This window comes from Acipenser ruthenus, chromosome 18, assembly GCF_902713425.1.
Source record: "Acipenser ruthenus chromosome 18, fAciRut3.2 maternal haplotype, whole genome shotgun sequence".
In the NCBI taxonomy this organism is placed as follows: Eukaryota; Metazoa; Chordata; class Actinopteri; order Acipenseriformes; family Acipenseridae; genus Acipenser; species Acipenser ruthenus.
In genome coordinates, this window is record NC_081206.1 from 7,814,921 (window position 1) to 7,875,868 (window position 60,948).

At 37.1% G+C, this 60,948-nt stretch overlaps 4 protein-coding genes across 6 annotated transcripts; 1 reads left to right on the forward strand and 3 right to left on the reverse strand.

Annotated features, from left to right (window-relative positions):
• Window positions 1-726: 726 nt before the first annotated feature.
• Window positions 727-5,942, reverse strand: LOC117417547 (zinc finger CCCH-type with G patch domain-containing protein-like). Its single transcript, XM_058991104.1, has 7 exons — window positions 5,854-5,942; window positions 4,127-4,778; window positions 3,905-4,038; window positions 3,463-3,621; window positions 2,827-2,958; window positions 2,059-2,461; window positions 727-1,353 (listed from the first exon to the last, which is right to left on the reverse strand). The coding sequence occupies exons 2-7, from the start codon at window positions 4,741-4,743 to the stop codon at window positions 1,215-1,217; spliced, it is 1,584 nt and encodes a 527-aa protein (XP_058847087.1). The 5' UTR covers window positions 4,744-4,778; window positions 5,854-5,942; the 3' UTR covers window positions 727-1,214.
• A 137-nt stretch (window positions 5,943-6,079) lies between these two features.
• LOC117418418 (ADP-ribosylation factor-related protein 1) lies at window positions 6,080-15,508 on the forward strand. The gene is made up of 8 exons (XM_034031439.3): window positions 6,080-6,190; window positions 6,853-6,953; window positions 7,153-7,240; window positions 7,354-7,436; window positions 8,448-8,529; window positions 9,437-9,507; window positions 10,920-11,020; window positions 11,972-15,508. Exons 2-8 carry the CDS (start codon window positions 6,861-6,863, stop codon window positions 12,057-12,059), a joined length of 606 nt encoding a protein of 201 aa, XP_033887330.1. The 5' UTR covers window positions 6,080-6,190; window positions 6,853-6,860; the 3' UTR covers window positions 12,060-15,508.
• Window positions 15,509-16,418: 910 nt separating this feature from the next.
• LOC117417088 (tumor necrosis factor receptor superfamily member 6B-like) lies at window positions 16,419-20,476 on the reverse strand. 3 transcript variants are annotated; one of them, XM_034028845.3, is made up of 4 exons: window positions 20,389-20,476; window positions 19,631-20,009; window positions 18,959-19,162; window positions 16,419-17,932 (listed from the first exon to the last, which is right to left on the reverse strand). In XM_034028845.3, exons 1-4 carry the CDS (start codon window positions 20,395-20,397, stop codon window positions 17,649-17,651), a joined length of 876 nt encoding a protein of 291 aa, XP_033884736.2. In that variant the 5' UTR covers window positions 20,398-20,476; the 3' UTR covers window positions 16,419-17,648. The 3 variants fall into 3 exon arrangements, with proteins under 3 accessions (XP_033884736.2, XP_033884745.2, XP_033884727.2); XM_034028854.3 differs by having other exon boundaries at window positions 18,968-19,162; window positions 20,343-20,414; XM_034028836.3 differs by having other exon boundaries at window positions 20,343-20,414.
• A 6,848-nt stretch (window positions 20,477-27,324) lies between these two features.
• On the reverse strand, window positions 27,325-55,145 carry LOC117964428 (regulator of telomere elongation helicase 1-like). Its single transcript, XM_058992164.1, has 27 exons — window positions 55,023-55,145; window positions 53,388-53,463; window positions 50,867-50,951; window positions 50,271-50,336; window positions 48,215-48,393; window positions 47,945-48,060; window positions 46,812-47,077; window positions 44,970-45,087; window positions 44,124-44,239; window positions 42,863-42,937; window positions 42,685-42,766; window positions 41,923-42,055; window positions 41,155-41,268; window positions 40,875-40,915; window positions 39,947-40,032; window positions 39,786-39,863; window positions 39,507-39,584; window positions 38,960-39,106; window positions 37,547-37,662; window positions 37,073-37,196; window positions 36,530-36,704; window positions 36,200-36,363; window positions 33,811-33,906; window positions 33,391-33,601; window positions 32,051-32,188; window positions 28,689-28,922; window positions 27,325-27,808 (listed from the first exon to the last, which is right to left on the reverse strand). Exons 3-27 carry the CDS (start codon window positions 50,894-50,896, stop codon window positions 27,543-27,545), a joined length of 3,249 nt encoding a protein of 1,082 aa, XP_058848147.1. The 5' UTR covers window positions 50,897-50,951; window positions 53,388-53,463; window positions 55,023-55,145; the 3' UTR covers window positions 27,325-27,542.
• Window positions 55,146-60,948: the final 5,803 nt, after the last annotated feature.

Genomic DNA, 60,948 nt, shown 5'->3' on the forward strand with positions numbered 1-60,948 from the left:
TATGCATTTAAAATCTTTCCTTTCAATTAATAAAACTCAAAACCAACTCAACCACTCAAGATGACTGACAAGGTAAAACCTTTAATACATCCATCCATATACTATATTCTCACTTTCCTCTTCTTCTGTCAGTAGTATTGATCAAGGGGAGTGCTTGATCAAGGTGTGAAACAAGTTGAATAAACCTCATCCTCGTCAATGCTCTTGCTTTCAAATTACATAAACCATTAAAAAATATACTTTTTAAGTTGGTGTCATATGGCTCTGGTACTGGATGAGACAGTTGCCTGACAGGCTGGTCTGAAACACAGAGTGAGCATGCAGGGTGATGCTGAAGTTGGTCAGCTCCACTGCTCTGACTAGTCCATTGACTGGATAATGAAGCAAACCACAAAGCAAATAACTGGACAGCTGGATCTATTCTCTTCTAGAAATGACCAGCCTGGCAGCATCACTGCACTGCAGTTATGAAAAACTAATAAGCTGAAAGAAACTTCAGTTTAATTTGTATTTAACACCACAAAGGAATAATAAAGTAATAGTGAAAGACACTTAATGGAATTCTATGAGTAGCATTGTGTTATGTTTCTTTTAGTATTACATATTCTAACACTGAGAATGTTTGTAGAAATGGCTGAACTACCAAGAAACGATATTTTAATGTAGAATTAAGAATAAGTATTCAACACAGGGCCATACAATGTAACAGAAAACACTGTAGAGATCTGAGTTTCGACATGTTTTCATGTTTAATAATATCATAAATACAACTGTACAGATTTCAAAAGACCACTTTCTCTAGATTTTATGACCATTTTGATTTAAAAAAGAAAAGAAAAAAAAAAGTTTCTGGATAAACATTGGCAATGCTTGTTAGTTGTGGATGACTTCATTGTCCAAATTCATTCATACATTTCCAATTGCTAAATAAAATGCTGTCCGGTAGCACCACTTTTTCCAACCTAGATGTGTACATGCTCTCATGAGTAACGCACAGCACTATCCACAAGCAAGGAGTGTGGCATTCCAGAAACTGCAACAGTGAAACAACCAATTCTTCCAACATTTATACCTGCAGTACAATCTGTGGCAGACAGATTCCCAGGGATATCCAAAAACAAAAAATGTGGCGTCAGACGGGATATATGAAATACAGAGTATTGTCTGCCAAAGAAAAAAAAGTTCTGGCATTAAAAAAATAAAAAATACAGCAGTCAAAATGTGGTCATCTTCTTGTGTGTGTTCACTTTCCTCTGTTCGTTCTGAATACTGACCTCCTGAGCTTTGAACTGTTCCAGCTGCTTCCTGGCACTACACAGCTTCTCTTCCAAGCGAGTGGTCATTGCCTTATCCCTAAAACACAAGAATTCTCTTAGGTAAATGTGCAAACACTTCAATACATCCCCAGTCACACTAGAGCTACCAAGAACTGCAAAAAACGAAATCAACATAACCTGCAAAGTCCACTGTATAAAAGTAACTTTGACATACACACAAGCAGGCAGGTGGCTCCATATACCCCAGCATGTGATATCATATTTTGTTCTAAAAAATGTCTTTAGCAAGTTTCAATACCACTGGAAAAGCAGTTCACTCTATATATGGTAAAATCTTTATATGTACAACTTTTTATTTCTCAAGCTATTAATGTGAAACCATTCCGATACATGAAAAACAGAAAAAAAACGTCCCATCAATAACAAAAACGGAGGAAAATGAAGCCTCTATAAATTAGAAGACAATAAATGATTATGATTATGTTTTGGATCAAACTGACATTTAATGAGTACAATAATGATAGTGTAAAGCTGAGAAAACTCTCTAGCACCACTATGTGGATAAGCAGAGAATTACATATTCCATAGCAACCTTAGAAAAGCTATTCCAGCAACATGCATTCTGAACTCACTTGCACAAACAGGGATGGTAATAAGACTTCCCGTGCATAACAGTTTCAGCAAGTCCAGATCGTAATCACAGGAAAGGCTGGAATGAACCAACTGCTATTCAAGGGGAGTCTTCTTTCCATCCCTGGACAAAACTCTCAACCTTCCATACCTTCCAACATTCCTGGTAAGAGATTCCATTATGCGACTTATTTCCTTTTGTATCTGCTCAACTCTCTCTGTAGTTTGAAAGAGTCTGACATTGAGAGTCCTGTTTGCGTTCTTCCCCCCCTGATAGCTCTCTTTACTGCTCTTCACAGCTGAAGGGGGCTCCGTCTGAGATCCACCGCGGTGTCCTCCCGCACCAAGCTTGTCATTTAAAAAGTCAAACACGTTCTGTTTAGGTTTCCGCTCTGTGGAAGCGCCGGGCCCATTTCTGCCTTTCCTCCTGCGTTTTCTTGGTTTTCCCTCCTTTTTCTTCTGTAAGAGTTCAGCACACTGGTCCAGGGATTTTCCTTTGGGTAGGACCACCGCCTGGACTGGCTCCACTCTCCCCTCAGCGTTTCTCCCTAAACCTGAAAAAGGTAAAATCCTGTTCAGTTACATATCCAGTGAGGTCCTGCTCCTGTCTTACTATAGAGAGTAGGACTAGAGCAAGAAGAGAAGGTTTTGACAACGTCACACAATAGTCAGTGAATCAAACCTAGTAGGGGGCGCTGTAGCACAGTGAGGGTGACTGAATCCCTTTTCACATTTGCATCTCTTACCAATGTAATGCTCCCTGTGGAATCCTCAGTGAGTATCGGCAACTTCACACAACCCGGATGCAAACCTGCGCCCTCCTGACTGAATGTCTCAGCCTGTACACCTTGCAGCCTTGCCTTTACAGGGTCGGGTACCCCTTGCCGTAGTTATTTTCTGAAATGTCTTTTTCACTTACCTTTCCCAAATTCATAGCCCATCTTCGCCATCAGTTTGGATCCAAAGCCTCTAGTGTGAGCCTCCCAGCCTGCAAATCCTGAGCTACAGGAAGAGGTCAACCCCTCTGTCTCTGTGGATGGAGAATCTACCACTGGCAACAAAACAGAAGGAAAAAACACAATATTAATGCATTTCAGATGAGGGATGCATGAAAAAAACAGCAGATTTGTATTTATTTATGTATTTATTTTTTTAATACAGGCATAGGAATAAGGCTCCAATTGCATAGCAGGAGCTTAATCAGTTCCATCTGAGTTTATGAACTGTTGTACTTTGTCTTGGTTAACTAAGAATTGGTTAACTAAGAAGCACTCAGGGTAAAACCAAGCTGCAAAGCAATAGGTGGGCTACTATCACAAAATGTACAACTTTTAGACTACAAAAGTCCTTCATCAGTTGATAATGTACTTTTTGACCAAAATCTGCATCTGATGGCAAAAGACAAAGGAAGTCAAATGTAAAACACATAAGTTACAGTTATGGAAAGTATACAGATCTATGTTAATGCATGATCACAGTGGATCAGTGGCAGTGGTGAGGATGTTACTTAGGTATTCCAGTATTGACATGTAGAATTCATGTGGCTGTTTGTTACCTTTAGCATAGGCTGAATTCTCGCCCAGCTCCTCATCGTCTGAATCCGATGAAGATTCCTCCTCTCTTCTCATTGGTGGGATTATACCATCCCCCTCCACCACTGCCTCCTTCAGCAGAAGTGAATTAAATTTGACAGTGTAGTAACCGCTGTCAATATCTGAGGGACAAAGAACAGCGAGTCATTTGTCATTTTTATTTCTAAGCAATGACTACATGAATCATTCATAAACATTTGGGAAGCTCTGAAATTGCACAAACAAGTACAAAAACATTATTTATTAATGCATTTAATATACTTTCCTGAAGAGTGTTTTTTTCAGAATGAATAGACAAGAGTTGCTTTAAACATATAAACACAGGATTTAGTGCTTTAGTGGTAAGTATTGTATTCCCAAAGGTTTGGACTATTCAATTCTACTGTACTATTACAAACAAGTGACCTGTAATTGTGGCTGGGTACCAGATGCTATCCTCATGTCTGGCTAAACAGGATGATCCCACTTCCAGAGAACTGAGGTCCGATTCCTGAAACTGACGAAGCTCAGACACCAATACCACCTCTCCATGGGAGAATCTGCACGAACATAAGCAAGAGCACACTTAAACACAACACAGGAGAGCCTTCGAGTCTCAGTAACAGAACTTTAACAGTTTCTAAGTACCTGCAGTTCTCCATAAACCGACACTTATCTTCCAAGAAGAAAGGGCAAGGTTTCATAGATTTATGTGTTGGGTGGATGTACAAAACTCGGACCTGTGGATCGGCACCTTCAGAGTTTTCAACACCCACAACCATGGCATTGTGATATTCTAATGTTCCCCAGGAGGTGTGGTGGGGGGCGTGGACTTTTGTCCCACTCATCACATCTTCTTCATCATCATCATCACCATCTTCCTCCTCCTCCCCATTCTGAAAATGGTCTGGATTAGGAACCTGACTGGATTCAGTTATGTTTTTACTATTGGAATTAGCAGGTGAAGGTTCAGCAATAGCAGCACAAAAAGCAGCATACTCCTGGTCAGTGTCACCGGGCTCTGGTTCCTCTGCTTTGGGCTCCAACTGTGAGGCCGACCCCCCTTCCAAACTAGCTAGCAGCTTGCTCTTCTTCACCGATACGAGGCTCGACTCTGTGAGCTCTATCAGCTGCAGTAAATCGTCTCTCAGTTTTAAGAGGTCCAGCTGTTGGGAGGGGTCCAGCCCAGCCCCCAATGCAGTTTCCACCTGCTGTAATTGGGCATTGTAAGTCTCAATGGCAGCCTCCAGGCTCCCTTCGTCCATTACGAAGGAAATGTTTGAACAGACCACCTCTAGACCTGTCAAAGAAAGAAAAGAGGAATTGCTGAATACTTCACTCCTGATTTCAAAGTTATCACAGATTTGGTAGAAAACAAACAGCCTACTTAGAATGGGATGCTAAGCTGAGGTCCTGACCATAGATTTCATGGCTCTTGTTCTGTATGCATTAAACCTGGTGTCCTGGACAAATCTCAATACAAAACAAACTCAGCATTGGCTAAATGGTCCGCTTGTTTGTATTGCGCTGTTGAAATAGGAAAACCTGCTGACAATTGGGTAAAAAGACCATCACAATTAAACACACCAGCACAAGTTGGTTGTGGTTCCAAATCATATGAGCAGACCTATCTTAAGTGAGATTTTTTTTAATTATTGATCATTAGACACATAAGTTACCTAACTCCTAAAACTACCGGCACGCATCAAGATGTTTATTGCACTTAAATCAGCAATAAATATGAACAACGACAGTGCGCGGGCTCTCACCCAGTAAATAATAGATAACCATTGTGAATTTCATACTGGCCAGTAATAGCGTCAAATCAACTGATATAAGGTAAACATATCGTGTTATTTTGGGATATGAGTTTTTTTACTTAACCCAGATTCAAAAAAAAAGTTGGAGGTCAAGCCAATTTACAAATTGGATGTGAATATGACTGCTTGAAGTGGAAGGAAACCATTACTGTATTAAATAATCTCTCATTTTTTATACAAAATAGACTTCAGTACTGATTTAGAGTGTGTTTGAATACTGCACTACCCCGTCTGTCACAAGGGTTAATTGTGAGTGTAATTCTGAGGTATTGTAAAAGGGTGTTTTTACACAGCTGAGAACAAAAATGCCGTTCACTATCGCACTTTAATGAAACTCGTACAGACAACATTTTAAAATGTTGTTAATCACGGTGTACAATTGTCTTGTTTTTCTTCGAGATACAAAGCTTTTAAACGATCGACTATATCAACACTATGAGCCGACTAAACGGGGGAAAAGGGTTCGATTTAGCAGGCGTTATTTATTTATTTATTTATTTTCAAACATCCACATATACATTAAATTATACAGTAACAAAATAAACACGCGCTTACATTAACCGGCTACTCAGCGTCTGTCGCGATTGATGAATACCAGCGTCGGCTGCGTTAACCTTTCACCTATTCGACAAGAGACCCTGTGAGTCGCATTGAATGCTGGATAATGAGTTTCATTACAGCTATAAACCGAGCGTACAGTATGACAAAATACACCAATTCCCAGTGTGCACTGCACTCTACTTGTTTGCGCAAAGCATTCTGGGAGTTGTAGTCTGTTCTTTTGACTCGTGTTTTAACACGAGAGAGCAAACTTATTTTAAAAAACTCCAAATCCTATATTGCATTGCACCAAAACATTTCCTATTTACAGATGATGTGTTCCTAAGAAAAGGTCGGTAAGACGTAGACTGTAATAAAACAGTTTTCGTATGTTTTTTTTTTTTTTTTGCATCACCATTAAAGCTAAATGTTGAAAGCCTCATGAGTAATGAGATACGGTGGTTGCTATTTGTTTATTTTGTATTATTTATGTTTAAGAAATCGTTTACATAGAGCATAGTTTTGTTATTTTAGTTAAGTAATTTCTGTCTAAAATTACTTAACTAACAAAAAAAAAAACTATGATGAAATGCGGGGATGTAGTTTATATGTGGCGGATTTTGTATGTATTTATTTATTTTCCACACAAAGAGCAATAAACACACGTCTGTACTGTCTGAGTGATTCCGTGTCCCCGTGTTTTCTGTATTTAACTACTTGCAATACATTACAATAATGACAGAATAATTGTGAAAATAAAACGACACGTCACAATGCTGTTCTAGAGAATGCATTTACCACGGTCTTTACCAAACCAATGCAAAATTATATAACTCCAATACAAAATATGTATTATTATCTCGACCCCGTTTGAAATCAGGTTTAGCCAAACAAGACCCCCCAAAATGTGTGGTCAGTGTAATCATGAATTGTAACCAGCTCTAGGAGAAATGTACAGGGGTTTGGACTGGTAATCGACTCTGTGTTAAATGTGTTTTCACATTTCTGTTTCAGTTTAAAGGATGTACACCCTGCTGTCTGGTCTCTACAAGTATATGTTTCAGAAGGATGAGTTCTGTATCCTGATCCTTGGACTGGACAATGCAGGCAAAACTGTAAGTAGTAAACTAAACACACATTATAAGTGTGTTTGTTGAAATATCATCCCTGGCTAATGCCTTTGATCTGTGGTCAAGAAACAGTATGTAGTTTTAAGTGCGTTCTGCTCGTTTTGTCTTTTGCAATGTACTGTGCGTCTATTAGCCTTCAATCCAATAACACTTCTCTTCTGATTTGCTTCATATGACAATAAAGACCTTCCTGGAACAAACCAAAACCAAGTTCAGCAAGCACTACAAAGGAATGAGCTTGTCCAAGATAACGACCACAGTTGGCCTGAACAGTAAGTTTAAAATCTTTGATGTAAAGCAAAGCCAAACTTACTTTATTATTATAATTATTATTATTTTCTGTAACTTATTTGACCTATCCACCGTGTATCTTCCTTCTGCTTAGTTGGCACGATAGATGTGGGGAAGGCACGTCTTATGTTCTGGGATCTGGGAGGACAACAGGAGCTGCAGTCACTGTGGGACAAAGTAAGACAGCATGGATATCATTCTTATTTATAACCGCTCTTGTAGATTTTATTCACAACCTCATACTTCTACAAGCAACGGCATATCTGTTTGCCTCAACAATTGACAAGGGTGGAAAGAATTAGCAGCTCCTTCTTAACTTCCCGGTTCTATGATGATGATGATAATGATGATGACGACGTGAACATTTTCTATAGGGGCAATATATAACACGGCTGACTTATGTGATCTGTGAGGTATAGCAATACAACAGCAAAATCCGCTCCCTCACAATGTGCCACAAGGTATAGCAATCCCCATTACACAGCCATCGGATCAAAAAGACCAGGGTTTACCATGGGTTTTATATATTTGTATTAGTCACTAGTGACTAAGTCATTTCTAGAAGCTTTAGTGACTGGAGAAGGGATGTACTGTATATATTATACACAGCACACAGTTATGAAATAAATTACTCATGCATCATAAATAAGTGTGTTTTGTTTCCTTGTTTATTTTGCAACTCCTGCAATTGTTTTGCAACATATAACATAGCAATAAAGCAGAAAAATTCCAATATCATTTTTATAGCCTATCAGATGCTACCCATATAAAAATAATACATCTCTTTATTTCAGGTTTCCTTTCTCTTCATGAAATGTTTAGTGTTATTGTAGTTTGTTACAAGGCAGTAACTCGTATCATATTTTAAAAATATAAGTGTGTGGTATACAGTAGCATTCCATTCCTTTCTAATATACTGTCATACATGTACTTATTTTCTGACAAAGTACTCGTTTACAAGTCGTTTCAGTAAAAAGATTTTTAAAAAATTGAAATCTCTAGAAATTAGACACTTACCAATGATAGAATTTCATTTTAATCTGTATACACCTTTGATAAATAAACCCTTTAAAAATACAAAACAATGTATTATAATTGTGCATAAAACCCATCTTTAACAATCGCATAACGCGTAACCGTAATACTTACGTTTTATAGAGTTTTATAGAACTTTTTTTTTTATTTCAGTACTACGCAGAATCTCATGGAGTGATCTATGTGATCGATTCTACAGATGAAGAAAGACTGTCTGAATCTAAGGAAGCTTTTGGTGTGTACCTACCGTGTATTAGGCTATGTAGACCTACTGTGGCATTTCATTTGGCAGTGACACCTAGCACAAAGGGGATTAGCTGAGATTACAAAACCAGTATGGCTACTATTTTTTATGCAAATCTGGTCCTTAATCCCTTTACTGAGTATTTATGAAGTCAGCATGCTGTCAGGAAAGTGTGGGCAGCTAACAGAAGTAATTTCAGTAAATCTTGCCTTTTTTAATTCCCATTACTTACTTAATATGCTCGGTGATCGTGACTGTCTTAAAAACATTGGCAAACACCTTCTGTACTCTTCAGTTAGATGACCTGAAACTACAGGAGATGCTTCTGGGAACACTATTGTGTTTTTTATAGTGTTTTTTTATTATCCTTTACAAGAAATGGAGTTTCACTGCTTTGGCTTTTCGTATAACGGATGTGTTTTACAATGTCAGCTGCATTCCTCTTGACAAAGAATGGGGCGCATCAGAAGTGTGGTATATATGCAAAGCCACTTCCCCAGTGTTTGCCTGACGTTATTAAGCATACGTTATTTCAGTTATTCAAGAGATATATCAGGGGTGTACATTTGACCATCTGATGCAACACATTTTTGCATACATCTGGAAATCATCTTATTAAATTGTGATGATATTGAGTATTTTGCCAAAATTTGGAGTATCAGACTGTGGTGATAACTGAAGGTGTATATCCGTCCATCTGGATATCTCACTTACATTTTTACATGCATCTTAGTACACAAGAAGTTATTTCACATACTGTAAATTGCTTACCTAATGACATCAGGTCTTAAATAATACACATACAAATTTCATTCAACTGTTGTTACTATGTCATTTAATCTTGCCTCCCAACTGAAGATGCTTCACCGATAAACGATTGTTCTTCTCCCACTCCTAGAGAAAATGATCAGCAGTGAAGCATTGGAAGGAGTCCCCCTGCTAGTTCTGGCTAATAAGCAAGATGTGGAGGTATGAAAACTGATTATTATTATAATTATTTATTAACATTTTTAAGGAGATCAGTAACTCTGATGTAGTACTAACCCAGTGGGCCATTGCCAATGTATGTACACTGATATACTGGTATAATATATTAAAACAGTAATACAAATATATGCCTTAGTCAATAACAGAGTGAAGTATTACTAATTGGCTAAAATGGGAAACATAGGGCAGATATTCTAAAGAGCAGTAATGGTCATATAGCAACACTAGAGGGAGCTGTGTCCTTGTTCTACCTGTGCCAAGTTCTGAGAAAACCCCACCATGTGTTAGTTACATACTCAAGTGCCGGCAGTCAGGAGCCATGATAGTTCCATGGTTACCTGGATCTTTTTCCTGCATCAATTTAGCAGCCAGTTGAAGACCTACACGATTAATACAGGTTCTATAACTCCTGTAATACCTCTAGTTTACAACTCAAAAGGGAAGTTATATAACCCAGGACCATGATTTTTGCTTTAGGTGGGATTTTCTCAATACAGGTCCCAGCATATTTTGAAATGTATGGAGTATTAGTGGGAGGGAGCTACCTATACACCAACAGTATTGTACTTTTTTTTTTTTTTTTTTTAAACCTGCAGATCAGTTTATTGTGACAACTGCTGCCATATTGTGGTTACAAATGATAATAATAAAAAAAATACCTTTTAAGGTATGTGGAAATGTTGTTTTGTGTTTAGGCAGACATATGTTTGAAGTATTTGCTAAAGATCTTAAAGGTCTACAAAGCCCAACCCCAAGTTTATCAGTGTTAAATCTGAAAACCTTTCTCTATTCTTCTTAAAACCTTTGATTCAGTTGTTAATTCCGGGTCAGTGGTAAAGCTGAGTGGGCGGTAGTTGAACCAATGTCAACTTGCCTTCGCACGCAACTGTATTGTATGTACTGGGTGAGGGAGGCGATGTCACTCACCATAGAAGAAAGATAGGCGATGCTAAAATTGAACACACAGTTGTTGACTATGGTGGATAATTTGTCTTAGGATCTCGAGAAAACTTCAGTTTTCCTGAGATGAATAAATTATGTCATGACTACGAGATAACAGAATATTAATATCGAGATCCTGAGAGGAATGATCTTCTTCGCTGGATTAACGAGCTGTCGTAATTGACAGGTGTCAATTCGCTCACATTTTGCAAAATGTCTGCAATAAGCTTAGCACATTTAGCTCTTGGGTACGTCACAGATTTTAAGTGGGCCCAGAGGAAGTAGCGCAAAAGTGTAGGATGCAGGGATATCCAAATCCTCAATGATGTTTCCTTTGGTGCGTGACTTTTGACCTGCCAGTGTGTGTAATTGTGACATGTCTTTGTGTTATTTTTCATCGCTGTACACTCTGTACTTACAAAGCGTCACATAATTTTCTTTTGAACTCCTAGAACTGCTTGTCTGTACCTGACATTAAAACGTCCTTTAGTGACTGCGCTGCTAAAATTGGAAAGAGGGATTGTCTTGTTCAGTCCTGTACGGCAATTACAGGGTAAGTGTTTTTGTAAATCATGCCAGCATCACTACCGCATTTGGCAGGTTATAAGAATGTAATGTTTACGTAAGATATACAAACTGAAGCATCATATTATTATTACAGCTACAGGTGAGATCAGGTGAGATCACCTGGTTAAATTACATTTACTGATAGGGAAAACACTGTCTTGTGGTTGTTGGTCATATTTATTTATTTATTTATTTAGCAGACGCCTTTATCCAAAGCAGCTTACAGAGACTAGGCTGTGTGAACTATGCATCAGCTGTAGAGTCACTTACAGTTACGTCTCACCTGAAAAACGGAGCACAAGGAGGTTAAGTGACTTGCTCAGGGTCACACAATGAGTCAGTAGCTGAGGTGGGATTTGAACCGGGGATCTCCTGGTTACAAGCCCTTTTCTTTAACCACTGGACCACACAGCCTCCTCATATGGGTTTTAATTCCTCATTCATACTATACTAATACTAAAATGGTAAGCCAGTAAAATTCCTTTCAAGTGTTTTGGTTTCATGTTAAATAGTCTCCATGATTCACGGTTCAGGGTGTCTGAGAATTTGTCATATGGGTTTTAATTCCTAACTCCTAACTGTACGAATACTAAAATAGTAAGCCACTAAAATTCCTTTAGAGTTTGTTGGTTTCATGTTAGATAGTCTCCATGATTCACAGTTGAAATAGTTTGTTTTTGATAAGCAGCTGATATGGATCTGTATTTTCTAACTATGACTGTGTTCTCTCAACGTATATCACATTTCTTACACTGTACAACCACTTCTTTTTTTCCCATACATGGCTCATTTTACAACAGTTCTATTGGAAGATGACATTTCCTATTTATTTTTTCATGATTTTGATGTTGCTGTGTCTACTTCTAGTGTATTTTATTTGTAGGTTTATTAACCAGTTCTTTGTTTTATACTGTTCGTTTTGTATTTTTTTTTACAGTCAAGGTGTCAACGAAGGGATTGAATGGATGGTAAAGTGTGTTGTTAGAAACATTCACAGACCCCCCAGGCAGAAGGACATCACATAAAACAGCTATTCCCAGAAAATATCTCCTTCAGATTTGATGCTGTTTTCAACCACTCTGTCTGGTCCAGAAGGTGATTACAATTGTCTACCTGCAAGCAAGGCTTGGTCTTTTTCTTTTTCCTTCCTTTAGAAAAGCACACATTTCATCTTCAAGAGCAGTCACACCACCCCACATGAGTGTCCATAAATCTTTTGTATACTGTGTATATGATTAGAACTTTAATAGCAAATATATTTACAATGTTTGATTTGGTTCACACACTTTATTTCTGTTGAGGAAGACCCTGCTGTACTGTAAACAGAAGATGAAACCCTTTTGAAACCCTCTCCCTCAAGCCAGTCTGTTAAATTATAGAAAGTATTATAACATTCCGATGTAGAATCATCACTAATAATAATGCTTAATTACAATTAGCTTTTAGGTATTAGTTAGCTGTGTTCAGGATATGTACATGCACCTTTAACACTAGAAGACACGGAGCTATTCTCATACCTAGAAGCCCCGCAGCAGTCTTTCTGACGGCTGTATTCAAAACACTGTAAATAGTATAACGAAAGGAGAAACAGTCGGTTGTAATTAGTTTTTATTTTACTGAGTACTTTACATAAATATCTGAACAACTGAAGCATATATATATATATATATATATATATATATATATATATATATATATATGTACACACACACACACACATATATACACATACATATGAACATTTATTTTACAAATCAAAACAAGAAAATGTAAATAAGTAAATATCTGAACAGACATCGGTTTACAACATACATATTTATAAAACTGAAACGATAGCAATACATTTTTAACTTTAAAACCAGCAATCGGTTTATTCTCAGATGCGCAAAAGCATCTGAACAACGTAGATAAATAAACTTAGAAGAAAACATTTTACAGAAGCACACAGCACAAGAAGTTGTAAAAAAAAGTCAAATTTCTTTTTCTTTTTTTTTTTTGACAAAATGGTATTCCTTTACCTTGAGTCTTAGGCTGTTCACAATCAATACAGATAATGCGCTTCTCCACGCTGCCTTTCTGCACAGGGCACGGCTGCCCGAAGTTTTATTTTTTTTGCACGTGCCAGCCTGGCAGTGGTGTCTCTTGAGGATCTCAGCGGGGTTGCCAGCTTCAGCTGTGGGTACATGCTTGGCAGTCTCCCTCTGTTCCAAATGCTTCTTGCAAAGTTCCTGTGCTAACTGTAAAATATATTCTCTCCTTGGTAAATTCTGCTCTGTGCATTCTTTGTAAAGTACCCAGGAGTTGATGGCTGCTAGGTCCAATACATTGTAAAACACCTGAACAGGCCACCGTCGGGAGTCAGCTTTCACAGAATACTTCCGTGCCAGCTGATCCAAAACATCAACTACATATTTTCTTGCGTTGTAACACTCCATGGTCTCTGGTATTTCTTTTCACTAGTCCCGATGCTAATTGACTGACCAAAACAGCACAGCTGGCAAGCAGGCGCCAGCCTTTGAAAAGGCTGATTGAAAAACAATAGACTGTCAGTCACTTACTCAGGCAGACTGGTAAATAAAAATAATAAAGTAGAATACCGTTCTGTATAATCACAATCCAGTTGTTTTCTTTGTGGCCGTCAATGTGACTGCTCCCGGGGGCTTTTAGGTATAATGTAATATATCTCCTTTATTTCTGCACTCCCGCGTTTCATGCTTTGTGAGAATATTTAATACATACGGACAGAAAGGTACACGAACGCACAGCCCCATATGTGTTACACGACTGGAGAAAATTACATTTTAAAACCAAAATGACTGCCGCAGGGCTTAGTGTTAACATGTTGTTTTTCTGAATATTGGTACCGAGTTGTATTGTGAAATATGTATTACAACTTTTGAACCTGGTTGACTTTATTAGGTCAAAGATGGAATAGATTATATGAAAATCTTGCAAAAACATTTCCAGTTCTTACTAATCATATCATATTTGCTGCACACACATTATGAACAGTTCATATCTGTAAAACATAACTCATGCCTTGCCATGTATTGTTGTTAATGCCTAGCATTCCTGTATTTCTGAGAATTCCCTTAGTGAAGTATTGCTTTCCTGTAGTACATTACAGGAAAAGAAATTTCCAGGAAACCCTGTTCAAGCCAGTTTCCCTTTCCTCTAAAAAAGTCCAAGTATGAAAAATAGGCAGTGGGGGGGAACAAACAAACACACACAAAAAAAACTAAATTATGTTTTACATTTTTACACACCAATTGATACCTTAATGAAAAGCTGTTTTAATTTTATTTTTTGGTTTATTTTATCCTATCAGTCAGTTTTCATTCTGTTTTCAGCATATCAAATTGAAGACACCTGTTAGGGTGTCATAAATAAAAAAAAAAAACAGGTACTTCAAAACTAAAATAAAGTTGTTGTTTTTTTTTTCTAGAAATAAGTTTTTGTAACATTTTTAGTAAATCCAAAACGTAGCATTTCAACATCTTTTAAGGTCAAAAACGTTATCTCCACCTGAGTGAATTTCATGTGCAGTATTGAAATATCTAATGTAAAAAGTTAGTTCTGAAAAATAAAAAAAAAAAAACTACAATATGGATCACCACAAATCTTGTGTGACATTCTTTGTACAGCCTGACCTAAATAACACACTTAACATACTTGGGCTAAGTCAGCAAAATGTCAACATGGAAACTATTACTGCTGATCGCAAAGATTTATCTTATGCAAGCTCACATGACATTTTAGAGCCAGTCCAATCTGACTCAGTGTTATGATTGATCTGACAAAAAAAAAACCCTCATAACTTAAGAATCTCAAATGTTTACTCAAATGAATCATGTCTTTTAAAAAGCTATTATGTTGTGAAAAAACGTTCGCTTATATGGACCAGTCAAGTCTATATAATTTTTATCTCCAAAATAAAAGTAATCTTGCTGCCATGTTTTGTCATTGAGATCATGATTTTTTTTTGTGGGAATCCTTTAAAAGTACAAAACCATTCATGAAACCACCAAACCCACGCATTACAAACGTACATACAGTACAGATCAAGCCTCATTAATTAGGAATCCCTCTGGGCTGATCTTAATCTTAAAACAGGATGAACAAAAGGTTTTCAACCTAGAGGAGTGTCACGGACAGCGTTCATGTAATCCAATTGCAGGAGATTTTACCCACAGCTGTTTCCATAACACTTGAAATATGAAGTCGATGTCTGAAATGGTTTATGAGATGTTAGAATTTGAAAGTTAATGATGAATCACAGGGCATACAATTAGGTCTTGTATTTTAAAAGGGGGGTGAATGGATGTGGTTGAAATATGTGACACTGCGCTCGTAAAGTAAAATATATTCTGTATGTTGCTGTGACTCAGTCAGAGACATCTGTTGAGGCCAGTTGCAGCTCAAATTAAACGCCAAATGAGACCTGAGGAGACGGTCTTCATTTTGTATTCAAAACTATTTGTTTCTTTGCTGTTTCCACACTATTCCTGTCACAGACAAACTGTAAATCGTATAACCATTTATAAAAGAACTGCAGTGAAAATGTAGAGCAATCCACTGCAAGATATTTTGCTCTCCATTGCGTAATGTGCTATACTTAATCTTTAACAGGAAGAAGTACAGTACCGTGGGATGATTTAGCAAAGTAATATTAATGTCACAGTGAAAGTAATGTGGGTACAGTACAACGCCTGCGCTTAAGGATACTTAAATAGCATGGCATTCACTGTGACTTGCATTTTGCATAGTCAGCGCTTTTATATGAAACTGAAAAGAGGTTTACAATTTGACAGGAAATCCCTGCAGTAAATATATGGTAATTTTAGCAGTCTTTCAAGAAATATGATTATTATTTCCTGATAAGAAACGCTTACTGCAGCAAAGCATAGCAAAGTATTAAAAACTGTGCAAGGTAAAGTAATAGCAAGCATGGTAAAATACAGAAAGGTATGGTGCTGTGCATGTGTTACACAGGAATACTTCTATGTAATGTACATTTACCATGCTGGGTTTATATGAGGTTAGTGTAATTGCATTTGACTGATGTCCAACAGCAAACGAAAGGACAATGTCAATTGTTTTTGAACAATACTCAAACTTGTTAATCGAAGAATATAGTTTTGTGCCAAAAATGAAGTATTAAATTTCAAACTTAATCTGGAAACCAAAAGCAGATATGCTGCAATATAGAAGTGATGTTAGAGCTAATGAAAAGGCAATCTAATATCCCTGCTAATATGAAGTCTGAGATATTGAGCATTCTTCTGAGGTTTGAATCCAATACTTGGAGGGGAGATACCCACAGTTAATCAACATCAAGAAGAGGCAATTTCAACACATTATTGGATAAAAAGAGACATGGAACGTTTTGATGGTAACAAAAATAGTTTATTTTGCTATAATGCTAAAATAAATAACGTGGATGACGTTTGAAATGGCAGGTAAAACTACAAAGTGAGATAAAATATATAATTCAGCAGTCTTTTCTTAAGAAGCCATAAGCAATATGTGAGTGAACTACTTAACATACTACTTAAATTACAATTTCCTTAACTCAGTCATTCATAAGTTAAAAGGGTTTTCATTACTTTCTTTTGCTAACTAAACACTAAAACGTAAATTATGAGGTAAGACCATAACACTCTCAAACTACCTAAATGCTAGCTGGGTCAGCCAAGACCTTATTCATATGTATTTATTCTTTGTCACAACTTTTACACAAAGTTTTACACTAATATATGTTAAACAGAATATACAATAATGACCTCTGGTAATTTAGCTTATTGTGTTACCAATCTAAACTATTCCTATATTACTTTATTTAAAAATAGTTCTAAACATTCAACCTTGAACTTTTTCACCGCTGAGTGCACAACTTTCTCTATCACTAAAGCGATCTGCAGAAAAGAGGTAGACCTGTATGCTGGTCTGCAGTGTTGAAAGGGTTGGAGCTTTAGGGTCTGATTTTGAAGGAGGTGCAAAGGAACACTTTCTGAAAGGAATACAAATAGAATGCTAGCATGGATATGGTTAATATACTGTTAAGAGTATTTTTATATCCATACATTTTACACCTCTGAAAAATAACCTTTACACGTTCTTTAAAATTGTCCCTCAAATGATAATATTTGAATACAACGTTTATCTGTTTTATACACATATTTACACAAAAAGTATAAATGATGTATATAACATATGTAATCAAAAATATTGAGCAGTACCCCACATTAATTGTTTTATGTTAAACTAGAATATGATTCTTTGGTGTATATTTACTACATTGTTCCATAATTTAGCTAACAAAAACAAACTTGGCTATGTGTTGTGGAAGTCTTGTAACAATCTACAGCTGAAGGCTGTTTATACTGTGACTCCATCTTCTATTGACAAGGCTAGGGTTTGCTCTTTTCTTTCTACTGGGGATATAAACACAATCCGCCAGTTTGTTTATCATATTTATTTTCTCATTTGTTGTAAAAAGGGGAAATCCATCATACGAATATGCAGCGTCATTCACGACCATGAAGAACAGATACTACTTTCCAGTATTTTTAATACCTACTTCTTCAATACCAGACTGTTACGTAAATAGTTATTTAATTGAGAAAGCGCCCCTTCGCTTTTTTTACTATGTTGTGCAACTTTGCCTTTTCTAGCATTGGGAGGATCACATTAATGAATGGTGTTCCGTTTACATTTTGTTTAATACTGGAGAGCAGGGAGAGCAGGGACATCAAATGCTTCTGACTGAGATGCCCTTTCTCTTCAGCCTCTCTCTTTATATAGCCTCTGGTCAATTGAAACAGCCTTCTTAGCTTCCTTGGGTGAATCTCCTGATAAGCCACAAACTGCACCACAGCCGTGTCACAGTCTCTGTTTCCTGTGAGGAGCAGGGGGGATAAAAAGTATTTTAAATTATTATAATTGGTAAAATGAAATTCCAGAAAACAAACCATTGTGATATCATTATACAATAATCATAATGCATTACCCCTGATCAAACCCTTGCATACTTCAAAATAGACATATATTAGATATACACTGCCTGGACACTTTACTAGGACCTATACCCTCCCTCTGCCATGATCACAAGATAGACACAACATGGCTTGAGGGATTTTAATCCATTCAGTCATTAATATTTCAGTCTATCTACCTGTCTCCCCCTGTCTGTCACGGCTTGAGGCCCCAGCAGTCTCCTTTGCTTTGCATTGCTGAAAAGCTCTGATGATTTTTAGAGCAGCCTACCAACATAACTGCCCCTGCTATTGTGGCAGCAGCTCAACATGCAGCCACTATCACTAGCCTCTTCTGAATCCTGTTCAATCTTTGCCTTTCCCATTTCTGGTAGACTCCCACTGCTTTATAAGCTTGGTTGCATGGATCACACACCCTAGTTTAAATCTCTAATCCTGGTTAGGATTTATTGGCAGGGGCTTTCTACATTGTTTATTTAAAACAGCTGTAGCTCCAACAGCTATGCATACATGGCACAAAGTCAAGGTCAAAGTACAGATCCACCACAGCCAAGCAGGACCACTCATGGATGCGTGGCTGTTCAGTCTAGACTTTGTTAGTTGAAGGCATGGCAACGCCAACAACTGAGCAATGTGTAAAAAGTTTACAATGGCAAGTTAACAATGTAATGATGACTAATGATAACATTATTCAGAAAATAAAACTCACTGGAAAGTTCAGTGCATGTTGGCATTAGGTAACATTTGACGTCTTGTATATACAGCTGCTCCGTGGTGCGTCATTTCTGGTATTTACATATGTCAAAGTACCCAAATCCTCAGAGCTGTATTAATTGTGCTTAGTCAGAGACAGTTTTTCTAGATTTTTTTTTTTTTTTTTTTTTTAAGTGACTTATCAAGTGTTACGTATGAGAAATAAATGTAATCACCTGCAGTACCTTCAACTGTCCCGTTGTGTGTCTCATATTTATCGCAGGTAGTGCACAAAGTGTCATGGCTCTCACTCCCATGAAGCAATACTAGCAAACCCTCTCCGCATTCCTTGTGTTTCTGGCAAGGCTGTGTGCTGGAGCTCTTTGATGAGAAATAGCCTTCCTCACAGGGTGCACATGTTACGTCCTGGTATGGTGTTCCTGTAGCAATGAATTGACCCAAAACATTACATAGAGTACAGTACGTATTCCTCTGCTACAGCAGTAGTAATATAATATTCTGTAGATGTCACTGTACTAATGCTTTGCAGTACAACAACACTCACAGGGAAGACAGTGTAACGAAAACAGCCCCTTGAAATTACCAAATATAATTTTCAGTCAGAACTGTATGTCTCCTGTCATTTCATCACAAATACTGGAACAGTAATTATCTGTTCTTGGACACTAAAAATAAAAACGATGAACACATTTAAATTACAGTTTTACAATTATTAGAAAATCAAAGCGTCAGTCATTAATATGTTGTTTTAAAGAGCATCTCTAGTATCATCTTGTGCGCAACGAGCTCAAAGCGCCGTGGCACTCGGTTTCCTCCGATACTTGCACACAAAATAAATGTGTAGCTAGCCTCCACGTTCTAAGCAATAACTTGTTTTGTATACATACCATTTCTGACGACGCCAGATCCAGGTGCGCAGGGAGAATGCCTCGTGCAGAATTCAAAGTCCAGGTAATACCCTGACTCGCACTCGCACTTCCTGTTGTGAGTGGCATTGCACTGCTGCGTCTCAATTTGTTTCTCCGCACAGAAGACGTTGCAGTACCTGCACTTATCCACGTAGTTCCAGTACTGCGTGTAATACAAGGCTGGACAAGCCTCACACTGCGTCTCCTTTTCCCTCGTACAGTGCTGTTTCACAAATGTGCCGGGACGACACTGTTGACACGTCACACCATTCCACTGGTATGTAGGTGGTGTGAAAAGGGCTTCTGATATGAGCAGGGCTTCTGGTATCAGAACCAGTACCGAATAGAACACCAAATACTACAAAAATAAAGACATACAAATAAAAAAATATATATATGTATATTTAAAAATAAACAAACATTATTTTGGTTTATGCTTATAAACATTTAACATATACTTGACTATGTCAAATGATCATATGAAACACTTCTTCTGAGAAATAAAAAATACAAGACACATTTTTGTTAACTGAACTATGTCTTATTTTTTTAAATGCATTTTTGATTTTGATGATGATATAGTAGTATTAGTAATAATAATAATAATACTCGTATAACAAATCAATAATAGAAAATTATTATTCGATTTTCACATCGAATTATTATTAGATTGTCACATCTGCCCACTGACCCTGTTGAAGAACCGCATGTGTCAAAACACTGTTCGTAGTACTCACGTTTCGCATCGTAACCACGCTGTAAATGCCGCTCCTGTGCAGAGTAGTGCTGCTTTAAATATAGCCGGGTGTATTGCGCAATCGGGATTCCCCTTTCTATAATTTCCTTTACACAAAAGGCAAGGCTTGTGTTATTTTAATTATGGAGTCAGTTATTTCGTTTCCAGTAACTAATCACTAGTCAAAAGGTTACTTTTTTTTTTTTTTTTTTGGTTCCTGGGTAGTAAGTGTTATTTCCTAATTGCTTATGCCTCAAAAGTATAGAAAATGGCTATTATTCCCCACAAACTTTGCTTTTGTGACCAGGACAGTGATATTTTGAAATTCACCTATTTTCCAGAACATTCCAGATAGATTCAGTGCTGAGTAAACTTGGAGTAACTTCTAGAACTTTCCAGTAATATAAATAGTAGTATAAATACAGGGGCCTTAAGCCCACCAGTTCAGTTTAGTTCCTGCTGCCTAAGTGGATACATATCTGCATTTTTCTTAGATGGCATCAAGGTCATAGGAGACTTCAAAATGGTGGCATTCCTGATGGGTCTCCAAGGCGGTTTTACCAAGTTTCCCTGCTATCTTTGCCTTTGGGACAGCAGGGACACCAAGGTGCACTACCACAGGCGGGACTGGCCACAGTGGACCGAGTTCTCTGTGGGGAGGAACAACGTCAAGTGGGAGCCACTGGTGGATCCCCGGAAGGTGCTGATGCCACCACTGCACATCAAATTGGGCCTTATGAAACAATTTGTCAGAGCTCTACATAAGGAGTCGGCAGCCTTCAAGTACCTTCAAGACTTCTTCCCTAAGCTGTCTGAGGCAAAGGTCAAAGCCGGTGTCTTCGTCGGACCACAGATAAAGAAGATCCTGGAGTGCAATGAATTCCCCAAGAAGCTCACTAGTAAGGAGAAAGCGGCTTGGAACAGCTTTGTCGCAGTGGTTCGGGGCTTCCTGGGCAATCACAAGGCCGAAAACTATGTGGAGCTGGTTGAGACTGGTGAAGAACTACGGCACAATGGGCTGTAGGATGTCCCTCAAAGTCCATATCCTTGATGCTCATCTTCATGCTCATCATAAATTCAAGGAGAACATGGGAGCGTACTCGGAGGAGCAAGGCGAGCACTTCCACCAGGATATACTGGACTTTGAACGCCGCTACCAAGGACAGTATAACGAGAACATGATGGGAGACTACATTTGGGGGCTGATTCGTGAAAGTGATTTACAGTATAATCGTAAATCTCGAAAAACTACTCACTTCTAAATCTTTTGTAGTCATTTTTGTATTACTTTAGTATAAATACATGTTAATTTGGATTCATATGTTGTTTTTTTCTGACTTTATGTGAACGAAAAGACACAAATTTGCCCGTTTTCTCATTGGAAATAGGTAAATTTCAAAATATCACTGTCCTGGTTACAAAAGCAAAGTTTGTGGGGAATAATAGCCATTTTCTATACTTTTGAGGCATAAGCAATTAGGAAATAACACTTACTACCCAGGAACAAAAATTGTGTTACATAGTGTTATTATTTTTTTTCTAATTCTTTCACCCCAGGATTTACAGTAAATGACCCAACATACAACCTGTGTTCATCTACAATAGCTATGAATATATAGGCTAGCTCTGTTTAAAAATCCCCACACTGGTGGTTTCGCAATTCTTAATGACATCGCTGAAATTTAGTGCCGTGCTAACAGTCCATTTATTGTTATCCCAGATCATTTCCTCAGATGTCCTCAGTTTTTGCAATACCAGCCTTTACAATAAACCATAATATAATATTAAAATTGGTACGATCTGTCCTGAGGTTGTACAGTTCAGTAAAACGCAACGATTGTGGACGGGAGAAAATACAAAACATACCGGTAATTGATGACTCTTAAAACTGTATGATTTGAACGGTGCATTTTCTGTATGCAAGGACGAAATGGTTATTGTAGCCTTTGGAAAAGAAGGTACAATGGAATGAGTTATTTAACCCAGTTCACGGTTTGCAAATCAGGCACAAAAGCGCTTTCCGCGCCTGGGAGATTACTAGACGTCCACTTGATCCTCTGAAGACACCTGATTTTGTCCCAGAGACGTCAAACTCAATAATCGGTTACACCAATCATACAGCGCAATACACACAAACAGTATCAACAGTAATCCGTCACAACTAACAGGGGATCTTAAAGGAATTGTGGTAGGGACAAGCAGAATTTCTATCCTCAGGAAAAATATTTCATAGGGAGCAACTTAAACAAACGATCGAATACCAGTGTCAGTTTTATATTGAGGGACAGCATAAGTATAACGCCCTTTCAATATTTTCATTATCATTATTATTATCATTATTATTATTTTTTAGTAGTAGTAGTAGTAGTAGTAGTAGTAGTAAATTAGTTCTAAGCAATCGCCAATCAAAATATCAGCAATTAACCACCTTTAACAGTAGGAAATAACGAATCAGTGACAGTATTGCTAGTGCTAAAAAGAAGTAAGAAAACTAAAACTTGTATTGTCAGGGCCCCACTTCCAGAAGTATCCTGTGACTTCAATATTACCTTAGGACTTCCTGGAATCAAGTGTAGGACATTTTGTACTGCAGAATATCTGTTAATTTCCTTTCTGAAAAGCCCCAATTTCCCCTTGAAACAAGAGCAACATAGATCTCTGTTTTCACTAATAAAATAACAACTGGCATTGTAGAATTTGTGAGTATTCCTAACTTTAGTGATACATCTCAACAGTACAGAATACTCACTGGATATATTGTGGAAATAAATTACTACACATGCACAATGAAGGAATGGAAATGCCATACATACAGCATTGCTGACTAACAGAATCATATGGGAGCTAAACTCAGTAATGACACACACTCATAAGGGTGGCTGGTCACAAACAGGTTATATCAAAATAAGTAAAAATAATCCCACACACCAGGGGCGACGCCGAGAAATATAGAACTGTTATTCCTTTTAGTAACACAGCACCCCATTTATGTAATCAACATTGCCAATGCACAATCAGACTCGAACTCTTGGTATTTACTAATCATTACACGGTTCTCAAAATTATTCTCTTAACAGTTTATTCGATATATTCAAACCAATGAAATACACATGGTCAAATTTCATAAAACATCATAAAAGTTACTTTGTAACTCAATGCAGCAATAAAGGCTACTTACTTCATAAAAGTTACTTTGTAACTCAATTCAGCAATAAAGGCTACTTAAAAGCATAACAGGGTGTACAATATTAAAAATGCTCTCAGCAGCATACAGTATTGTTCATGTTATATGCTGCTTTTGTTTCCATTTTTACATCATGGTTCATGGGAATATCTTCTCTCTCAAAGAAAAAAAAAGCATCTAACTCATTCATCTCGTTAGCAGCAAAATGTACTCAGCTACAGTAGCACCCGATACGCATGCCAGCGTCAGTGACACACTGTCGCTGGTGGGTGAAAAGCGCTCAGTGCCTACTGGCGCTGGTGTATAACACCTGTAACATGTTAAACCAGCGCTCAGTGCCGCACCGCCGCGGACCAACAGCCAATTGCAACCTAGCAAGCCAATATATAAAGTGTCACATGACAATTGTTCGTGTGGTGTTTTAGCTTGCTGAAATCATTTTCTTTAGAAACGTTATTTTTATTTTTGATGGCGCACATTGTAAGTGATATTCTGGAAGACGAGACTCCCTTTTCAAAGCGCGTAGAAACAGCAATCAGCAGCGACAGTGCTTCCCAGCATCATTTGTTGAAATTCTCTTTTTATATTTATTTTCTGTTAACATTAGTTTATGGATAATCTTGTTTGCTTTTAAACCAATTAAATTGTTACAAAAAAAGACTATTCTATAGTCCATTCATTTTAATTCCGTACATGGTCTTGTTGTACTAGTGCTCAAATATACACTCCCTTTTTTCTTTCTATATTTACCCGAAACCTCGGTTAATATAATTTTAGGAAATGACATGTCAGCACTGTGCTTGCATCCAGAGCGCGTCTGCCGATGAAAATAAAAATACGGCTAAAAACAAAACAGTATTCGGTTCAACACAGTTAGTAACTTAAAAACACATAAGCTGTGCTCCGTGTGTGTCTGTACAGTTTGAATTTTGAATGTGCCGCCCCTGCTAGCTCTGCGACGCTCAGCCAATAGGCAGGGACGGGACGTTGAAAATAATTGTGGGAAATGTGGAATCAGGCATAGAAGCAAAGGTATATTTCAAGGTCTTAAAACGACATTTCCCACGTTACAGGTGTTATACACCAGCGCCAGGCAGTAGGCACTGAGCGCTTTTCACCTCCAGCGACAGTGTGTTCTATCTTTAAAACACAATATTTTTCAAACACAATTCTATTCTAAAGCCTGCGTTTTTTGTTTTTTTTTAACATTTATTTGTTTTTATACACCGTATAAAAGGCATAGATGTTTAGCAAATTCGTGTAAATACTCCAACCGGTATTTTATATAGTCTGTTTTTGCTCCAAACAGAGAGCGATTGTCTGATAACGGAAAATGGTTGAGAGCACCAATTACCATGGAATTAAGAAAAGTCGGATTGTGAGCGACTCACAGGAAATGTACTTCTGAACATTGTGTTTTACAAAGCACAAGGACAACCATTTTCCGTTATCAGACAATCACTCTTTGTTTGGAGCAAAAACAGACTCAAAACGTATGTCAGTAAAATCTCCCGCCTCGGCTGTAACATTAGGAGCTGTCAGTATGACAACAATGAACTGTTAATGCAAAGTTTCATTACACTTGGGTAAGTACATGGAAAAATGTAAAATGTGACATTCAACTCTCTCCAAGGATTTGGTCTCTGTATTGAAAAATAAATAAGGAGCCAAATATTCTCAACTGTTTAGGCAATGCAGTATGACTATATACAAACTGTATGCAAAATGATTTGGGAGACCGAATATGGATGTGTCTCTCTCTCTCACTACCAGTAAGTAATAAGTGAGTACCAAACAAGTAAATCAGATTACTGAGTCTAGACATCACAAACTACAAACTCATATAACCTCAGTATCTAAGCTATATTAGGTAAATGTCCGCCACATTATTTGGCATGCAAATATGAAGTCTCTACCTCTGATGTAGAGGTCTTCACAGAAATAAGTCAACCCGACCCCGACCCGACCCAAAGTAAAATAACTGTTATTAGACCCGAACCGAACCCGAAGAACCAGTGGCACACATTTTCTTTCCCAGCACTACTACAGTATGCAGCCGTGTCATCTGCAATCCTGTCAGTGTGAACTGTACGGGCAGCGTTTATTCCATTGTGAACCTACATAGAGGACGCTAACATTAATTATAAATACAACGTTTTTGTGTAAAAGTTTTTTTTTTTTTTTTACTCCGATGGTTAAGAGACTTTGTGAAAAAGAACAATCACATTTCCGAACTTCAACCAAATCAATTTAAAAATTATAACAAAAGACTTGACTTGTTACTCTCTTCCGCTTCCGATTACGTAACTGTTCTACTTTCTGCCTCCAGAACAGAAGGCAATTCACAGCAATACTAGGAGAGAGTGTTGAAATACAGCATCCAATATAGAAAATAACACTGAGACAAGACATCTGAATTCACGATTTAAATGTATAAAATTACGCCCTTAGGCACTTAAGTAAAATAATGCAACTGAATTAAAGTAGCATACAAAGTAACACAGTCAAATTAAACTTTTAAGCAAAAAAGATTTTATTAAAAGATAAAATTAAAAAAAAGGTAAACTTTTTTTTCTTTACAAAACTGTACACACTGGTGTATACATACATACCTACATACATACATATATATATATATATATATATATATATATATATATATATATATATATATATATATATATATATAAACAGTCAATTGAGAACAAATTCTGATTTACAATGACAACCACTGGCTATAATTCTCCTGGTAACTGGTTTGCATTCAGAGCAATTCCTAAGTCCTATCCCCACAGGGATATTCACATACATTTCTGGGTATCATCAATGGCCAATGGCTAAAGACCTAGAGAAAAACTGAGTGTTGAACGATTAAGAAAATAATTGGTTCAATGAAGTGATTGAGAACGAAGGTGGAATGAAAACCAGAAGACCCTGTGGCTCTCCAGGACAGGGCTGGCCACCCCCAACCCCCTACCCCGCCCCCCCGGTCTACAGCATGGGAGCTACTCAATCAGTTGGGATAAAACTAGTTATGGGCCCTTCAAGTTCTTGAGTGCATCACATGCATACGTTCTGCCTGCGGGTCTAAATTCTGGTACCTTAGGAACCGCTCATTTAAATGGAATTCAAATTTGTGCAGGCAGTGATTATTCCCCATACTGTGATAGTAGGTTATAGGTACTGTGACAAGGGGGCGGATATCTGATTGGCTAAAATACTGATATACAGTAGATTGGGAACCACTTAATACAATTTAAGGCACTGTCCAATAGCATATGTGGATGTGTATTACTTCAAAACAATGGTACAATGTACGAGTGGTGTTGTATGGGACTGAAAGTGGTCACCAGTAAACATTATGTATGTTCTGTTTGTTAATGTGTTGCACTTCTGGGGACCTATTACAGCAACTAGCCAAGATAGTCATTTTCAAGTGTAATTGTTCTCCAGTTCAGAAGTGACACCCTGGGGAGAGGACACTTAATTCCTGATGTGTGCTTGGATGCTGTTTGTTCCATTCTGTGTGAGCCGGTTTTCAGATCCTCATTTAGTGTTGTCACCTTTCAAAAAGAACAAAGAGATCTTGCTTTGTGCTTTGACAGCTTCGCCTGTCTTTGAAACTACTGAAACGAGAAAGATGGATAAATAATAATATACAAATTATAATTCTGAACCCTTACTTTCCCTCACAATTCTTGGTCAAACAATGGATATTCCAATATGTTTAATTATGCAAATATTGTCATAAACTAATTTATCAGTCATAGATCTTTATTGTTAAGCAGATGGCACACATGACAAACACAACTTAATTCTAACCTGCATTTATATTGCGTGTTTGCAAAGTGATTAACACAATGTTACAACATTTAAGAGGACAGACAACGATGCAACACTGGTCATACTAAAATGATTATCCTGGGTATGCTTTCTGTGATATAAATTGTTAGTTTAACATGCTATAACGATCATGCAAACAAAATGACCAAATAAATAAAGTGTCCAAATCCGGCTCCAATTTGAATACCAAGTCCTAATTTCCGTATTAGCGTTATCACATATGAATCACTTCCTGACTGATCACAGCTTGTTCCAGGGTGTGCACTGCTGTCATCTTGGCAAGATGATTTTCCTTTCTGTTGATCCTGCCAAGTCTCCTCCACTGTTCCTGTCAACTCTTTAGACATCTGAATAAACTGTTGCTTGTGGTATGGACGAACAAACATGGAAAACCCTGAAATAAGACAACAATGTTATACAATTGTGAACTGATACACCCAGTTTACCCCAGAAACCAGAAAACGAAGACCCTGTGGGTCACAGAAGTGGTGTACACTGCAGAATTAATACCAAGACAATGGTTGTGCTTTATGACCAACATTGTCCATCTATATATTGTATATGAGGATCCCAGTATAAGGCACACTTTTTTATTTTTGCCAATCTTTCTGCATTCTAAGTTTGCATCCCCTTTTCTGAATAAAATGTGACTTCTGAATGCCTTGAATCAAAATCTATGACTAATATGAAGAAAAATATACTTGATGAAGCCTTTGCTCACATTAAGGACCTCATTTTAAATTGACAGTTGATCTTGAAACACTTACTGATACAGGGGCATTCCCAGTATTAAAACCTTTAAAGAAAAAAAAAATACATGAAAAAAAGACCCACTAGCACAGCAAAGGGCTTGTCTCTAAAACTTGAAATGACAAAGCTTAGATCCAGCACATTTAGATGAATTGAACAAGGCTTTAATGCTCAACACAGTCTTCAAAACAAGTTTTTTGGCATAGTATTCTACAGATCATTGGTGCCATAACTCCAAAAGTTGTATTTGTTACTTTCCACAAATATTTATTATTTTAGCAACTACACACACAGATTATTTAAACTTGTTATTTTTTTCAGCCAGTTGGCGATGGTAACAGAAAAAGCCATAGGCCCACATGACTTTCAAGGACTGAAACGGAATTAACTGTACAACTGAAACTGTCTCATAATAGGAATAAGGGCTACCAAGATTCTAGAAGGATAACCACGCCCTTGCATTATTACAGTACCTAACCCATTTATTATACATTGGAATATTTGTTGAAAATATTAACACTTACTTCTTAGTAACTGAAAGTCCTCTGGTTTTTCTGTGAAAAGGGCTACAGTTTCAGAAACCATGTTGTCGTAATTATCTGTCCTTTTATATGTCTGTATTGCCATGTAGAACTGTTTGTACTTGGTGGGCCCCAATGCCCTTTTCACATCCTCAAGGTACACTTCAAGATATAGCTTCTGTGGTGCAGACATATTCTTCTCCTTGGAAACCAACTGAACTGGCAAGTGGGATTCCACTGAAAGGTATCAATAATAATTGCAATCATTTGCAACCCCAGAACACGGAGTATTTGTATTAAAGGGCAGATGTAGCTGAATATTTGCAGTCATTCATTTTCAGTTCTATATTTAACAGCACTGTATTACAGAAGGGAAATACTGAAGGAGCACTATTCAATGTTACTGAATGTTGCAGAAGTTTGGCTAACTCTCGCCTAATTACGACTCCTTATTCATATTCTGGTATTGTAAAGAAAAATGGATTATAAATAACTAATCTTTAATTGTGTCCATGTGAAATAAATGAGAAGTAATATTGTACAGTTTTCTATTTAACTCAGTGTTGTAGATCTGTGAACTATTGTTGAGTTCAAAACAGTTTATTTGATATGACCTCATATGATTTCTTATATACTGTACAATGATGCCGTTTGTTTAAAAATATTAACTTCGTAAATCTATTCTAAATGGTAGTTTTGTTTTTAAAAACGTTTGCTGTTTGCGAATGGAACTTGAATGTGAATCTGCAGCATTGCACGTCACTCTGTGAATGTCAGAATTTACATAATGCACATGTTTATTGCCACAGGTACTGGCCAGAGTGGAAAAGAGGTTGAGAACTCATTAATATTTAAATTCAATCTTATCTGATTCTTTTTTTTTTTTTTTTTTGTAATGCTCTAAATTCAGTTGCACAAGTGCAAATGCCAACTACACTGAGCATATAATGCCCCTTTAACTTGACAAGGAAGAACACATCAATTTGCACCACACAGCAATTTAAGAATGACACCCATAAGCTTTTAATATATTAACAAAAGATCAGTTCTAACCAGAGTATACAATATTGGTACAGCGCATAACAGAAGGCTGTGAACAGAAAAAAGCTAAATGTAAATGGCTGTTCCTCATCTTTTATTTTTTAACTTGTTGTCTAATAATACTTTTGCAAAATGAATTCATAATGAATTCCACATGCATACCAGCATTATTTCTAGTCTTAGTCCCACCCTTACTCATATGGACTGCTACATAGTCTAAAGTATTACCAATATTTCCTTCAATTTGGAATGTCCAATTATATTCCCTGATCACCTCAACTCTCCACAGAATATGAGAAGTGCAGATCAGTGTGTGTACTCTCATCCCAGTCAAGACAATCGCCTCTCTTCACCCAGGAGCTTGACAAGAGTTATGTCAGTGAGCTATGATGAAAACATAACTTTGCCAATACCAGAATTCATTTGAAATTGTGTTGACTCACCTTTGGTTAACTTTTCAGTGTTGAGGTGGGAGCCCCCCTTGTTTAGTTGCTAACTTGTGTTTAACTGCGAGGATGAACTCGTTGAAGAAATGAATGTATTCGCAGAGGCAGTAGGTGTATCTGTCTTTGTTTTTTTTTCTGCCATTTCCCCGGTAACAATGAAAGAAATGATAAAACATTCATTTTACATGTTCTCACATACAATACAGTGGCACCAAAACATGATTCTAGTAGGCACAGATAGTTTCAATATCTGTAATTATATACCTCAGCTAATTAGCAATGTGCTTACCTCAACGGGAAGCGCCCTTCATAAAAAAATTAAAACTGAAATTGCAAGGAATTAAATAAATAAATAAATGAATGAAGTTTTAAATGTATTATTTATACAAAATAAATCACATTATTTTCATACTTGCGAGTAATTTACCTAAACTAAGATTTAAAGAGCTATAAATTTACATGTGGGAATATTAATTATGATTAAATTAATTAACCTACATGAGATTAATACCTATACTGCTAAGCTATGCTGACGTCCCAAATGTCTGTTTTATTTGATCCAAACTTGTTTTGACAACATCCGAATTATGGCAATTAAACATTTAATTTTAAATCAGAAAGATAAATGTATTGAAAAATAATATAAGTGAAAGTTCAAATAGTTTCATAATGATCTGTCTTTTGCTACATAGTTTGCTTTTTTAACAAGAACTAAAAACGAGATTTTTTTTACACCTTTTGACTTTATTTTTCCTAATTTTGTTTTGTTGTATGTCTATCTTTTCTGAAACAATCTGAATAGTTAGGGTCCTCAAAGTCACGGTAGTTACTCCATTAATTCTTACAGGTGGAACAACAAAGACTGAATAAGTCTAATTAATTGTAAGTTTCAGGGTTGAAAAAAAAAAAAAAAAAAGAATACAGCAAAACCTGTTTAATGTCACCCTCTGCTCACCAACCTGTATAAAACTATGCACATACCAAATTTGACTTGAAACAGGACACCTTTCTTATGTGTTTTCCATTACGTAAATGCCCACACCTAGCTAACTTATGATTTGCACTGAACTGCAAAAAAGGAGTGCGTCAGCAATGCACAAAACGTTCAAAGGGAAGTCTCATTCAGTTATTTTTAGATCAATGACACATTTACAGGCAAGCACAGATTTCACTTGCACAAGTCACTGCTAGCTGCAAGTCCGGAATGCTGTAATGCACATATCTTGTGCCCTTTAGCTACTGCAATGCATGCAAAACTATGTTGTAGTGTGGAGGTAAAGCGGGAAGGCTGCACAGGAAATCCAGCAGAGATTTGTTATTTCTGTAAGGACGCGTGATCTGTAACCAAACCAATATTTAGCCCAGATTTTAATATTTTTGCTGCGCCTAGGCCTTTCAAATCAACCATATGCATGTATTAAGAGGTGAACTCTTGACTGCCCTACAACATAATATTCTAGTAGGATAGTGCGAAGAAAGCAAGGGGACTCATGCATGTTTGCAAGAATTAAAAATGGGGTGCCATGGTAACAAAAAGTGCAGAGTTAACAAGGGGAGCAGAATACAGGTAAAATAATCTGAATTAGACTTCCCCTTTAATAGCCCAGCTTTGAAAACACATGCATAGACCCAAGAGGAGGCTGCGGAACTCATTTTACGAAGTTCCTTTTAACCCCTCATACCAAGTAACTACCTTCTTTATTAACACCTTCTTTTGAATCAGTTTGTGTGGGGGGGGGGGGGGGGGGGGGGGGGAAATCCCTCAAACAGGAAGTAACACAACTGGACATATTTAAGTAAATGTAGATATCCATTTTCTCTAGTCGGGTGTCTTCTATTATACATCCCCTCAGTGGGAGGATGTGCAGTACTTCGTACCTGCTGTTTGCATTAATTTCTCTTTCTCCTCCTTGGACAAAGAGTGTTCAGGTTTATAGCCACATCCCTCCCCAGTCAGTTCACAACAGGCCTCATCAAACTGCTTTTTGTGATGCGGACGAACAAACTGATAAAAATCTATGAGAATAAAAAGTAAAACACATAAATATAGAAATCGCACTATGCTTGTGCTTACTAATGCATCTTTCACCACAGCCAGACCGCCACATTTCCCAGAAAGTCTGGTTTGGGACTCGGGCTCTATTCACAAAGCTTGAACCCACAAGCGATTTAAAGAATGTTTTTTGATTCAGTATGGCTTCTTTATCAGTGTGGAATAGTTGATGCATTAACAATGTCTTTAAATAATTAAACAGCAGCTAACTGAACTAACAAAAGACAAATGATCTAGACAGACTTGTCATGCAACAAGATCTTGCGGAAGTCTGGCACTGAGGATATTACACATTATTATACAGTAAATGACTGAATAGGACTTTTTATGCAAGGTGGCCTACGTAATTAAAATGGTAACAAAGCTGCATATATAAATGGTAACTGTGCAAAATATGCCAACATATGTTTTGTATTTGAAATGACTCTTATTCTTACATACTTTCCTGGCTGACATTCAATGGGTGTTGTTCATTTACATTTACATCTTGCTATAATGTCACCTGTTTTGTATCAGCCATTAGTCTTAATGCAATTCAATTATATTTGCATACCGGATGTGTGTCTTGCAAATTAATTCCCCTTACTGTTGTTATTCTGAGAATTATGCTAATATAAAACATAGTTATCTTTCCTCCAGAATTTACCGTCACTGAATATTGCACTGATTAAATGTCTTTCATCTAAACCACCTCCATATTATAAAAAATATCCATTCTTTTTCCAACACCCTCCACAAGCTTCTCTGTACTCTTTTAAACCTCTTTATACTTTTCAGTTTAAAAAGAAACATGCCGCATGAATAAAATCATAAAAACCTAAATATAAAGAAAAGCCCCTCCAAAACACCTAGAACATTTATTATAAGTCCAGTGGTTAAAGAAAGGGGTTTGTTACCAGGAGGTTCCTGGTTCAATCCCAGCTCAGCCACTGACTCACTGTGTGTGACCCTAAGCAAGTCACTTAACCTTCTTGTGCTCCGTCTTTCGGATGAGATGTAAAACCAAGGTCCTATTGTAAGTGACACTACAGCAGCAGTTGTGATGCATAGTTCACCCCCAAGTCTCTAAGTTGCTTTGGATAAAAGTGCCTACTAAATTACTAAATAACAATGACAATAACAGTGGTCAGCTCAATGTTAAATATGGTTAACCCGATTAGCCTACCTCTTAATAAGCAATGCTTATTTGGATCCCCAGTGAAGAGAGAGGCCAGGTCAGCCAGCATGGCTTCAAAGTCATCAGTTTTCTTGTATTTCTGCATTGCCTGTGTGAAGTGATCAGAATTCGCCTGACTCAGCGACTTCCTTACTGCAGCCATGAAAAGCTTGGCCTTTTCAGCTTTGGTCTGCTCAGAGGCTGGCACTTCATTCTTCTTCTAAAAAAAACACACAAAACAAAACATGAATAAAGCTTTTCCAGATTTTATTTTCTCAAGAGAACACACTTGAGCACTGTCTTGAACTCTGGATCAATGTAGTAAACATGCAAAACATCCTGTATTAGTGATGGTCACTGCAGCTTTAAAATGTTTCATTTCTTTATTTGGGTTTAATCTCCTGGTTGAAGTCAGGTAAAAGCACATACCCAATCATGGACCAGTTTAATTTTCTTTCTGCCTCCCCGCTGCTCATCCTCCATGCGCTTGTCATGTTGCAGAGACAATGTTGACAGACGCCCAGCCTTTACGCAAAATGGTTTTGGTTGTTAGATTAAAATGTAAAAGCGGACAGCAAGATGAAAAGTGTGAGAATAGCATATATAGTAAAAACAGGTGATAGTGATTATTACTGTACTTCTTCACCACCTGTTTAATGTTTGGTCACCACAATCTCCATTCACAAAAAGTGAAACAACTTGCAGTAAGAAAAGTCAATAGCAAATGTTAATCCGATTTGGACATGCAGTACTGACTTTGACGCCAATCAAGATCTTAAACCAAAAATGTAAATCTGACACATGCACACACTCTCAATGCCCTTTCTCACTGCATAATGACCTTGCAAACAGGATCTTCAAGGAAAGAAACAAGCAGGTGCTTATACTGTTGAATCACAAATAAATGATAACTAGTCTCTGGCTGTTCTTGTACCACCATGGTTAATTATTTAACAACTGAAGAAACTGAAACAATTACAACATGAAACCTGAATTAAATTATTAAACCCACCTGCTCACACATCCTTGACTGTTTACTTTATTCACAGAAAAAGTAAGAAGTGAAAGGAAAAAAAGGAAATATTTTTTTGTACCTGAAACTCATATAATTCCAACTAATCCTCTGAAATAATTTGTTATTTTTTTCTTTTAGACATTTCAACTCCTTTAAATGTAACATTAAATATTTAGAATGTCATGTTACTTTTAAAAACATTAATAGGCTGTGCTTTCTTGAAACAGGAAATGCATTGCTAAATGTTATTGCTGGTAGTACAGTGTGTTATCACGCCACAGCATGGCCCTTTAACTTACGAATGAATATGCAAACTAGCATTAAAAAAATGAATACAAAAAAAAGACCTTGGGAGTCCATTATAATGATCTAAACAGCTCGAGCTTTTATTATCCAAATGATAACCCTGCAAGCTGGCTGTTTCCACTGTATTATACACACTCGAAGGGACACACTGATGGATAATATTGAGTTAAAGGGTAGTAGTCTTGGTGGACACAGAGCTTATAAAATCATTCTAGTAAATCGTATTGAATGTATGTTGCAATCACTTCACAGGTCTCACATTTCCCTACTTGAAATACACACACACTGCGCTAAACGTGTATCGATGGATCCTTGCTGGTATTTCAATGCTACACATTCTATTGATGGAACACAGTCGACACTGATAAACACCAGTCACAGGAAAACCAGCTTGGTCTAAGGGCAAGCCTCCGAGGAGTTTCAGTTCTTGTAAAGAAAATAAATGTAAGAAATGCAGCATGTTTAAGATTCGTCTACAGAAATATGTATTTTTAAAAACTAAATAAGCTCAAGAACTTTTTTTTTTCTTTCTAAAAACTGTAAATCCCAGAATCAGTTCTAATTCCTCCCTGCTCGTCAGTAACCAGTCACCGATTTCCCTCTGACTCGTGTGTTTTCATTTCCAACTGCGTTCATGTTCACTAAATGTCATCCTTTGCGTGTCTTTTATAAAGGAAAGTGTGTTGGTAGTACGTATTAGCCCTTTGTCTCATCCCAACCTCAATTGATGAACAAATACTACAGCTCATTGGTATGCTGGGAACGCAAAGGAAATTTGAGTCTATTTATGTTATGACATGTGTTTTACTATAACCTCAAGTCAGTGTTGACTAAAAGGGAGGTTTTGTTTGTTCTGTTGATAGGCTTTCTACATTCTCAGTCCCTCCACTGAGACAACTCCCTACATAATTATACTGTAGTAGGAATGGTTAAAACAAACAACAATAAGGAATCCCTTTAAAAATACTGTAATCTGCCAAGTGTTTAACCTGTAGTATTTTGTATTTTTTCATATCCTGATGTAACTATCACTATTTAATCATATCCTGATGTAACTATCACTATTATCTGCTATATTATTGAATTGTGGTTTGTCACACTTGAACAAAAGTTATTGTATTTCTTGCTCTTATTGTATTACTTGTATTGTAACACTTGAAATGTATTTGCTTACGATTGTAAGTTGCCCTGGATAAGGGCGTCTGCTAAGAAATAAATAATAATAAAAACAAAAGTCATCAGACTGGTTTAATGACACCAAACCTGGTTTGATGCAAATCAAAATATGCCACAAGGAAAGCATTTTGGTGTCCTACATTAACCGTCAAACATTCCATAGTGCTACATTCTTTTGTGATACAGGTTAATAGTCTATAATTAGTGACCACAGCAGTCAATCAAGATGTGTATCTAGATATACAGTGACTTTAATGCAACCTTTACGAATCACAACAACACACATCATTAATCATGGAGGCTGGTGTGTTGTTTTTTTACCTTTTCTTCCCCTACAAGTTTTTCCGTCTCTTGCCCTGGCTTTTTATCATTGTGCTCCAGAGCATCCAGCAGACCCACTGGCTTCCTTCGCACCGAATCCATATCAGTTTCATACTCGATACAAAGACTTGCCATGCCATCCCCGTCGGAGTGCAAACCACCATCTGCAAGACAAGAGAGAGGGCGCACGAAAAACGAAATACACTTCGAAGTTATGACGTTAGGTAACTACGGTACTTTTCCACATAGCAAATTTGTAACACAAGTATGAAAAGAAATAAGGAATTAAGTGAAAATATCCCCCATTTCCAAACACAGCTCTCCCCATACCTAGCCGTCTTTTTTTAAGACTTGGCACGTGGGAATCCAACATCTTGGCTTTCCTCACAAAAGAGTTCCCACCAGATGAGAATGAGCCACCAGACGACGAGCAGCCACTGGATGCATCTTCAGCTGAACAAACTGCACCACAGTTGGCTGAAAACTTGCTCTTGGGGGGTGGCATCTGGGGGGCAAAGAGGACCAGCTGTTATGAATACAACTTTCACACTGCATATTGCTTACTGGAGACCACATAACCTTCACCCTCCACACAATACACCAGTCTGTCCTTTTTCCTGCATCCTAATTTCCCCAACTTCACCTCCAGTAAGTGCATGCCTTTCTTATTCTATGGAGTTACTGTGCATTCAGTGCAATCAATTAGAACTTCCTTGTTCTACAATAAGAGTTCTTGGTAAAAACCCTTAACAGAATGAGATTAGCAAAAGAGATTAAAAATAGTTCAGGGGGGAAAAAAATAGTTAATTATAGAGAACAGTTTAAAACAAATATGTACATGTATGTAGAGTAATCTCGAGCTGTTCGACTTACGATTTTCTGAGCAACTGTGAAAAACTGGGACACATCACGGATTATGTGCCCAAAGTTGTCATACACTTTTACAAAGGGACGGACCCACGATGGCAGCTGTGCTCTAGCATCGGTATTCATAAACCTAAAAAAAAAAAATAATAATAAAAAAAAGCAATGTATGCAGTATTTAAAACCATGCTTGTTAAATGGGTGAGAGTTGCTTCTCAGAAAACCCAAACTTCTTCAAACTCCACTAATACAATTCCCATTACAGAGAAGGTTTTTGGTACGTGGATCATTTAAGATTAAACATTTCACTTAAAGATCGTTAAGCTGAAGCTAATATTAAATTTGCCGCTGTCGGAAACATGCTTTATCATAAAACTAAAAAAAAACAGGCAATCAGAAGTTGTAAGCACCCAAAAACTGGGACTGCGCTATAGACAAGAATAATATTTACAAGTCAAAGAATAGCTTGAATGTGCTGCAAACCTGTGATCACAGAGAAATATTGCTCCAAAATCCTGTCGATGCCTGATGACTCTGCCTATGGCCTGATTCACAGCTCGAGAGGCCTGTTGCCTGTACCATTCCTGCCCTGATAAAAACTGAACAACAGAGAAAGAGAAAGAGGTTACGTTCAGACCACATTGGACTATTTAAATCTCTCAGTAGTGCTTGCACTACCGAGCTGTACCTGTGCTGGCCCTAACGGGCACAAAGTGAAGAAACTATAATACAGTAGTCTCTGCGTATAGCAACACCTCCTAAGAGAACACTTAGGCTTAGGGAACAACCTTGTGGTGAAACTGAATGTTCCCATTGTAAATGCTCCGCCTAACGGAACAGGAACTTTGTTTAAAAGAACACCTTTTTGGCACTGATAGCGATTAGTTGCCAACCACTTAAAAACCGATACAGTACTGTTTTGTAACCTGATAACGCATCATCATCAAACTCAAATTCAAAAGGTTTATTTATTCTTTTCAAAACTGACTTGTGATCGCAAGACTAATCTAGAGCTGCTGCTGCTGCTGCTGCTGTATTTAACGTGTGCAGGGTGGTGCTGTGTTAATAACCATTGTGTTAAAATTAATTCTCGTGTTCATAATTACTGTGAGAGTCGCTGCTGCATTTTTACGGTATGTAGGGATGCCTTGTTAATTTAGTTTCTCAGTTTAGTGAAGGCAATAATAAAAATGTACAGGTAACTTTCTGAGAAATACTGTTTTGTATCATTCTGTTTAATTCTCAGAGTACTTTAGGAGGCTGTGTGGTCCAGTGGTTAAAGAAAAGGGCTTGTAACCAGGAGTTCCCCGGTTCAAATCCCACCTCAGCCACTGACTCATTGTGTGACCCTGAGCAAGTCACTTAACCTCCTCGTGCTCCGTCTTTCTGGTGAGACGTAATTGTAAGTGACTCTGCAGCTGATGCATAGTTCACACACCCTAGTCTCTGTAAGTCACCTTGGATAAAGGCGTCTGCTAAATAAACAAATAATAGTTTGGCACACAATGCACATGGTTTCATGTATATTATTTGGATGTGCGGTAGTACTTCTCTGTACTGCTCATTGCTGAATGGCATTTCACATTTACATTAAAAGGTCATTCTGTCCCTCATAAATGTCATATTGCCCTATGACATTAACTAGATTCAAATCGGTTTGTCAGTGGCTAATTGATCTATCACGATATGATTATGCATCACTAGGATAGTACATAATATATTATGGTGTGTAATAAGATAAAATGATCATTAATGATGGACAATTTTACATAGAAATTATTCATACTATAAATCCCACCGATACATAACATGTATTTATCATTCAAGATTCGCTGGACATCAAGTACCTATGCAGTACTTTTAGTCACGTATCTATCAATAGGAGACCAATATTACCTTTACTCCACCAGTTGCTTTCCTTCGCATTTCATCCAGAAACTGCATCTTTAAAATAACTTTGGGGTCCATTCTAGGGGGAAACGGTAGACCTGTGATGATGACCACCCTGCCATTTGTTTCTGAGAAATCCAGCCCTTCACTAGCCTACAAATAAGACACAATAACATGTATGTTTTATAGCAATGTTTTAGTTCATTATATAACATGCCACTATGGAAAGATGCATGAAATGTTATTGTGCCAAGAGCAGAACACAGTGTTTTGTGTGGAAATAACCCTGTTAATGTTACAAAACTACCACCAACCCAGATACAAAAGGGTACCCAAGTTGTTTGCAGTAAAAGCCTTGATAGGCATAGATAATGCAGCCAGGGCCAGACTGGGCAACACTTTACAATGGGCAGCAGTTCATTACAATACAGGGTGAAGTAGACCTTTTCAAAGAAATGAATACGGAAACTGTCAGCACTAGTAATCCACCGATCAAAAAATATATCAATATTACAAAAACACACACACACACACACAAATAAATGATATATACCTTTCCTCTGCACACTGCAAAGAAGCTTGCTCCATTTGTTTTTGGATCACTGACTTTTGCATAATAACCGTCCATAACCTGATCACAGAAAAAAAAATACATACATGATAAATCTATGTATTTTAATAATTACATTATGCAATTAAAACAAGACGCTAAGGATGTAAACCTCACATTACAGGTGTCTGCACAGTGAAAAAGGTAGAAAAAGTTAACCGCAGGCAAGACTATGGACAATATTTCTAATTAACTAGACAGGCATCGTGTAAAAAGACCAACCTCTGTGAAGGCTCCTTTATTCCTTGGTTCCACAAACATGGGCTTCATGTCTTCTATTCGGCTACTGTGCCCATTATCCTGAAAAATGTAGAGATTCATTTAATGTTTTCTCCATAAACTACACAAATGTCCCAATACCAACTCTCAGGTAAACTACATACCTTCCAGTACTCAATAGTTTTATCCATGACAGGGTAGGAAGAAAAGAAAACCAATAACCCATGTGGTACCACGCGTCCAACATTAGCTGGCAATGAAAGTGAAAAAATCATTATTATAAATATATTCTGATGGTATTTTCTTGGGAAACTGAACTTTAAGTTCATGACGTTTCTTTATACCTCCTAAGAAGTTCTTCAAAAACTAGAACATCATCCTACCAGGGTAACAGTCAGTGCATTCATTTGAAAAAAACTAAACAAAATCAGAATATTAGTTTTCTGTTTACATGACTGAAAACGGATACTCCAACTATAATCCAGTGTTTACATGACTGGAAGACACAAAACAAAGTTCATGTAACCACACTGAATAACAGTCCTGCAAAGTAACCCAACAATGTGTAGACTGTAAGTGATCAGTCTGTTTGAGAGGATGTTTCCATAATAGCATCTCTTCTCACCTCACAGCGATGCGGATTTGTTTATTTCTGGCAGGAATTCAGAAACAAGTGGGAATTCAATGGGTGGCTGATTTTGCCACCAAAGCGTTGCTAGAGTATAATAATTTGCCAGGCACACACACGTTGACAGCTGGAGGAGGGCGACGGAAAATCCAGCGCCAGCAACTGCCAGTTGAAATATATGCATCGCTCCTTATATTTAAATGAGTCATACGCTTTTCCGAACGCCCTGCATTCCACCACAAAGCCACGTGAGCAAATCATTTTCCCTACAGTGTAGTTTTTCCACCTTGTATATTACTGGAAGAGTGTACCGTGTCATCCTTAACGTCACATGCCTAAGTCTAATAATAAATGAGCTTGTATTCGATAAACCATGCGTCTAGCTGTTCTAATATACACTCATCATATCAAAAATCAAGATTTAATATTAGAATAATACAAATATAAAATAGTATGCCACTTACTGACAGTCTTTCCCAGAGATGCCATGTAATCAGGTGTAAACCTTAAAAGCACAAATAAAGGACACCACGTTAAATGTCTTTCAGCAACACACTGCTTTCAAATAACATTTTCTGCTGGTTAAAACGCTTGTTAAAGTTCATTGTAAAATTTACACACACATAAATAAAATACATTTGTTGTGTAATTTCTACTTATTCTTTTGGTGCAGTTGGCAAATTGAAAAACTGAAAAAGAAAAAAAAAACATATGGAATGTATCCAACTGATATGACGCATTTACCTTTTGTCAAACGCTGAACTCAGCTGGATCCCATCTGGCCCTTTAGGGACAATTCCTACAAAGATCTGATGTTTATCAATCACATGGGGGTTTTCCAGGGTAACAGGAAACTCACTACAATAAAGATACTATCTATTAGGTTTTCAAACTAACAATAAAGCAACCTATACATAACTGCAACCCTATGTAATCTAATTTGGCAATGTACATTTACACTACAGTTTGACTTCTACTACTGTTAAAACTGATGCTTAGATCTGGGTTTATTCAAAATCAGATATACAGAGGTTTGCAGAAAACAAAGATATCTTAAATGTGGTTTAATCATCAAATTATGTATAACATTTCTCAGTTTACTGTTTAAATGGAAGCGATAACAAGCAGTGAAGATTGTTACTATTCCTTTATGCAGTTAAACTGAGAAATGTGATATATAATTTGAGTATTACATCACATTTATTTCTCCCTGGAAAAAGCTCTAGATCATATTGCAGTATCAGAGTTATAATTGGCTGCCTTGGGGCCAAACTGATTCAAGGTACATGCGACTGCAGCCTATTTTGTGTTTTTACTTGATGGTTTTCATAACTAGTGCGCATCATATGTTCACAAACTCAATATACAGGGAACAAAAATCAGTTCACTTTGGTTCTTGCAAATTCCCATTGTTCTTACTCCTCAAAAAACTAAAATGATTTCCTCCCTTCCTTGTTTTTAAATTCTCGTTTACTCTCGAATAGAAAAACGACACCTAACAACATGACTAACATCTGCATTTCGGATGTGAAAGAGGAGAGTGGGGAGAGGGTTCCGCTTGTCAGGATGATGGATCGTACTCCTTGGCGTACCAGCTCATTCATGCTAAATCCAGGGGAGAAGCACCAGTAACTCAATACTTTCCCTACAAATAAATACATAAATACTAAGTCAATTAAACATCTCCTGCGCAGCAAAAACATTTCCAGGAATTGATGTATTTGAACCCTTAAGAAGTTAAAAGCACTGGTGTTTATTCAATACCCCAAATGACTTGCAGGTTACATGAACTGAACAGCCACATGCGCTCTACCTCTTTTTCTATAAACATCTGCATGACTGATTTGACACAACATGCCATACAGGATGCATGCTGTATGATTTCCATGTCTGTTACCAACATATGTAACACAGGCTAGATCAGCAGTGTCTGCTTAGTTATAAGAGCCAGCGCCATCTAGTGTACCGGTTCTGTATATTGACAGCAATACAAAAAGAAACTTAAGTCACTAGATCAGTGATACTCAACTCTGTCCAGTCCAGCTTTTTACTACAAGCATGTTCTAATGTAGTTAACTGAAGCTGCTAAGAGGCAATTAACTAATTTAGGACCTGGCTGGAATAAAGACCAGGACTGGAATAGATCTTGAGGGCCAGTGTAGAGTACCACTGCACTAGACACATTAAATATCACATGCTGTATAGGGGAGAAAATTATGAACTGCTCAGAATGGAATCATCATAAAAAGGCATGAGGACAGAAAAAAGCCATACCTTGCTTTTTTGTTGCAGATGCTGACCATATATCAGTATTCTGTTTCTTTTTCTGATTGCTGTTATCTGGTTGGATATGTACCTATTAAAGCAGACAAAAAAAAAAAACACTTTCTATAATCACATGCTAGATATTATTTGCTTATAAAAAATAACTAAATAAAAGACTTTGTTTAACCTTATAATGCTTTCCAATGTTCTGCTCCAGGGCAAGAGCAATACTGCCATCTGGTGGATCACTGCTGAAAACAATCTAACAAAGGGAAGAGGAATACAGTAACTGAAGAGTTTGTGTAAATACAGTTTTAGGAATAAGTGCAGTGGTTTCCACTCCGGGTCCTCAAAGGCCACTAACATGACAGAGTGTGTTTGTCTTTCAACATGGAGTTGAGAAACACTGGAAGAACTAGTCACTCAGAAGCTTCTATATTTTTTCCCTTACCTTTTTTTAATTGTTTGTAATTATTCTTGCTGCAATTACTCAAATACTGCATTTATTTATTGTTTGGTAATTCTGTGTTCAGCAGCTCTGACCATGTGTTCAGGAGCTGTTCTTCAATACAAGTTGCGTGCCTTTGACATATGTAATGTAGACTAGATCAAGCTAGTGTCTATCTATTAGTGCCAGCACCACCTACTGCACAGCGATTCAAAATGGTATCTCTGGACCTTACATCTTTAAAAGACACTTCGTCTACGAATGTAGGCTGATCGAGCGTGTGTTACATACATCTAGGGCAGACAACTAGAACTGAAAAGAGCACACATTTAAAAAAAAGAAATAAGAGTAATATTTGAGTACTTACAGTAATAAACACTCATTGTCTCTGTAACACAATTAAATACATAAGACATAAATACAAGCAATCAATCAATAAACTGCTATATATTTATATACAGTACAACTTACTACACAGGCCAGCAAAATACAATTAGGATTCTGCATTATAAAATTTGAAAACATGTATGGGAAATTGCTACAGCATTTGTTTACTTCAGCACAGCAGCGTGTCACTGAAAGCCTCAGAAAATGGGATTGTAACAGTAAACCTGCCACCCTATAACACATAAGCAAATGGCAAGGGGCTTACTGGAATACAGCATAACATTTCCAGAGCATAGAACAGAGACTGTTCGCAAAACTCAAGCAAGAAGAACGAATTTCTAGGGCCAGGGCAATACTGCCTGGAAAGACTTTTAATAAGACATCAAGGTGCATGAGAATCTATGTGCCTCTTAAATCTTATAGTCTGAATGTTATGTACATTGCACACAAAAAACAGAACATCCAATTTTTTTTTTTTTGTTTGTTTGTTTTTTATTTTTCCCCAATTGTACTTCCTTTTAATTAAACTTTTTCATTGCCATTAAAGATTACTGCAGGTTCAATATCAGCGCTGAAGTCTGTGTATATTCCACATTGCAATAGCTTTCCTTACCTGAATAATATCTGAGAGCTTTTGTAATCCCAATGTGTTTATAAAAATGCCATCACTTACAAAAAAAAAAAAAAAAAGAGCAGACTTAAAAGTAATACAATCGCCAAGCAGCGAGGCTTCTCAATAGGTATTGATCCTTTTTCTTCTGCGTCATTAAGACGTGACCTATACTGGTCTGGTTCATTTCTCTCTCCCCCGCTAGTTAACTATCCATGCAGTGCCTTAGAAACTGCCAGCAGACATGAAACACTGCAGTGACAGTGCTTGCAATCTGGTGTCACATGTTTATTCTTTTATGGGAAGCATCCATGTGATGTAATAAATACATCACTGCAAGCAACATGTATGGTGCTAATCAGTGGAATGATGCTCCCAGGCGCGGTTAATGGATTATTTGTAAATGATTTACACAAAAGGGCAGCGAATAAATTAACCCTTGATTTATCTTTCTCTGCACCACTGCATATCAACATTAGATTCAATATGAAACAAGCACACATTGTTCGATTGAAAGATATTTTTTTTTTTCAGGAAACAGTTACAGTATTCTATCACCTTTGCAAAGATATCAAATCCTTCCCTTTACCTCTTGATGAAATGAAAAACAAACAGTATAAGAACACTGAATTAACAGATTTTGCAGGCAGAAATCTGCAGCTAGCATTATCTGGATTTGTGGGTTATAGTTAGTTCTATGTGTATTAGATAATGCAACATAACATTTCGCTATGCTAAGTCTATTATCAAATATTACAAAACCCAATACCTCTTAGATTTATTATAAGCATGACTTATGAAAAGCACATGTGTTGTTAAAATATAGTAGACTAGTAAGTAACTACTTACTTCCTGCCAGAAACCCAGTTATCATCTCCACAGCTTCCAGGACACTAGATTTTGTTTCAAATGTCAGCTGCGCCTTTTTAAAAAGCTCAAATATAAAGCTGTATATAAAAAATAAATTCTTGGTTAATTTTCATTTTTATATTACAGTTGAAAATCAGACATGTGTGATCTCAGAGGAGTACCTAGTGGGCTTGAGTCACATATGAAAAATCCATCAGATTGTAACAGTACACAGCACATTGCTTTTACAGCTATAAAATAGTCACACAGGGGATTTGCTATTAGAAAATGCTTCCAGAATTTATGTGCTTCGCCATGTAACACCAGCTGAAATCCATAGTCTTCATTGTCTTACCTTTCCAGGAGCAGCAAAGTAATAAGGAAACTGAGATTTTCCAGAGTGCTGTCTGGAAACAGCCATGCTAGAAACTTTTAAAACATATTTTTGAAATGTATTCAGAGGCTAAAATGACCAGGTATAAAATAATGCAATGCAATGGAAACGTATGCATAAATAATCTGAAATAAATCTGTAAGAAATCCATATTATATATATATATATATATATATATATATTTTATTTTTTTTAGCCTATTTGTCAGAATAATCATTTGAATTTTGAAAGAATATTGGCACATGAAGAACTCATGTTCATCACAGCATTATTATTATTATTATTGTTTTAAATTCAGCTCCACTCTCATTAATCAGAGAGTCAGTGTTCTGTAATTCCTAACAATCCTTGTTCGATATATAAAAGGTTACAATGTGTCATGCGATCGTGGAGCTAATTTACTGTGGTGTCAGTTTGACAGTGCCCTGCAGGGGCTGGCACTATATCTGCAGAAGCATGGGCTGACCTTTTGATACTTTTAAAATGGCACAGGTAAAGCTACACAAAAGAGCTAAATAACTCCCTGTTATAGCCAGAATTCATAGAAAATCATAAAAGCAGCCTTTTCAGAAGTTACAATTGAAAAAAGGACGGTGGTATTTTTTTATTCAAACAACATTTGTTGTGGAACATCAAACCTAATTTACAGCGACATATCTCTGCCTAAATGACTAGACATTGGCTCAGTCTCACTCTCTATCTTAATTTCAATGTATGTCTGATGATGAACAACAGCTTTTTAAAAAATAGTTAAAAGTACAATATTTTGTGAAGGAAAAACTTCAGCCTTTAATAGCTCAGTCTCAGTACCAAACACAACAGTATGCAGAAGATAGAATGACCATTAGCCTGATACTCATCAATAGGCAAGGTGACCCCACAGCTTATTTTTGGCAGCACTGTGTATTGTTATTCAAGTACTTTAGACTTTACCAGTTTGTAATGAATTGTAATTGTAATTTTTTTTGTAAGAATTTTACAGTGCGTAAAACAACGTTTTCTGGGGGGGGGGGGGGGGGGGGGGGAACATTTCTCCTGGTAAAATACACTAATTATTCAACAAATGTAGGAAACAAAGTTCTCCCATCAATAACCTTTACATATTTCCTACAGGAATTCTGTGAGGAGTTTAAACTATTGCAGTATTGCTGCACTTTAATGAGTGCCCCAACGCTCTTTACAGACTCCAATTACTGCCAACTTCAACCTATGCAGTCCTCCCTCGAGTACCCCTGGTATGTGACTGTTTGACACTGAACAGTTACTTCAAAGTTCCTATGCTTCATACAAACTGTAACAATGCCAGTACAGAACGGGGGCTTGCATATTTAGATCTAAAGACTTATGCAAACCTCAAATCAGAGAGATCAGCAATTTAGAAATGACTTCAACTGTTCAAATCTTTGAATCAAGAGAATGAAACTACTTTTTTTATTTTTTCTTTCCTATGTGTTTATTTTGTTTAATAGAAAATTATGAATGGCTTTGAAATAAAAATAAAAAAGCTGTACAACCATGGGAAAGTAAGAAAGCATGACCAAGATTAGGATACCTTGTGACTGGGCTATACTTGTGATTAAAGTCCTTGGCAAGGGGGAATCCATGTCACAGGCCTTGTTGTTTCTTGCAGTACACTGGTGTGTTACACTTGGCTTGATGCCATTTACAGGTAGATCAATTGAGTCAATGGCAGCTTCAAGATCCAGAAGAATCACTTTGATGGGAATAAAACAACGGTTCAAAAAAGGTTGTTTTTGTATTTCATTTTTAAGGAATTTACAGTGAACCCCTTGACAGGTATCACCAGCATATTGTACAACGTCATTTAATTTAATGACAACATTAAAAAGGGTTAAACAACATTAAATCATTTAAAAAATCCTTTTTAAAAAAAGGTTTCTAAATGTTGTTTGTATTGATTTATAAATCAATACAAATAAATGATCTTGCCTGCACTACATTCTGCTGATACAGTAGACTCTGCGGATTCTCAATCTTGAAATTGTTTCCTTTATTTTTGTATTCTTGTTTTGAATCTTCTAGCGAAATATATTTTTGTAAAACTGGAAAGCAAGACTGCTAGTTTTTGGTGAATGCTTGGCATTTTTCTACTTTTTTGTTGATATATTGTGCCTTTAGCACCTCAAAAAAACTTTACATACAATTTTACAGCGGGGTCTAAACAGTCTCACTCATAGGTCATAAAGAGCAAACATACTAACGTTTCCAATACGGGTTTTAAGCCTCTTGTGTTTTGCTTTCTGGCATCTGTCCAGGAATGCAACACCCTTGGAAATTAAGGCAGTCTGATGTTTTTTACACTATAGCATGGAACATTACTGTACAGCCCTTGAACATCTCAAACTCCCTGGTTAGCTAATTACCATCCTTATGATCGATACACACCTTGTACAATAATAATAACCAGCGAAGATATTCCATACTGGCAAATATATCACATAGGCTCTGCATTCAATTTTGCATTCAAAATAATATTCATTTAAACCTGTTACCCGATATGACAGATACAAGTTAGCAAGATATATTTTCGTTATATAAATTAAATAGTGTCACAACTTACTTTTGATTTTAGCTATATCAACGACATCCATTTTCAGTCCAGCAAAAATTGTAGGTATTTGTAAGTTAGATAAACAGTAAGCGTAGATACATGTCAGCAGAGGCCTCAAGGAATGTCTTCAACTGATTTGAAGTAACTTATTTAATCCAGGCCACTTAGGGATAGTGATAAAGGGGAGGGGTTGAATCTACTAAACGCATCATAAAAGGGTTTCGTTATTCTAGTTCTGTTTTAAAGCCTGTAAACCAACAGATTATTCGGGGGTTTCACATTTCAAACTGCCAAGCTGGCAAGGGCAAACCTGAGACAGCCGCTTCCATGTGAAACTCTTCATCACTCTGCCCGACCTTCCTGGCCTGTTCTGAAAGCACTCGGTTCACAGCTTCGATTGCTGTTGCGATGTCATAAGGAGTCAGGTCGAACGAGGCAGACTCCTCACACGTCTTCTCCTAAAAATGAAAAGAATTGTTGAAAATAAAGGACAAATCTTTCAAACTGGCTCCATTATACTGCTCGAAACCTGTTCCCTGTATTGATTATACACAGTAACACAGACACATCTGTGTGATGTGAATACAACACAGATTTAAAAGGTATTCGTCTTTATTGTGTCTGCTTTACTGCCCATGTAGTTTTGTTATTCCCTTTATATTTGAAATCTCGCAGCTGACATGTTGGATTTTGTTCAGTATGATATATGACTTTGCAGCACAGCCTGCCCTAAGCTTGTAGCTGCAGGAAGCAAATCTTGGCAGAAATTCAGATCTGCCTCCCCAAGTTACAATTATCTTGGAATAAAAGCAACAGTGCCACAGCATCAATGGTGGAACAGAAAAAAGGAACAGCATTTTCTTAACAACTGTAACAGCAAACAAAGAAAGAAAGAAAAATGTTGCTGCAGGAACAGTAAAGCAGTTTTTCCTATTAGAAATCATGTTCCCACTATGTAGAAAATAAAATTACACAATTCCATGCCTCTGCTTTAACGAAGGAGCAATTTCCGCTTCTTTTTGATGTATTATACTTAATGACCACTGACACTTTCGAAATATTCAACGCCAATATGGAGTACATATGTATTTCTAATAATAATAATAATAACAACCTTAACCTACACAAAGAAGTTTACTGGAAGCAGCCTTTGAACTTGCAACATTTTAAGCCATTTCAGTGGAGAACAAGGATGTTAGTAAATGTCAGCCACCCAGAGCACATCACTTATCTCTCTCTGGAGAAATGATCCCATGTGTAGCTCAAGCTGCATGAATAATATACCCATCGTTCACAACCCCATACTGTAAAACAAGGAGATAATTATGTGTGCTTGTAATGAGGTTGATTTTAGTACTTGTTACTATTTAACCTTTACTCTGTAACCACGTGTACATAGGATATCCAACTTATGACGCCAACAATGAATGCACACACAATTTCCAGATATCCATTTATTTAGGTGTAACACGTAGAAGTGTCTTCATAAACAGATGCAGGCAGGAAGCAATTTCTAAATGAACAAAAACGTGCATCCTCTTGGAACGAGGAATGTCATCTCCTCCACGAATTCTCTTTTTTGTTTTCTTTTACTGCTTTAAATTATTCTTTTCTAAGATGAATCTTGTTATGGGATGAGGACTTGCAACCATGTTAAACCAGATATGGCTGTCAAGAATGCATTGCACTTCAGAAGGGAGAATTACTGCAAGAGAGAATGCTTGTCACAGCTGTCTGGAATAAAATGTGTTATACAGACCCTGTACAAAGAACAGGCTCATTGAAACAGCAGCCAAGGTTTCCTACAATTTGACAATTAATTCCTCTGGTACAGTGTCCTACTTTGTTTTCTATTGAAGATTTCAATTTCACATTAGTTCTACTTACCTAAACACCAGCATTTTTTTTTTTTTTTTTTACATTGCCTGAGCGACTGTGCTACTGTACTCCTGTTTTCATTCTATACATTGTCATTCTAATTCTCATACTCAATAAATCAATGCATGACATATCGATAGTGCTTTCACCACATGCAGAGGTTTGGGAATGCCCAGAGGAAAGCAGTTCCATTTCAAATAACAGCAATAATACTCACCTGCTGTAATAATTTTCATTGCACGTAAACATATAAAACATGTGACTATTATCTTAGTAATAACTGTGCCACTGAATTTCCTATTGTAACAAATTCCTTTCAATTACATCAATTAAAAACACCTTTATTTACTTACAAACAAAAACCACCACCAAAACACATTCAGTTCCAGGCTGACCATTTTTAACAGCAGCTACCGTATTATAATTCTGTACAAACTCTTTTGTCAAAACTGCTTACCACATTGTGGGCTTCATCAAAAATGACCACAGCTCCCTTCAGCTCGATGTTGTGCGCTCTTCGACTCTGTGGAATAATGACACATTATTGCTTTTATTAAAACAAATCCACATGGAGAAAGACACAGCTGTCCATCAGAAATAAGACCTATTGTAGACCTGATTGATCCTTTCTAACTGCAAAATATTGATCAAATCATCTAATACATATATTTTTTTAGAGGCTTCATTTTTTAGGTACGAATGAATGAAATGAACTTTGATACCCCAGCCAAATAACAACACTGGAAATGGAAACATTAGAAGGATAAACAGCTCTATTAAAGCAAGATAATGATGTCCCTCTTGAATAGCTTGTCTGCTTCATTAGGGGCTAGCATAATTATAAGCAAAACAAAACAGCAAAATGTACCTTTTAAAACAATGAAAGCCATTTAGAAATCTATAGGCATAAGCGATTATCATCACTGGGGAATTGTGGCAATATTTTTTGGATGAAGCCCCATATACATTAGGTAGAAATACATAGCTTACAGACATACAATGCAAGAATGAGAGGATATATTCATAAAATAGATCATAAAATATATAATTTACCTTTGGATCTAGCAGATAGTTATAGGGCATAAAGATAACGTCTGCTTGCTGCTTCAGTGACCGAGACAAATAGTATGGGCAAACTCTAGAGAAATAGGAAAATTGCAAAGAGTTTTAGATTATGTATTTTTTTTCCCACAATGCAATTTGATTTTTTCTTTTTTAAATATTTTAATATTGCCAAAAAAAAAAAAAATTAAATTAAAACGGTGTTCGTTATGAATCCATCTGCCAGGCTTTTGTCGAAATATTTACAAAAACATGAGCATACAGTCAAAGTTAATCCACAGAGAATGGTGCTGCATTGTGTTAACCCATATGAATTACATAGTGAAAGAAATTACTGTACCTGTCATGTAGAATAATTGTCCTAAGCATAAAGTGCTGCATCTTGCCAATGCAAAACTGCAAACTTCATCATACATGTATTAGTTACATTCTAATGAATATTCACCATAACACATGATCATGTGAAATAAAATATCACTTTCCAGATTGTTGTACATAATATTTAGTATTTTAGATACCCAATAATTTGGGCACTGTTTCCTGCAATTCAGTCCTATCCTCCAGATGTCCGTGTAGCCACCCAGCTAAACTGATCAAAATAATAATTAAGTAATCAACCCATAAAATTTTGACTAATTAGAAAACACGCCCTAATTACGAAGGACAATTATTGCAATTCTAGAAATTGATGGGTTTAAAGAAAAAGCTTACCTCGAGGACTCGCTGTTTTAGACCAAACAAACTCAAAAAGCATTTCTTTGAGAGAGCGCACGCAGAAATATCCACCTGGTGTGCTGCACACTGATGGGAATAACTTATTTTGAAAGCCGCAACGTTGGAATTCAAACTTATAATAAAACTGCAGAATTAATAAATACATGTCGAGCACTGGCACAAGAGTTGCACAGCACAGAAGGCAGAATAAACAAACAATGTGTTGCTAAAGTTTTCAACAAAGTTTTGGAAAAATTGACGAGTTACTACAACCCTGATTAAGCAGCTCACAAGTTTCTGAAGGCAGTGAGGATTTTAGACCCACGACATGTTTGTAGTTTGGATAAAGGACCCCTCCTGTTAGATTGTATTCCAGGGTTTGATGCTCACTGTAAATCAGAAACTATATCAACTATATGCAAATGAAATCGGTAGTGGAATTTCTTTGAATTTTGGAGAAATGCAAAACTATTGCCCAATTTAGCAAGGAAGGCTAAAATATATTTGTCAATTGTTACCAATTCTGTGGATGCCTGAAAGAAGTGTTTCTAATATGGACACATTTTCACAGAGCAATGTCAACCCATGAAAGAAGACCGGGTTAACCAACTGACAATGCTTAAGTTTAATAGCAAAATATATAATGCACAAGAACTGAGAACTGATTTTATTTTTTTTGTGTTTGTCTTTCATGCAAACATAAGTAACACTTATGGGCTTCTTATGAGCAACCTTTATTTTTTTACGTTATATTTAAAGAACAAAACAAAACCGCAATGTAATTATTTTTTTTTTTTTCAAAATGATTTGCATAAAAGTGAACTGGTAAATTAAAACCTATAAATAACGTATTTACACTTAAGTTCTCTGAAATAATATTGAAAAAAACGTCCTTTTAAAATCCTGTTCTACGTATTCACAGAGATGTAAGGATTAAATAAAGGTCAGCAGCCATTTACAGCGTTCTGACATAATGAATGATTGTAGAATGACTGCTCATTACGTGGCTTACTGTGGAGACTATAGCGACATCTTGGAACTGTAGGACTAAACTGCAGGGGGATTCTACGGTACATTGAAAACAACATTTTTCACTTGCCAATTCTGAAATTCTGCTGTTCACATTAAAGCTCAATACTATGGATGACTTATCAGAAGCCACTGTGAGACTTTTATCTTGTTTTCTCAACTATATCAGCTTCATAACATGGACAGCCTGCCTGCTGCATCCCATTTACCATTTGATGGGAATACTTACTCACTTGCAAAGTGTCATTTTTAAAACAAGACTTACAGGTTGCATTGTTTCAAATAGGTGTTTTTTTTTATCTCAGACCACACACAAACACTAAATGTGATACTGCTTAATGCTGCTATAGATGCCATTATATGTTTGGTCCTGTTTTGTTTATTATGCAGAATGATTAAATGATAATAAAAGACAGACTCTTATGATCTGTCCTAGCTCCTCCTGCAATCACAAAGTGAAAATATACCACTCACGCACTATCAATCCCACTGCACAGTGTTATTTCTCTTTTCAAAGTACAGTAAATATCTTTTTTTTGGTCATTATGCACATTTCTCACTCATAGCACATAGGATACTACAGTAATAAGGCTACTACAGGTGACTTTATTTAAGCTGCGTATCTTAAGTATGTTTTCTTTTTCAAAATTCACAGGCTTTTGATTGCTCGTGGCATCTTACATTAATATTCTGTGTGTATTTTTCTTCAAAGAGTAAAAAAGATCAAATATAAATTAAAGCTCACCTTGAAAATAATAATAACATTTACCTGTGCTTGTTGCCATTTTTCACTAAATCTTTCACATCCAAAATTGTGTTCACAAGTTCTTTCTCTGTGCTTTTTTCTGGAAAAAATAAACAGTAAATACACAAAGTGCACCAGTTTAGCCCCTATACTGTACTGCTGCTGTAAGTCTGAGAAGTCAGCAGGGTGTAAGTGTATCCACTAGCATTACCAATTGAAATGGCAAGACATTTTTGGGGGGGCTACAGTACATTCTCAACAGTACAGTAACAGATCCAATAGCAAAAGGTATATTTCAGACATTAGGGGAAACTGAAACACTTACCAGAATTATACTGAAACCAAATATATTCTGAAATTAGCCAAATGTCTGATTCATGCTACCCCCTTGGATCTGTGTATTGAATTACATGAACACAGGTTTATACATTCACCAGGCCTGAAGAAAAATACTTTAGATAAAAGACACACATCATAAATCCTAACAGCATATAATGGGTAAGGACACAATCTTACAAAGATCAGAAAAGGAAACCCTATACTCCCACTGGACAGCAGTTTCAGCCAGTATATGATAACTGCTTGATTCAGCACAACATACTACTTTGGTAGCTATAAAACAGTGTCTTTGTTGTTCGTGGGGCATTTTTTCCAACATCCATCTGTTTCTGTTGTGTTTTTCATTTCACGCGTGCTTGCTTTCTGGATGGGAAGGTGGTGTTTTACCTAATGTTTCCACCTCTGCACCATCATGTTCTCTTTCCTAGGCAAGATATTTTCCATAGAAACAGTGCATCCAAATACACCCAATCCTCATCCTTTTCAAAATATTCTCGGCCTCTCTCTCTCTCGCCCAAAGCCAAACCATGCAATATTTATAAGGAAATGAGTGTGTCCATTTAAACTGCAGCAATCAAAGCACATAAATTGCTTTTAAAAACACTGGGGAGCATTACCACAGCTGCTGAAAGACTCCTGTGATATCTGCCCTAGCCCCTTCTCCCAAAACCAGATTTCTTTAAGACAGCTAGTTGCAGTTTGACAGGATGTAAATGATAAACACCTACAGTACACAAATACAATGAAACCTGTATTAAAGTCTACATGTACTGTATAGCATGACTATCTGTCTCGAATATCTACCTGATGAATCCATGTGTTGGCATATCCCATTCTGGGATTTTTAGTCCCATGCGAACTGGGCTTTTGGCAGCTATTTACCACTATAGCAGGCTAAGCCCTAGCCTCTTATCAGTCGATGGGCATTGATAATCACATGCATATGATAATAAATGTCAATATAGCCATTTCCCCTCTGCTGCAAAGAGCATGCTACACATTACAAATGCTTTAATTCAAACGAATATCAAATGATTCTTTTCGTTGGTGAATAAGGGTTAAATCATCACAGGCTGGTTATGCGTATAAACTCATTAAAGATCATTTTACCATAACATGACATATCTTTTAAAAAGCCTGAATCTTTGTGCAGTGAAAGAAATGTACAGGTCATTCATGCCAACATCAACATTCTAACCGCTGAGTCATTGACAGGTCACAAACATATGATGAATACATCAAAGGAAAGCTGCACTCAAGACCTGTCAATTAGTATCAATTTCAGCTGAGACCTCATCTTTACCTCAAGAAATACTTTACCTGTAAGAGGTGTTCTTTAGCTCATTAATGACCTGGGTAAGCTGTGAATGTGTCCTGGAGGCATAGATTATCTTCGGGATATCTGTGTAATATGCTAAATAAAAAGAAAGAATACTTGGTTTAATGAATTATAAAGGCTAAATAATAGTAACCAGAACTGACTGAAATGTACAACATTTAAAAAAATCTATGCATCAACAAAATTAAATATCAATGTTCATATTCATTAGGCATCATCATCCAACATGTTATGTTCATCATAACAGCCAGCATGCTGGAGAAAGCTCTCGTTCTCACTCATTGAAAGTTGCTATTAGTGGACAGGTATGTATGCAATGATACCAGCAGAGCACACACAATTATGGAAGATAATGGATCATATAATTACAAAATTAAGGTTTTTTTAGGGTGTACACTAAAGTTTCAAGAATTCTTGAAAAAATAACAAGTTTCCTGCACTGTGTAACTTTTTTTTTTTTTAAAAATCTTGTGTACTTCCTCTGTGTGTGTGTGTGTGTGTGTGTGTGTGTGTAATATATATATATATATATATATATATATATATATATATATATATATATTATAATATGCAGTGTATAAAAATGAATAAAGTAAGAGACACTTCTTATTAAATGTTATCAGTATATAAAAAACATATCACAGCCATATTCAGTGTAAACTTTTAAAATTATAGGTGTGGGAAAATGCAACTTTAAACCTTGCGGTTTACAGGTTTGAACATCACAGGTTGAGTTTCCATCTTCCCACACCTTGTCATATAATTCTACAACAGCCACAGAGGCAGGCCATGTCACGCACACTCCAGTAATCTACAGCTCCAGATGCTGCACTGTGACAGCTGACTTCTTGTAAAAATGTCTCCATGGTAATTGACTATAAACACTTCAATGCAGCCTTGGTCCATAGGAACCATTGTTCACGTACAAATAAAATGAGGTACTGTAAATGTCAGGGGTTACATAAAAGCAGGAATTGAGGAAGTGAGGCAGACTAAGAGACCAAAACGAGGGTCTTCTTTGAAACAATGGAAACCGACAGGAATGCTGAGCTACAGCAAGGCCGGACGTGTAATTACCACTGATACAATTCATCAAGCCTACATTGGTATAGTTCAAAAACCAGCAGAATTAGTACAACATATTCTCCCCGAGCATTTTAATAAGCATACATTCATATGAAATTCAGAAATCATAAATATTAATCCCACTGTTATGAAATCCAATAAAGGAAAACTAAAAATGAGACAAGTACGTGGCAGAGGTACTGTAGTACTGAATTATCTCAGTCCCACCCACCTTATAACTGGAAATGAGAGAGGGCATCTGTGTTGACTTGAGGGAATTCGTTTTATTATTGGCTTATGTTGCTTTCGGTTAAAAGATATTTTACACTTTATTTGATCTGCCATTAAAAGTTTTAAAATCAAAATGTCTAAGGAATGCCATTAGTCTGATGATGTTGATGCCTTATCCAATTTAGCAAACATTTCATTTTCATGGAATAACCTTACTGTATTTGTCCTACAACAGCCCTATTTATGCATTGAGCATAATGTCTTAGCTGCTAGTGCAGGTTATATCTTCATAAGAACAGCCCACAGTTATTTACATTTTCCAGCTGCAATAAAAAAACAGATGCTTGAACCGAGCCATTTAAATAAAATTGCCTTCAGGCATTTTACATAATGATTCTTTCAGGCCACCATAACTGTATGCCAGTGATGCATTTGAAAGCTCCTATCCCTTATTAAATCACTGGGCATGTGATTGACAGTTACACGCATGTGAATATAATTAGCCAAAGCACTCCCCCACCACAGCCAGTCTGATAAACCCCACCCTATCTATCTCCAGGCTCTCCCACTGCATGGAGCAGAGACTGGAACAGTGCCAGAGCCTGCTGCACAATGCAGAAGGGACTGCAGAGGCCTGTAGTGTAGCGTCCACACGCCTTAAACAGAAACACGCTATTGCTATTTCAAATGGGTCAGCAGAAACTATGATACGTATTTAAAATGAATAAACGTGTCAATAAATACATAATAAAAACAAATAAAACAATAGGTTTTGGTCATAGCTTGATAGTATTATTAATCATTAATTCCAACTCACAAAATAACTATTCTTGCTGAATTGGCATGTGTTTGAAATTGTAATAGAAGACTTCACTGTATTGCTAAAAATCTATTTATGCCTGATGAGATGCATAGATCTATTTTCCTTCCATCCCTCTCTGTCTGTCTCCCAGATTATGGCTTAATCTAATATACTTAAGCCGTTGCTTAACACATATAAAAAAACAGTGGGTTGGTTTATAAATACTGTGTAAATATGTGTACAGAACAGAAAGATTTGCATAGCATCATACTGCAGTACTATTTCAAATAAAATCTCAAAAAGCCTACTTGAAGCATATGGACCCTATGATGCAATTCCTGAAATGCACTGACTCACATCACATATCATGGGTCGAATACAGGCGTAACGTTTACTATATGGATGTTCAGAGGTTTGTATGTGTTCCCATAAAGTCCTTATGAAGGAAGGAGGCTTTAATAATTCACAATTTAAAACTGAAAAATAAGAAAGAAAAAACTGCTACAGGTATTATTGTCAGAAGAGGTTTTATGAATACAGACTGCAGTAAATAGATTATATCTGACCAAATTCAAAATATACATATATGTCTGAGTATGTCTTCTCCTTGGAACACACAATCATTAATTCAGAGCTGAATTCAGGCAGCGGAATCCACTTACCCCTTTGCAGTTCCTAATACAGAAAAATGCTAAAAGCTTTGAGTCTAATCTTTTTAGCTGATCTGATCAATATTCATGACATGTGCACATCTTGACAATATTTTACAGATCACTGTATCCCTTGCCTGCAGTTTCAATCACGTGGGTGAATTTTGTTGACCAGTACAGTTTATATTGGGTCAGTGTTTATAAATGCACAAGGCCACACCCTAATACCCTTTCACTTCCAACGACATGTGTTACTGAAACTCAAACAAAATATCGAGGTATGACACAGGCCCGGTTTTTGGGATGGAACCGCATAACAGTCTCGCGTTTTGATTGGTCCATGTCTGTCACATGAATACGTCGTCACACGAGTGGAAAAGCGGGCAGGCATTTTTAACATTGTGATCAGATAGAGAGAGTGATCTGCTTTCCACAACCTTACCATTAAAATATATTGTGGTATTACACTGTACTGATATTACAAACTATGAGGAATTACTTTATATAAATTATCATGTTATGCACGAATGTAAGAATTGGCTTTCTGTGGTGGTGTACTTTTTTCTTTCAAGTAGCATATATCGATAATCGTTTTTGCGATATATTTTAATATAAAACATATACGCTATTGCAGTTTTGTTACAGGATACATTAGTTTATCTCTAATGTAATCACAGTTTTACATATAGACTGCCCCTGTTTTCATTTACGTCGCAAATTCTGGGCCGCTTTACTTTTCAGATAATGTCCCAAATTCTGGGCCGATTTGGTTTGCAGATAACATCCCAAATTCTGGGCCGCTTTGGTTTTTAGATAACGTCCCAAATTCTGGGCCGCTTTGGTTTTTAGATAACGTCCCAAATTCTGGGCCGCTTTGGTTTTTAGATACCGTCCCAAATTCTGGGCCGCTTTGGTTTTTAGATAACGTCCCAAATTCTGGGCCGCTTTGATAACATCCCAATTTCTGGGCTGCTCTGGTTTTCAGATAACGTTCCGAATTCTGCATTTTCGAATTCAGGCCAGTTTTTGAGATATTCTGCTTAGCTGACAGCCGAGTTTCTAAGTCATGCATGCACAGTTTACCATAAACTGGACCGTTAATTCATTTAAGAGTACATGAATCAAAGTTAATGTATTTTTTACTCTCCTCAGAAAACATTTAGGAACATGGTATACCAAAAAAAAAAAAGGTCATCTCATTTGCTTATGTAATGTCCATCAATATATAGTGAGGCATAGGGGTTTATCAGAACTTCTGGGTTTAAGAGACCAGTGCCCTTCAACAACTTCAAATAAATCCTATTGTATTGTATTAGTCAGCATTTCCCTTATCTATTCCTGATCATTTATAGTGTAGGTCAGGGGTTTTCAACCTTTTTTTGAAACTGTAGCCCTTCTATCTGGAGGTTTCAGCTCGAGTACCCCTTTACAATTTTCGCTCAACTGAACGGTACCTCAGTTACAATAAAATGGAGAATAATCTGATGACCCTCCCCCCCCAACCCCCCAACCCCCCAACCCCCCCCCCCCGTTTATTTAATAAATCTGGGTGACAAACTGCTGGTTTAGGACAGAACAACAAACAGTAAGCTTAATTCTTAAAACTTTTAACTACAAGTATTTGGATGCACAGAATTAAAAAGACAAGTATTAGGTTAGGAGCACACCTATTTTTTTGTAACTTTGACGGCCTTTTGTAAAAGTTTGAAGACCTTTTGATACCCAGCATACACTGCAATACCCAGCAAAGTTATACACTGATATTCTGATAGCACAGCAATTCAAATGAAGTTTGTAATTGGTTGTGTTCCTCAAATACACAATAAAAAGTGATATTTATAGGGTATACAGTTATACAGCGATACAGTGGTTTCGGACATCTAAGAACAGGTACTGCGAGCATCTGGATTCATACTCAGAGGTACTCTGTAGCCTCCTGGGACATTCACAGCTTGTTTGACACCCTCTTGTAGTTGCCCGTTTCTGCATATAAAGCAAAATGCTGTTTGTCAATCTCTCTTTTTTCTTATAAATCAGTCTTTGCAAGAATCATTCCAAAAACACTTGAATCAGTTAGGCACTACAGGCCTTTAAATTGCAGTACCAATTTGCAAGTTGCTAAGTGGTTGCGTTCCTCAAATTTGCAGTGCAAAGTGATATCTTAAAGAATAGGGTATGTAGTGCTTTTTTTCGCCTCCCCTCGCTTTTGGTGCAAAATTGTGCTCCGATACATTCAGGCTGATACTGTGATCACAAAACACTTGGAATGGACTTAAATTGGTGCTTCTGTACTCTTTTTAGATGCACAACAATCTTAGCTAAAGAAAATGGGTTCCTTCGAGTTCGTAAGACCCACGACCGCCATTAGCTGAGCCTTACCCCGATGGTGTTTTTATAATGGGATTTGCCATAGGGAAGGGGGTGGTCTCTTATCGTACCCGTATCTCCACGACCCCTGGGCCAACAAACTCAGAAGGACATTCTTTGCATGCACAAGAGTCTTAGCTAAAGAAAGACATCAGCCACGGGTTCAAACGCCACCCCATCGCCAGATGGTGGCCGTTGCCCCAAAGGGGTTTTATAATGGGATTTCCCATAGACATTTTTCAGGGTGCTGTATCTCGGGTTCCGGGGGTCCCCAAGACTTGAAAATCGGTATGGAGGTCCACCTCGGGGCCCCTGTCGATCCCTCCAAGTGACGTGTCCCCAGCTAGAAAGGACACCAGTTTAGACTTTTTTTGCCAACCTGGAGCTCAAAAGCTATTGGAAATGCAACCTTGACATGCCATCATGCTGAAAATGTGAAAATTTGTTGAAAATGTAGCATTTGAAAACGGGTTGCTCCCTGTGAAAGAGGGCCCCCAGACATGACCCTAGGAAGTTCAACCCGGTTTCTAGGCCCCGGGGTCATGGAGATATGACCCCGAAAAGGGTAGTTTTTGGACATTTTTGACAGGGCGTATCTCGGGTTCTGTGGGGGTTAGGAACTTGATTTTTTTTTTTGCGTTGGGGCCCCATGGGGCCCCGCACAAGGAGTCACTATTTTTATGGTTCAAATGCCAGGACGGCTTGGCAAAGTGAATTTTTTCGTCATGACATGAGTTTTTGGGTGAACCACCACACCTTTTTAGGGGGTGGTTTGGGGTGCTCCCCTGAGTC

Excerpts from the sequence above, each read along its gene's own strand:
- LOC117417547 (XM_058991104.1), bottom strand. The coding sequence starts at position 4,743 with ATGGACGAAGGGAGCCTGGAGGCTGCCATTGAGACTTACAATGCCCAA. Across the intron at positions 2,959-3,462 it reads GAATTCAGCCTATGCTAAAG|TGGTAGATTCTCCATCCACA; the intron begins GTAACAAACAGC and ends TTTTGTTGCCAG. Across the intron at positions 1,354-2,058 it reads CTTACCAGGAATGTTGGAAG|GGATAAGGCAATGACCACTC; the intron begins GTATGGAAGGTT and ends CTTGTGTTTTAG.
- LOC117418418 (XM_034031439.3), top strand. The coding sequence starts at position 6,861 with ATGTACACCCTGCTGTCTGGTCTCTACAAGTATATGTTTCAGAAGGAT. Across the intron at positions 6,954-7,152 it reads TGGACAATGCAGGCAAAACT|ACCTTCCTGGAACAAACCAA; the intron begins GTAAGTAGTAAA and ends ATGACAATAAAG. Across the intron at positions 7,241-7,353 it reads GACCACAGTTGGCCTGAACA|TTGGCACGATAGATGTGGGG; the intron begins GTAAGTTTAAAA and ends CCTTCTGCTTAG.
- LOC117417088 (XM_034028836.3), bottom strand. Across the intron at positions 19,163-19,630 it reads ATCTGGCGTCGTCAGAAATG|GAACACCATACCAGGACGTA; the intron begins GTATGTATACAA and ends TCATTGCTACAG. Across the intron at positions 17,933-18,958 it reads GACAGTTGAAGGTACTGCAG|GAAACAGAGACTGTGACACG; the intron begins GTGATTACATTT and ends TGCTCCTCACAG.
- LOC117964428 (XM_058992164.1), bottom strand. The coding sequence starts at position 50,896 with ATGCCCTATAACTATCTGCTAGATCCAAAG. Across the intron at positions 50,337-50,866 it reads ACTATCTGCTAGATCCAAAG|AGTCGAAGAGCGCACAACAT; the intron begins GTAAATTATATA and ends ATTATTCCACAG. Across the intron at positions 39,864-39,946 it reads AAACTATTGAGTACTGGAAG|GATAATGGGCACAGTAGCCG; the intron begins GTATGTAGTTTA and ends TACATTTTTCAG.